Source organism: Vombatus ursinus, unplaced genomic scaffold (genome assembly GCF_900497805.2).
Source record: "Vombatus ursinus unplaced genomic scaffold, bare-nosed wombat genome assembly UNPS02014770.1, whole genome shotgun sequence".
NCBI classification, from domain to species: Eukaryota; Metazoa; Chordata; class Mammalia; order Diprotodontia; family Vombatidae; genus Vombatus; species Vombatus ursinus.
Window position 1 is genome coordinate 8,488,694 of NW_020954548.1, and position 72,089 is coordinate 8,560,782.

General features: G+C 39.7%; 1 long non-coding RNA gene across 2 annotated transcripts; it reads left to right on the forward strand.

The window, feature by feature from the left end:
- Positions 1-10,940: 10,940 nt before the first annotated feature.
- Positions 10,941-42,765, forward strand: LOC114043593. 2 transcript variants are annotated; one of them, XR_003569131.1, is made up of 8 exons: positions 10,941-11,127; positions 17,032-17,184; positions 34,077-34,175; positions 34,322-34,384; positions 36,634-36,768; positions 38,870-39,073; positions 39,758-39,881; positions 42,641-42,765. It is a non-coding gene; the product is annotated as an uncharacterized LOC114043593 (long non-coding RNA). The 2 variants fall into 2 exon arrangements; XR_003569132.1 differs by lacking the exon at positions 38,870-39,073.
- The last annotated feature ends 29,324 nt before the right edge of the window (positions 42,766-72,089 follow it).

Consider the following 72,089-nt stretch of genomic DNA (forward strand, 5'->3'; position numbering starts at 1 on the left):
TCTGTGGAGAATTCATCTCTGTGTTAGCAGTAGCCTGCTGAATAGCTGCAATTTAGGGATAAATGTACAGATATAGCCCAGAGGAATCTTCAGAAATACTTAACAGCATGTGTCTTTTTTTGTTTTTGGCCAGGTATAATTTATACACTAGCAAAAACCACCCTAAAGACCCTTATACCATAAACTGACCATATAGCCCTAGTTCTAACACACCATGAATAAAAGTAGCTTTGAACTCACATTTCTAATTTTGACTAGAAACTGGAGTGTGGTATTAAAGGACAATCTCCGAGAAAGCAAGATTTCTCTAGAATTTTTTTTTTCTGAAACTAATCCCTCAAAAGCTTTCCCCACATTTACATTGCAATGACAGGCAGGGTCATTAGCTTGGAAAAAGTGCAGTCCCAGAGGTATTTTCAGTTTTAATTACATATCTTACTCAAAATTTTCTTTCTTTTAAAGCACAACAAAATTTCTGTAAAAGATGGTTCTGTGGGTCTGTGCAAATGGCTATGACCATTGAACCATATGAATCTAAAATAAGACCCTAAACAAATTCTTTGCTCTTAAAGGAGTATGGTGTAGTCTAAAAGAGCCCTCAATTTGTAATCAGAGCCCCTAGGTTTGAACTCTAACTGTTATTTATTATCTATGTGATCTTGAGCAAGTCACTTAACCTTTAGGGGCCTCTGTTTACCCCAAAAAATTAGATTAAATGATCTCTAAGTTTCCTTCTGGACAGCTTTGTGGCTCAGTGGAGAATATGCCAGGTATGGAATCAGGAAGACCCATCTTCCTGAGTTCAAATCCAGTCTCAGACACTTACTAGCTGTGTGATCCAGGGCAAGTTACTTAACCCTGTTTGCCTCAATTTCCTCAACTGTAAAATGAGCTGGAGAGGGAAATGGCAAACTACTCCAGTATCTTTGCCAAGAAAATACCAAATGGGGTCATAAAGAGTCGGACATGATTGAAAACGACTGAACAATGAACAAGTTTCCTTCTGTCTTTAAACCCTACAGTACTCAATTGAATCATCCAAGTAAGGATCTCAAAATAAATTATAAAAGTTTTTCTATCCCTTCCTTACCTGCCCTCATCCCATTAGAAATAAAAATAAAAACATTACTCTATCATTTCTCTAGTTTTGCATATAATTTTTACAGATAAAATATTCAGGCCAGTTGAACTATCACACTAATTATTTAGTCTTATCTCTGAAACTTTCCTTCCTCATTTTATGAGATGCAGTGATTCGAGAGAGAGAAACAGAGAAACAGAGACAAAAACAGAGAGAGCAGTACAGTAGGGAACCATCGTACCAAGAAGCACAGAGCTACAATGTGGGGTGAAAGTCCACAGACCTAATAACCCTGAAGTGGTACTGATAGTCAGGTGTACTTCAACATTTCTGGGTAGGGTTACTTGTGACATTCATCACCATGAAAGGCTAAAGTATAAATTTTTGGGGGGTGGGGGTGGGGTGGAGGGTTGTTTAAGAAAATTTCTTTTGCTATAGTCCCATCCAGGGAAATTCTTAGCTCCCTTGCAAGTACTTTAGGCAAACAACACAGCAAATATAGAGCAATTTTATTTGGCCTGAATATGTATGTGTGTGTGTTCATACACATACATACATATAAATATAAATACATACACATACACACACATATATATGTATATGGAGAGAGAGAGAGCTCTTATCCAAGTCTATCAGCAGATCAATAGTCAAGAAAAATCTCTTTTTCTTTTTGAAGGCATCAAGCTACCCTCCCCTCTATTAGGTCCTAATTTCTCTAGGAACCTATATTGTATATACGACTCTCAGTACCACTGCAGGGCTACTAGATGTGTGGACTTGCACTCTCATATAGCTTGGTGATTCGTTGCTACAGATGGTTCTCTACCACCATCACCACCATCACCACCACTACTTCTACTACTACTACTACTACTACTACTACTACCTCTACTACTACTACCACCACCACCACTGCCACTACTACTACTACTACTTCTCTTCTCTTCTTCCCCTCCCCTTCTCTTCTCTTCTCACTTCTCTTTTCTTCTTCTTCTTCTTCTTTTTCTTCTTCTTCTGCTGCTGCTTCTTCTTCTACTGCTGCTTCTTCTGCTGCTGCTGCTGCTTCTTCTTCTGCTTCTTCTTCTGCTTCTCCTTCTTCTTCTCCTTCTTCTTCTTCTGCTTCTTCTTCTCCTTCTTCTTCTTCTTTTGCTTCTTCTCCTTCTTCTTCTTCTGCTGCTGCTTTTTCTTCTGCTGCTGCTTCTTCTTCTTCTTCTGTTTCTTCTTCTTCTTCTCTCTCTCACCCTCTCTCACCACCTCATCTCCTTTGCCCTTTTCTTTTTTTCTTGTCAATGTTTAACTTCCCCTTGTCTTTTTCTCTTGTCAAGGCTTTAGCATGCTAAAGGGCCATGTGAGTGCAGTACCCTTCAGCACAGGCCTATCTTCAGATACACACGCATCTCTGTATTCACCTGGTACTATCTTCAGTCTGCCTCAGTCAACCAATAACTCCAAGTCAGCTCAATGTCACAGTCCATTAGATTGTGAATTCCTCTAGGGCAAGGACTGTTTTTGGCTTTTTTTTTGTATCCCCAACACTTATCACGGTGCCTGGCACATAGAAGGTACTTAATAAAATGCTTATTGACTGCCTGGCTGCTCCCCATTTACGATCCATGTGATTCTTCTGTTTTAAGAAGAACTCTTTTCTTGCATATGTGGTCTGGGTTAGTTTTCAATATACTAGGAAGGAGGAATAACTCAGTTACTTTCCAATAAGTCAATATTTTGAATAAACAGAAAGCCAACAGCAGATTTCCATGCAGTCTATATCCCAGTCTTATACCATAATTTCCAGAACGAGATTTACAGTAGGTTATACAGCCAGGAAATGTTTGAGCTGGAAGGGACCTTAAAGATCATTTAATCCCATGCTCTCTTTTTTCCAGACTCTTCATCCAAAGTTCAGTTATGCAAACCAGTGGGTTCCAACCTGAACAGAGATCAGACCAGATATCACACTCAGAAGAATGTACTGTAGAGTCTCCCCCTCTTTCTTTGTGGACACAGCCTTATTCTTCTGCTGTGAGCTACTTCTGAATCCTAAGGTTCAGAAAATTCATACTTAAATATTAATAATGAGCACTGTCCCCTTATGTCATTTGTTTTTTATCAGCCTTATGTGAATAGTCAGACTTCTCACTAGAAGGCTATTTACCTTTCAAAACACTTCCAGGCAATGTCAAAAACATCAAAAGGGTATATAGAGAGGTTGTGTGACAAATGCTGCAGGAAATTTCTGGGAAGTCCCCAAGAATGTGGCCAGCAGGATGTTTGCATCGTATTGTTTGCTCCTGTTAATTGCCACACAAAATGGCATGACCAGCCAGGAAGATTTCCAACAGTCACATTCTGTCAGGGGGATGGTGGGGACAGGGATAGTGTTTGACTGGACGTTGCTAGTATCTGCACTGGCTCAGAGCTGCTTCTTTGAAACACGTGGGCATTTTAAAAGGGGCTAGGAGTTTGCCTGCTACAAATATAATCTTGAATGTTTTGAGGAGTGCAATGGAGGGATCATAGGATTTTGAACTGTAAGGGACCTTAGTGATTGAATTCAATGCCCTTATTTTATAGATAAAGAAATTGGGGCATAGAAACTTGCCCGGGGTCACATGGTTTGGAGTAGCTGAGACTTGAACTCAGGCCCTATAACTCTCAAGTCAATATTCTTGCTCCTACACAGTTTGATTTTATTGTTTCAAGGAATAAGAGTGAGGAAAAGTTTTCTATTTCTAGTTAGTTTCCTTTGTTATTTTCTTTTGTGATAAGTGTTACATTTCTTTAATAACTCAGGTCAGTTTAAGCACAGTTGACATTTTAAATCACTTCATTTCTTTTTTTAGTATTTTGTGACTCAAAGAGATTATATGGACTTTTTTCTTTAGGTTTTCACAAAAGTGAGTCTATTCCAGGATTCATTCCAACTGGCAATTAGTTAGACAGAAATTTCCAATCTTTCTCTTGCGCCTGTTTCTTTTCTCTCTGTCTACTTAATTTGATCATGTCTACACTAGCAAAAAGAAAAGTGCCTATAAAAGCCCTGGCGATTGCAGTAGATGACTTTTCTTTGAATCTACTATGTGTGCTCGCTAAGCCATTTTCACTGGGCTGTACGCTGACCTCAAGTACAATGCTAACTCATTCACAAGCATTCTCACCAGCGTTTTCATGGTGACATTTTCTGTAGTAGCTACAGTTGCCAAATGTGCCTAGTAGGTTATGCAAATAAACTGCAATTATTTCAAAAGAACCATTGGGTAGGTATCTATGAAGGCACATGTTTCCTCAAATAGCTAAAAATACAACCTTGAAACAATTTCTGAATTGCAGCTTCAAAATAATAGAAGACATTTCTCTCATGCATACGTGAAGACCATATAACATTCCTTTACTCAGAAATCCTTCAATTATCAATGTCAAGGAAGGCATAAAACCAAGAGACATGCTTTCCAGAACTGAATTGGAAGAGGAGATTGGGCAGGATTACATTGGGGGTAAAGTGAAGACTTTCAAAGATCCCTAGCTAATACCTGATATAAAAGCTCATCTTTTTAAAGTGTTAAAAAACATTCCCCTGAGTTTTTAACTCAATATGTCTATGAATCACAGAGCACTGTTATCTCCTAAAAAATGAAAACTAAAACTAAATTGTGGGTGCCCCAGAGAGGAATGGAGACGTGCCTGATGAGTATGAGTAGGCTCAAGGGTTAGACCTATAGATTTACACCCTCAACATATTAGCTGTGGGCTTCCTCATCCACACAATTCCCTACTGTAAAACAGTAGAAACCGATTTTATTCCACAGCAGATGGGAAGTAGAATGTGCTTCACTTCAAAATGATCACACCTGTGACGTCATTAACCTCTTTTCTGAGAGCCAAATGGATGCTTAGAAGAGCTCATCCTTAGGCATCTTATTTCTTAGAAGGAGCATATTGTTCTAAGTTCACACAGATTCTCCTGCTTTTCTTCAGTTAATATAATAATATGAAAGAAAGGCAATATAGAGACGTGAAGGCAGAAGGTCAATCCTATTGGCTTCTACTGACCTCATTAGACTGGACTGAGAAGATTCCCTGGGGTTGGTCCACTTATCCATTGGATAGCTAGCTAGCTAGCTAGCTTGAGTATTTTATTAAGAGTATACATTGTGCCTGGCACTGAGAATAAAAATACAAGAAAACAAGGCAATCTCTAGTTCTCCTGGAGCTTCCGTTCTAACAGAGGAAGAGGAAACATAAAAGGCAGAAGAGGAAGCCACACATGTTAAGGCAAGACAGCAGGTATTGGAATTGGAGCAGACTGGAGAGTGAGCATTTTGGAGACCATTATAAGAGACTGGCAAGAGCTCACCTAAACAGTCTCCAAATACTCTAAAAACAACAACAACAATGATGAAAATAAAGTATATTTGTGCTTCAGATACATAGGATAGTGTTGGGTAATGCTGTATGAAGTAGGCAAAGTCTCTTTGGGGACTTTCTTTTTTTTTCTTTCTTTTGTTCTTTCTTTCTTTCTTTCTTTCTTTCTTTCTTTCTTTCTTTCTTTTTTGCTTAGGCGATCAGGGTTGAGTGACTTGCCCAGGGTCACACAGCTAGTAAGCGTCAAGTGTCTGAGGCCAGATTTGTTTGGGGACTTTCCTTGCTCTTTTTTTCCCTTCATCACCCTGTCCCATTCCTTCTCTGGGCTCTGGTGGAATTCTGCCCAAGGCCTTCTGTATAGAGGGAATGATCATAAATTTAGAGCTAGAAGGGAACTTGGAAGTCATTTAGTCCAATCCTCTTATTTTATGGGCAAGAGGACTTCACTGTAACATGCTAACTTTGTTTATACAGAGCTGTTTCAAGGACACAGCATCAACAGGAGAAATCAGGAAAGGTCTCATCCAACAGCTGTGCTTTGAAGGAAGCTAAGAATTCCAAGAGAAAGAGGTGAGGAGAGAGTGAGTACATTCCAGACATGGGGGACCTTCTGAGAAAAGACACAGGGCCAGGGATGGAACGTCAAGCTCAAATAACGGTCCATTTGACTGGTATGGAGAGTATGTGGAGGAGAATAACATGAAATAAAACTAGAAAGGTAGATAGGAATCATATTGTAGAGGGTAGAAGAGAGTCACGTTGTACAAGGCTATAGAATTTGGGTTTTATCCTAGTGGCAATTGGGAGTCACTGAATATATCTGAATAAAGGAATGACATTTCCAAAGCTTTATCTTGGGAATATCAGTTTGTTAGCTGTCACAGATTAGAGAGACGAAAGAGGAAATCAAGATTAGGAGGCTATTGCTATAGTTCCTGTGAGAGATGGTGAAAGACTGAATGGATGTATCTGTGTTTTTATCTATCAAGGAATCTTGTATTATCTTAACATATGCTGGAGAGGCTCCTTATTAGAAGACAGCTTTTAAGGCTGTATTTTATTCCACTGAGTCAAATGCTTTTTTTCTATTCTTTTTGGTAATCAACAACTAAATAATAGGGTAGAATCTTATATTCCCTAAACCTTCAGTCAAATGTGTAGATGTCACAATGTCTTTATTAAAGAATTATTTGCAAAAAAAGGGTAACATTGATAGGTGGGTAGAGCTTTCTCATAAAGAATTCATAAAGTTGAGGAAATAGGCTTAAATTTTGGTAATTATTGATGAATGAGTGAAATGACAAAGTATTTATGAAGAGTTTACTATGGGCCTAGCACCACGCTGGACTCTGGGGTTATAAACTGAAGAAGCAAACAGTCCCTGCTCTGAAGAAACTGATATTCCAGTTGGGGAAGAAATTAATATTTCATTACTAGTGAAAAAGACTTGGAAGTCTTAAGGATGAAGAGGAGAGGTAGATGGCAAGGCCCAGAGGTTCTTAAAAGTACATTGATCGGTCAGATAATAATGCCCAGGGGTCTGGAAGGAATAGTGGAAGGGCAGATGATGAGGCCCAATGATTGTTAAGATATAGTAGCAGAGAAGATGGTAAAGCCCAGTGGTCTTCTGACCTACTAGAAGGATTCTAGTTGGTAACTCCTTGCTCATCCAAGGGTTTTGAGTGGGCTTGCAGTAAAGGTAGAAGATATCTGGAGAGGTCCAGCCTATAATCATTGAGAAGGGAGAAATGGACTCAAGATTGAGAGTGGAGCTGAGTTTCCTCTGGGCCATCCTCCTCAAGATGGAGACAGTGGGGTGTGACTATCCATCCCAGAAAGGGAAAAGGGAAGGGGCCATTGGAAGGAAGGGTATGGAAGGGCTTTCCATGGCATATATTGCTGCTGAACTCTCCAGCACTCAGTCTATCATTCTTGCTCTGGCTTCACTTTCCCCCCTTCACCAGTTCAACTATATTCAGTCCTCTGCTTTTGAATCCTACCCCCTCCTGTTTCACATCATGTAAATCCTTTCTTCTAGGTCATCTCCACTATGTGCCTTCTCCACTCCTGCTCTGATATAACCGAATGCAGAAAGGGGAAGATATACAACTGGATCCACTATAGATTCATATTATCTTATCACAACAGTTCCCTTATGGCACCACAGCAAATGTCTTATTATTCTTCCATGATTGACTGTCTATGACACTCCCCAGAGCAGATATTCCAAACTTACTCTTCTTTAAACTTCCTATGTCACATTCCTATTCTTTTCTTTCTCAGCAAACGACCTTCCTTGTCTGAGAAAAGAGAGGTCCCTCATGTTCCCTATTCTGCAACTGAAAACCTCAACCTCTTCATCATCTTCTCCTTTGCTCCAGTCCATGAGGACAAGGTAGTCTTTCTCCTTGCCAAAGTCCATATTTGAATCCTTGATGACTAATTCCAGCCTTCTATCATTCTGTCTCTCTGTTCCTCTCCCTTCTGCCTACAAACAGGTGGAGGGCTCCCCCATACTTGAAAGTCCATCATTTGGCTCTGCCACCCATTTTAATTACTATCCTACAGCTTTTCTTCTATTCTCCAGCTGACTCCTAGAAGACTTGTCCCCAGCATTTGCCTCTGCTTCCTCATCATTCATTTTTTCCTCAAGCCCTTTCAACCTGATTTCCTGCTGGTTTTCTGAAACTGATTTTTCAGAAGTTATCAAAAGCTAAATAATTCCTCATTTTCCTTGGGTTCTTTGTAGTTTTGACACCAGTGACCACTCTTTCTTCAGAGACACTCTCTTTTCCCTTGCCTTCTGGGATATTGTTGTCTCTTGGTTTTCCTCCCGCCTATTGGATGGTTCTTTCTTAATCTCTTTTGCCCGATCATCATCCATCTCCAGCCCTCTATTAGAGAAAAATAACTAGGTCAGGCATCGGTGGCTTTGTCTCATGACCACAACTTTGCCCCAGGGCAAGGAAATTTAGAGGGTGCAGATAGCAACTTATACTAAGAAAGAAAACAACAGCATAATGGTTGTTGTGGCAGTGCACAGCTCATGTCAGGTTAATTGTCTAACAGTTGAGAGGCCACAGCTCTGCCAAAAGAGAGAGAGAGAGAGAGAGAGAGAGAGAGAGAGAGTGAGAGAGAGAGAATATAGGCTAAGCTCTAACTTGCTGCTGGATAGGGAAGGATTGCCCCTAGCCCTGTGGAACCAGTTTCCTCAATACTGTTAACAGTGGATAATGGCCCTGTTCCATTTCACTGGATGGGGGAGGATAGGTGGTTGGGTGATGGGTATGGATCATTGGACTGAAAAGTGTGGAACATAGATGTGAAAGGATGGAGAGATGGATTAGCAGACTGAGACAGGAGGAAGCTACTAGGCTAGGCAAACATGGGGCTCCAGTCAGTCAGTCAACTAGCATTTATTAAACATCTACCATGTGCCAAAACAAATAAAGGCAAAAAAACAGTCCCTGCTCCCAAGGAGCTGATAGTCTAATGGGGGAGGCAAAATTCTAACCACTATGTACGCTGATTCATTCCTCCCGAGTTAAAATCTGGTCTCAGGCACTTAAGAGCTGTATGATCCTGGGCAAATCACTTAACCCTGTTTGCCTCAGTTTCTTCAACTGTAAAACGAGTTGGAGAAGGAAAGGACAAACCATTCCAGTAGCTTTGTCAAGAAAATCCCAAATGGAGTCACAAAGAGTCAGACATGACTGAAATGACTGAACAACAAATATTCACAAACAAGATATGTGCAGCATAAATTGGGAATTGTTTCAGAGGGAAGGAATTAATATTAAGGAAGCCCAGAAAAGCCTTATAGAAGAAAGTGGAATTTTAGCTGAGATTTGAAGGAAGCCAGGGAAGCCAGGAAACAGAGAAGAGGAGGGAGAGCATTCCAGGCACGGTGGACAGTCAGTGAAAATGCCCAGAGTCTGAAGTGTCCTGTATGAAGAACAACAAAGAGGTCAGTGTCACTGGATCAGAGTATATAGAGGTGAGTAATGTGTAAGAAGGCTGGAACAGTAAGAGGGGGCTAGGTTATGAAGGTTTGATTACCCAACAGAGGATTTTATATTTGATCCTAGAGGTGACAGGGAGTCACAGGAGTTTATTGAATGGGGGTTTGAGGGTGGGGTGACATCATCTTATATATATTTAAGGAAGATCAATTTGGAAGCTGAGTGAAAAATGGATTGGAGTGGGAGGAGATGGGAGGCAGGGAGACCAACTATTGCAATAGTCCAAACATTAGGGGATGAAGGCAACCTGGGTGGTAGCAATATACAAGGAGAAAAGGAGACATATAGGAGTGAAGTAAGGAAGGTAGAAATGACAGATCTTGATAACTGATTGGACATGGAAGTGTGGCTGTAAAGAGTTAAGGATTGCAAGCCTGGGTGACTAGGATGATAGAGGTACCTTTGACAGTAACAGGGAAATAAGGAAGAGGAGAGGCTAGGAAGGAAGAAAAGATGATGAGTTCAGTTTTATACATGGTGAGTTTAAGATGTTTACACAACTTCTAGTTTGAGATGTCTAATAGGGAGTTGGAGATGTAAAGCTAGAGGTTGAGAGAAAGATTAGGGATGGACAAGTAGATCTGAGAGTCATCTGCAGAAAGATTTCCAATGTTCCTGAAAAGGAATGAAGGACCCTCCTCTACCCCTTCCTGCTCAACTTGCTCAGCCTGAATCATGAGACCAAGGAATGGTAGGTACTTGGTGCTGGACACTGGTTAGTGATCCCAGATGGTATCAGAAGGCCCTTTACAACCTGGCCAAAAGGGCTCTAGACTGGTAGTCAGAAGACCTAGGTTCTATTCTTTGCTTTGACACTATCTCTGGACCTTTGTTTCCTTCTCTGTAGAATAAGGAGTTTGGACAAGGAGGGTCCTTTCTATCTCTAAGGGTCTTTGAGTCTATGAGATTTTGACACCATTTGACTTAGCTTCAAATTCAGTATAAAGTGGGTTGATCAGAGGGATTCTTTAATCAACTTGAACAACTAGGTGGTGCAGCGGATAGATCACTGGGTTTAAATTCAGAAAGAGGTGAGTTCAATTCTGGCTTCAGACACTGGTTGCATGACCTTGTGCAAGTCACATAACCTCTGCTGCCTCAGTTTCTTCAGCTATTAAGTGGGGATAATAACTACACCGATCTCACAGAGTTGTGAGGATCAAATGAGGTAATATTTATAAAGTGCTCAGTACAGTGCCTGACACATTGTGGTGCTTAATAAATACTTGTTCCCTTCCCCTTTTAATAAGATGAGTCTTTTTGGGATACACCTGATGAGCACTTCCTGATGGAAAGAATGAATTTATTCATTGGCACCTTGGTGAGAAGCCAAGGGATCTGTCATGTTTGGGTTTCAGAAACTGGGCTTGCCTCCAAGGTGATCTGATTGGCTGGGACTGTAGGAAGGATGGACTCTTGTTGGAGGAGTCACTCGTCTGAACTGGTCTATGAGAGAGAGCTGGAAATTGCCTTCAGCCCTTTAAAAAAATTCACCTTTGTCCTTGTGTTTTTCTCCTGGCTTGGAGATGCAGATAGTGGAGAGACCTGGTAGAATGGAAATATACTGAGCATGGATTTTGTCAGTCCAACACATGGAAGCAGCTGGGGCATTCGATCCTCTTTACACCAGTATGTCAAACGAGCATCTTTCTGTGACCTTGGGTGAGTCATTTTCCCTCTGGGTCTTTAGGTTCCCCCTTTGCAAAATGAAGGCATTAGACTATATGATCCTGAAGTTCCCTTCAGACTATGACATTATGTCATGAAAATGAAAGATTGGGAAGGATCCTTTCATACTGTTTTTTATCTCCTTCCCCAAAATCATCTCTGTTTGCTGTAATAATTGGCACTACATTTCATCCTGCCAGGATTCAGGTTACTTGGATACCAAGTATGAAAAAAACAACTGCTCTTAACACCTAGTTAGCAAGAATAATTAGTTAAAATAAGTAAGTACCAGATGGTTGATTTTCTCTCCCTGAGGGTAGCTCCATCCCCTATCCCTAGTAGCACCCTGGTAGTGTCCTTGGACCTCTACCTAAAGGTGTTCTAGAGTTTCTGTATCCCACCATCTAACCCCCTAACTGAGTGCCCCCTTAATGATGTTTTCCCCAAAAGTGACCAGTGGTACTTGTCCCAAGTACAAAAATTCCTAGTTGTGGCTCTGCCTCAGAGACAACTCTGGTTGCGTTTGAGACCTCTGATGGCTTTAGGGGATCTCCTGTTCCTCTGATAATACTTATTCACTTAAGATCATTAAAGGACAAATACAAAAGCACCATGCTCAGAGCTATATGGCTGGTGGGGGTGGGAAGTGGCCAGTTTCCTTTCCCACATGACAACTCAAAGCAATTCTCTTTGAAAATTGAAAGCTGCCAGGGAAGATGAGAAAAAGATGAGACTCGAACTCGTAAGCATATTCAATTCCAGCTCAGCCTTTCCTGAGTTATTAGTCCATCTGGCTCCAAAGCCAATTAGAAGGTTTTTCATCACCACCTAGTACTAACCCCATTTCATTATGGTTGAAACCTGGTTACCCCCAAGTTTCCATGTGGCCTCTTACACTGAGACCAGAGCGGTACTATCTGAGCAAGTTTGAGGGACTGGGCCCTCACTGGCCAGTCTCTCCATCACATTTGTCTTTAAGTATTTGAGGGTCTGCCAAAGAGATTTTTCCTAAAGCACAAGTCTGAGAAGTAAACAACAGATTAGATTTGGTCTCTTTGGTCCTAGAGGGCAGAAGTAATGGAAGTTACCAGAAGCCAGATTTATTTTTGTTAAAAGGTAAAAACTTCCTAGCAATTAGCTCTGCCCCAGAATGTAATGGGATGCCTCAGAAGGGAGTGTGTTCCTCCTCATCACTAGAAGCTTCTAAGTAGAGGTTGTATAATCACTTTTCTGGGATGTTGTAAAGACCTTTTTTGTTCAGATATAGAGATTGAATTAGGCGGCCTTCTCACTCTGAGAGGCTCTGATCCTGTGATGGAACCAAAGAGGGCTGCAGTCAGTGCTCAGAGATGACACTCAGGGCCTATTAGCCTCCAGGTGCATTTACAAGTGCTGTGGAACATTCGACACCACTTCCTGCCATTATTCCTCACAATCCTTGATGGGTGCCCTCAGAGAACTTTAAGGGCTACCTAAAAGCTAAAGAACAATCAATAGGCCCATTCCCACCCACAGGCAAATCATCCACTTAGCTTCTCGAATTGGAGAAAGATGCTGGAAACATGAAAATGGTCAAGTGATTTATCACCCACTGTAAGGAAGCTTCTACTGCATGCTTCCCACCCTTGACTCAGTCACAGAGGCCTACCTGTGATATACGGGCATCCAAGTCACCAGAGTTCGCCTCGTTCAGTGTTCTCATTTTACAGCAGGGCATCTTGAGGAAGAGAAGGGAAGGGATTTACTCAAGGTCATATAAGAAGTGATGGAATAATTCATTTCAATCATTTGTTCAATAACTATTGATTAAGTGCCTACTGTTATGTCTCTGTGGGAGAGATACAAAGCTTAGATGAGATAAAATCCCTGACCTCACGAAATTAAGATACACACTCTATTATAGACAATATTACAAGGACCTGGGTTCACATCTCACTTCTGACACTTATTATCTATGTGACCTTAGTCAAGTCATTTAAACCTCTATGGCTTTTCTCTTCTGAAAAATGAGGATGCTGGGCCAGACACCCTGAGGTGTCTTTTCACTCCAGCTCAATGATCTTGATCAGACAAGATAAGTACAATGGCAAGATGTTATATGCAAATTACTTTTTATTTGTCTATTTATTAATTTTTACTTTTTTTACTCTTTACATCCTTAGATAAGTCACTTAATCTCTGCGGACCTCAGTTTCCTCACTGTAACATGAGCAGGTTGTGCCAGATGAACTCAGTAGTTCCTTTTAGCTCTATAAGGCGCTATGGGAGATCATTACTGACCAGGAATTTCAGGAACTAGAACCAAGTCTCCTAATCCCATACTCCTTCCATCATACTCCATTGCTCACCTGAATACTGGTTAACTGTTCACTTCCACAATAACAGCATCTGTAGCCCCTGTAACCGTAGCCTGACAAGATGCTAGCTCTCATTCACTTGTGCCAACATTAGAACTAATCGTGGAAATCAATGGCCATCATTACTGTGCTTTGAACCTTTTAACCACATACACACATGTGGAATAGACTCAGAATAACTCACAACCACAAACTCAGAGTCAGGGCCATGCCTAGAATCTTAGTCCTACCAAACTTTTCCTGCTAACTGAGAAAGGAATCTTCATACAGCCCCAGAGACTATAAAAATGCCATCAACAGTGCCTTCATCTAAATCAAAGAGACCCTCTCCAGTGTGATATAATACAAAGAGCACTGGACATCAGAAGATGTGGGTTTGAATTGAGCCTCTGCCACTGATTTGCTGTGTGGACTTATTTATATAAGTCACATCCCTCTCTGGGCCCCAGTCACCTAATCTGTAAAATTAGGATATACTCCTTGCACTAACAAACTCATAGAGTTCTTATAAGGAAATCCGTCAACCTATCAAAAGCGCTATATAAATGTGAGATGATGATAATGTTCTACTCTAATGTTTTGTCAAAGGTAAGTAGACAGATGGGTAGATGACAGACAGACAGAGAGACATACAGACAGGTAGACAGACAGACATATAGGTAGATAGATAGGTAGATAGATAGATAGATAGATAGATAGATAGATAGATAGATAGATAGATAGATAGATAGATAGATAAAGTATTTATAAAGTGTTTACTATGTGCCAGGCACTGGCTATATGCTGGGAATATGAATAGAAAAAAAGAACTCTGTCCCCTATAATGATATTACATTCTAGTGGGGAAAAACAACACATAAAAGGTTGCTGAAAAGCAATGAGGGTAATAGAGTACCCTCACGGTGGCAATATGAAGAGATGGTCTGGGGCATCATGGCCTGTTCTGTATTTGAAGAGAGCATGGTGGCTAGCATGGGTGTTTCCTGAAATGTAAGTGCAGAGAACTCATTGATTGGAGGTAGAGGACATGGGAATTGAAGCATTACCAACCTTCAAAGGATAGAAGTAACCCTTGAAGACTTTCACAGTGAAGCATAAATGTCAGGCTCTCCCAAATAGTATAGTTATATTAACAGACAGTTCCTGCTGTCTCAGGACCAATGCAGGTAAGTAGATAGAGACATGTCCAGCAGGCTGGCCACTAGGAAATAAATTCTTTGGTAATGGACATGACACAATTCAAAATTCAAAATAGTCATTGGTCCCATTTAGCTTGTTTTTGCTTCTGCTGTGACTATGGTTGAGCTGTAGAAAAAAAGTTGGAGGGTACTTTTAAAAAATCCATTTTTAACCTATCAGTAAATATTAATTTAACTGTTGATACTCTAAATATGAGATCCTCATCCAATGATCAGTGAGTCAACATATGACTGGAGGAACTGGATCATATCGATATTGACACTCTTGCTATGACAGAGGACAGAAAGAAATTGCAGCTAAATGGAAGAACAGGTTCTCCCTGAGGAAGTGAATAAAGGAGTTAGTGGAATTGGTTTTATCCTGTTCCCAAAAGACAATAAGAAACATCATTTCATGGAACATTCGGTCACCTCACCTTGCAGTGTCCATGATGAGAATATGGAAAAAAGACCACCACAAAGAGAGTTGTAGTTCATGTACCAAATCCATTGTAGAAGACAAGCTAGAAAAATTCTATGAACTTAACAAGAGCCTCCAAAGTTAACATCTACCTTAATGCTCAGTGACTTCAATAAGAAGTCATGGAAAAGGGGAGGATGACCAACAAAAAAAGAAAAAAAAAGGAAAATATGGTTCAGATTAAGAAAAAAAGTAGAATTCAGAATTACCATGGCTATTATCAGTGTTTTTTTTTTCTTTCAAAAAGAAGGTTTAAAGATATCAGACATGGAAAATACTAAACAATAACATGAACGTGCACACACACACACACACACACACACAAATGAAAATGATCATGACAGGAAACAACTGACTACTAGTGTGGGAGTTATTTCTATCTCAGTTGTCTTTGTGTATCACACCATTAATTTGTTAGAGATAAAGTCAAAATTGACTTCAAAGTAGAAGAAAGATAACCTATGAAAACAAACCCATTGCATGCCACAAGGTTAAGGCACTGGTAGAAGTGGGATGTCCTGAGTTAATTCCCTACACTCCCACAACACCTGAGGGGTGTATTGAGTAACTTGAGGTAGGAGTGTTGTTCAGTCATGTGCAACTAGTTGTGACCCTATTTGGAGTATTCTTGGCAAAGATACTGGAATGGTTTGCCATTTCCTTCTCCATCTCATTTTACAGATGAGGGCAAACAGGATTAAATAACTTGTCCAGGGTCCCACTAGTAAATGTCTGAGGCCAGATTTGAACTCAGGAAGATAAGTCTTTCTGACTCCAGGCCCAGCACTCTATCCACTACACCACCTATCTGCCTGGGTAGTTTGAGTTAATTTTGCTCCCAGGTGAATTGACCTGGGAACAGCTATGGGCGTTGGGCAAGAAGACTATAAAACCAATTTTTAGAACTTTGGTGGAAATTTCCTGAGATCCCAGGGAGCTTTCTTGCTGATTACTTTGAACCTTCCTGCCAGCAGCTTGGGTCTGTTTTTATCTTCCTGAACTGCTTTTAACTACCTTGGGAACTGCTCTACCTGAGGGTATTAGGATATGTTTTTAGTAAAAACATCATTGGTTTGAACCTCAGGCTCTGAGTAATCCATTGCACAATGTAAAGAACCAGGACTCCAGCAGTTCTTACCTGACTCATATATTCAAGCTAGTGCGTCTAAAAAATGGGAAATGGACAAAAGTAAAGACATAGATTCTTCATGATTTCTTACAGTTGCCACAGGCAGACTGAAAGAACCCAGAAACCACCCTAACCAGTAAAAACAGTCTTGATCTCATTGCCAGGAAGAGAGGTATGGACCAAAGACATGTTGGCATAGAGTACAGACTCCTTTGAAAAACATGACAAAGGAGAACAATAGAAAATTATGAGCTGCATTGCCTCACAAAATAGCTAAAGGAAGTGGAGGAGAAAATGACCTTGACAAAAGTTTGATGCATTACTGAAACAAAAAATAAAATAGGATTCCCTGTTTTTTTTCTGTAAAGTTTGAAGAACCAGTGCTCTAGAGGAAAGAGTTTGTGCTTTTTTTTTTTTAAAAGATCTCCACTTAGGATTTTCATAGGTATAAACTATTTGTATCTATATATTTAAGACTAGTTTTATCTGTTTGATAGGTGTTGAGCTAAAGCTCATTTGAAAAACATTATGGCATATGATTATGAAAGATTATAAGCTGTATCACCTTACCAAAAAAAAATGGGCAAGAAGTTGAGAGGAAAATAAACTTGTAGGGATTCTAGTGTGAAATCCAGCTGAGTTAGATCATCCCAAAAGACTATTTATAAAACTGCAAAAGGGACGATAGAATCAAAATGGAAGTTACTTGCCATTGTGTGTATAACAATCTAGTCTCATCATCTTCTATAACAGTGGAATCATCACCTTGAGATTCTAAACATCTCAATACCAGATTACTGCATGAGGAAGCCGAAATGGAAGTTGAAATCTGAAAGAGCAACTGCACCTGACCAATTACACACAAAAGAATCACGGGGCAGAAGTGACAGTTTTGGAAGCAATGAGGTACTGTTTTTCAAAATGTCTCAAGAAGGAAATGATAAAAGAACAGGAAAACAATGATATGTTGCTATCATTATTTTTTCAAAAAAGATTATTGAGAATTCATCAGGAACTATTGAGACATATGTCTACTTTCTCATCCTTACAAGAATGTGTTTTAGGTATCCTTGATGAAAATCTGAGATGGGAATGAGCAGCCTTTTGTAAACTGCTTTCTGCAGGAATCAATCAATCTGATACAACTGACTAAAAAGAATAGAAAATATAAGGTCTTTCTGTGCTTATTTTTTTTTAACTATAAAAAAGCATATGACTTGGTAGTAAAAGCCAGACACATACTCTTCTCCAAAAGGTTGTCTTCCCTACACATGCTAAGATTACCAGATATTTCTTGAGTGACATTCACAGATAAATTTGTTTGCTGTCTGATTGTCAACCTCAAGAGAGACAGATATAAAACAAAGATACTTGTATTCAAAAGCATTCAGCAGATTCATCAGTATTACAGATGATGTTCTATGCAGAATAAATGTTGAAAAGAGCTTCCTTATAAATGATGAGTCCTTCCCAATTCTTCAGTTTACAGAACACATTCTGCTAATTTCCAGAACACTATAGGGCATCCTCAGTGATATCCATAGGCTAACTCTATTAACTCAAGCAACACATATACTAAAAATCAAGTGAATGAAGAATGCATATAGCCCAGATTATAATCCACAATTAGATGGTCAACCATGTGAGTTTATATGTACCTATATCTTACACAGGCACTGCAGAGAGACAATGAACTGAGCCTAGAATTGAATAAGAAAAAAAAAAGGGTCAGGTTGGCTTGCACTTGAGAAACTGCAGAGCACTTTCACCAATTCTAAACTGGTCTTTGATATGCACAAATATTCTCTCAGTGTCATAGTAATCTCCAAAGAATCAGAATTGTGAGTGACACAAATGCCTTGAGAAGAAGGTACCATATGTGTGAGGGCTTGAAGGAAGTATAAGGATAGAAGTTGGTTGATTAAATCAAACAAATCATGCCACCTCACCTAAAGTAATTAACAAGATTCTATACTCCAATACTCTAGAACACCCTGAGAGGAAATGTAACAGCTCTGCCAGTGAGAGTGAGGGGTAGGAATCACAGAAGATAGGTATTCTGAATCGTGGATGTAATTTTACAGGTGGGGAAACTGAGGCACAGATTTTTTTTAAGTGACTTGACCAAGATCACACAGGTCAGTGTTGTAGAGTTGAGATCAGAGGTTCTGTGACATATATTTTTTTAATTTTTTATATTTGTAGCCAGATCACTCTGGTTTGAATTCTGGCTCTACATTGCACTTCTATTATTACATATGTAACCTTGATAAGTCACTTATGTTTTCTGGGCCTTAGATCTTTTGAATCCAAATCCAGTGAGAAATAGGGTGCTACAGTGAAAAGAGCATGAAATGTAGATTTTGGTTATATAGATTTAAATCCCAGCTCTGATGATCATTAAATGTGTGATCCTGGATAAGTATTACATCATATATTTTACCTCCCAAATCCTCAGTTTCCTCAAGTGCAAAATGAAGATAATAATACCTAGACTATCTACCTCTTTGGGTTGTAGTAGGGAAAATGTTTTGTAAAGTCAGCAAGTCAGCAAGCATTTTTTAAGCACTTACGTTTTGCCAGGCCCTGTGCTAAGCTCCGAGAATAAAATGTGATCAGAAAGACTGTTCTGTCTCCCAGAGCTTATATTTTAATGGAGGGAGACAACATAGAAAAGGAAGCTGAAAAGCTTGAGGTGAGGGGTGGGGAGCAGAAAGGAGGTGAACACGTGAAGATCATTGGTGGCAAGAGCTTTATAGGCAAAGTCCGTGCGAGTGTAAGGGGTGGAACGTGGAGAGGAATTAAGACTGCTGGCCTGAGCATCTCCCTTAAAATGGAGGTTCTGGGAGGAACCAGTCAATCAGAGCCAAAGGCCTAAGGGGCAGAAGGTACTTCCAAGGTGTGAAGTCCAGGCATGAAGTTACCTTCCAGGGTAAAGAGATTTCTGGGCATTGTAGAGAAAGTCAATAAGAGAATCAAGAGCATAGCAATGAAGACATGGCTGGCCTGGGTTCTTCCTTAAAATAGAGGTTCTGGGAAGAACCAGTCAATCAGACGGTGAGGCGTTGGGGGTAGCCGTAAAGTGTTCCAGAAATGGGAATGATTATTATAATTTTTACTTTTGTCTCTGTAATTTTTATTTTGTTTCTGCCAATTTTTTTTACCATCACAATAGATTCTTCACTTTTCTTCCAATAAGGGCAAAGTGTAATTAAATACTTTTCTATTTGTTTTCAGAAAACGAAAGAAGACTGTGATATAGTAGGAAGTGGGAAGGGTACTGAACTGGAAGTTAGGAAATCTAGGGTCTACTGGGGTGAGAAACTTGTGGCCTCAAGGTCACATAAGGCCCTCTAGGTCCTCGAGTGTGGCCCTTTGACTGAGTCCAAGTTTTACAGAACAAATTCTTTTATTAAGGGGATTTGTTATGTGAAGTTTGGATTCAAAGGGCTGCACTTGAAGATCTAGAGAGCCACATGTGGACTCCAGGCCACAGGTTCTCCGCCCCTGGTCTAGTCCCTATCCTTTTACTGATTCACTGTGTGGCCTTGTTCAAGTTACTTCCACTCTGGACTCTCAGTTTCATGACCTTGAAAATAAGAGGCTTAGATTACCCAATTTCTAAGGTCCCTTTTAGGTCTGACATTTTGAATTTCCAGATTTAATTAACCTTTTTGACTACTTCTATTAAACCTTTATAAATTCTGAATTGCTGATGTTCATGGCAATCAGCTCTTAAAAAGTTATTGGAGAAAAATTATTATTTCTTCCTCAAAACTGGGAAGGAGTTAGGGAGAAAATGTCTGATGTTACAGGGAATGGGTGGAGGGAATACATGAGTATATAGTAAACTTCATATGTTATGACTGAAAACAAAATATTAATGTCCACAAAAGAGCAGGACAATTAGCAAATTCATTAATTAAACTTTGGTGAATTCGTCCAGTCATAAGGCTGACTGTTTGCTTAATTTAGACTATCTGCCTTAATCATCGGTTTTACCACATGAAAATATTTGAAGAGTCAACTTTCGCCTTATGAAATTAAGACTTCTGAAATCCAAACAGGCTTTTATTACTAAAGGTCTGAAATCAAAGCAAAATCTCTTAATTAAGCAATTAGCTTTAGGGATAGAAAAGCAAACAGGAAAAAAAAGGGAGTCATAAATTTGTTAATAGTCCTTCCCTGTTGTGACTGGCAAAAGGCCTTTGATACACATTATGTATCTATTCATTGTTGACAGAAAAATACAAAATAAATCCATCTGATTTAGAAAAATTAGCAAAAATGTTATCACGGACATTTGAACAAATATACTTTTCAATATGACCACATTTATTACACAAGGAGGACTAGAATGATTTTTCAAAGACCAAAATTTTCTTTTTATGGTTAATAATTTCAAAGCCTATTGCTTCAAAATTTTCTTCATCAGATTTCTGCACTGTCAGACTTTCCAAATGATTTACTGAAGAATCCCCATAATAAATTACTACTGCTATATTCAGACTCTTCAATCCCTTAATAATTCTTTGGGTAATACTTAAATTACTTTAAAAACTCTGTCCTTAGAATTAAATCCGGAGGTCAAAGTGAATATAGTTTTATAAATAAGCAACGGCCAAAAAAATTATTTAAGCATCTCAAAATGCAATGTGAAGGTGACAAAGAGTTTCATACAGCCATTAGCAAGAAGGAATGGATTTAAAATGTAGAAAAGAAATGGAAATGCTAAATGCTCTAATACTGCATCAAGCATATAATTTCGTTTTTTGTGTGTTGTTTTAGAGTGAACCAGTTGGAGTCTACAGAATAATACAGTGCAGATTTCTTTTTGTTGGGGCTATAATACTTTCCCTGGAATGATTATGCCTGCGGTTTGGAGAATGTCACAGCCAAACTGACATCTTCCCTCGGGACCCTCTAGAAAAATTCTCTCTCCCCTAGGGTGTCTGGCAAAGTGGAGCTCCTGCCTGATGAATAGTACTCCCTCACAGGAGCACGCCATCCTTTGTTTTGATGCTATAAAGAGGCAGCAAATTTGGGCTAAAGCCCCCTTTCCCAAGCTGTCAGCTGTAAATCTGTACAAAAATACAGTAGAGCTCTGTTATAGTCAGAGATGCGAGGACCTGCCCGGAAAACCAAAGACTTACAAATACACACAAACACGCACACAATGTCATGGAAAATATGCGCCCCCCCCCCAACCCCCATCCCGAATATTTTTTTTGTTATTATATTTTTCAAAAGAGTAGAGGGAGAGGGGAGGAATGCCCCCATTTATCCCCCCCCACTCCAAACCTTCATATTTCTAAATGCTCCAAATACAATAACTTTAAGAGGGAGCCAAGTTATACACAATATAGTTTATGTCTCTACCCTTAACGAAATGACTTTAGATTTGTAAGAGACTAAAACAATAAGGAGTGTATCTGTATCAATTCCCTTCCCCCTTCCATTTGCATCTATTTTCCACTGCTTCCTCCACAAAACACTTTGCTTCCATAGTTTCAGGACGTCCATAAATTGTTTATCTCTAATTATAACAGAGATTATTTTAAAGATTCAGGTATCACGGATCTAATTATCTACCTCAAATATAATTGTAAAATAACTTTATATTGTCTGGTAAAATGAAGGCATTGTGCTGGCTCTGATGGATAACGTTGCATGGGGAGGAGAGCGCTGGGCTTGGAGTCAGGGAGACTTGGGTTTGAATCCAGCTTTAGACACTTACTAGCATAGCACCTATACCAGACTGTAAGGTTGCAAGGATCAGATGAGGTAATTATGAAACATGTTTTGCAAAACTTAAAGCATGATATAAATATGAACTACTAAGAGGATAATTAGTAGTAATAAATATAGTAATAATAATAAGATAGTAGACAAATACTATTATTCCCCTGACACTTACATGGAGAAGAGTTTCCTTTTTAATTATGTTTAATGCTAAATTTTTAAAGTCATTTAAATATTTGAAATTGGCCAGATGAGAAGAGTTACTGTTATTTATTAAGGATTCAATCAAGAAGTATTTATTAAGTACCCATTGTGTTCCAGGCATCATGCTAGCCATCAGGCACACAGTGACAAAATGATCCACATTTGCAAAGGTCTTACATTCTAATGGTGAAGATAACACGTACAGTTATCCCTTTCATATCACAAAGGGTTAGAGGTGCTCCCACGATCTGGAAAATCTGCATAAATTTTTTGGCCCTCTCTCAGTATAAGAGAAGAAGTCTGAATTTTTTCTTTTTCTTTTATGGGGTGTTTACAGTACCTTATTGTAAAATTTGCTTCAAGATATACAATACTATATATATGTTTCATGCACTTCTGAGTTTCTAAACTTTTTCTGTGCCATCTTCAGCTTCTGCAAAACTCCCCTAAATTTCCCATTTAATTTCTTATACCGACCTGCAACATATCGGAATTGTGGAGGGGAAAGTTGCAATGTGGAAGGGATAACTATATATGGGTAGGAACATACAAAATACACACAAAGCAGACACAAAGTTCCCTTGGAGGGGAAGGTTCTAGATTAAGGCAGAGGGACTAGGAAAGGCCTCACAGGAAGGCCTTGAGTTGAGTCTTGAAGAAAACAACAGAATGCAAGAAGCAAGAAGAATGCAAGAGGAGGGATTGAATTTCAGCCATAGGAAACAACCATTGTAAAGCCTCAAAGATGAAGATGGAGGGTCATGTGTAAGGAGGAAAGAAAGGAAACAACCATTACTCAAACACCTACTATTAATTAATATTAATTAATGACACTTCTAGGTATTGTACGAAGTACTCTTCTCCAACCAATTTCCCCCTCTGTCATCCTCACTCTATCACTTATATTTGATTTCTCCCTGTTGACTATCTCCTTCCCTACTGTCTACAAACACAACCATGACTCTCTCTCATCCTTAAAACGCTCTCATTTGATCCTTCCATCCTCCGTAACTACTGTCCTATGTCTCTTCCGCCCTTTGCGGTTAAACTCCTTGAAAAGATTGTGAAAGATAGGTATCTCTACTTTCTCTCTTCTCATTCTCCTCTTAACCCCTTACGATGCTGCTTCTGACCTCATTATTCCATTAAAACTGCTCTCTCAGGGGCAGCTAGGTGGCGAAGTGCATAGAGCACTGATACTGGAGTCACGAGGACCCAAGTTCAAATCCTGCCTCAGACACTTGACATTTAGTAGCTGTGTGACCCTGGGCATGTCACTTGACCTTAATTGCCTAAAAAAAAAGAAGAAAAAAAAAAGAAAGAAAATTGCTCTCTCTAAAGTTGACAGCAGTCTCTTAATTGTCAGATCCAATGGCCTTATTCTCCTTGACTGCAGCCTTGGATACCGTTGATCACTCTCTCCTTTTTGATACTCTCTTCCCTCTGGGTTGTGAGGACATCTCTCTCTTCTGGCACTCCTCCTACCTATCTGACCACTCGTTCTCAGCTTCCTTTGTTGGATCCTCATCAAATCATACCCTCTAACCATACGTATCCCTTGGGTTCTGTCCTGTGTCCTATTCTCTTCTCTCTCTATACTGTTTCATTTGGTGATCTCATCAACTCCTACAGATTTAATTGTCATCTCTATGCTGATGATTCTCAAATCTGCCTATCCTGTTCTAACCTCTCTGCTGACTTCTAATCTACATTTCCAATTGCCTTTCAACCCTCAAAGTGGATGTCCAAGAGACATCTTAGGCTTCATGTCCAAAACTGAAGTTATTATCCTTAGGATTCCCTGACTCCTAACTTCCCTTTTGCTATTGAGGGCAGCCTTCTCCTCTCATTCCACTCAGGCTCACAAACCAGGTGTCATCCTCCACTCCTCACTACCTTTTGTGAGGGACTGTCTGATGTTGGCAGCTACCAGGTTAGGCGCTGTGGCAAGAGTAGGGTAAGATCTGGGTATTTTGGAAGTCAAGGCAGGGGCTGTGGTAGGCAGAGTCGTGGTGAACTGGGATGGGCTGGATATGGAGAAGCCCTGAGGCAGTGGGCAGTGCTATGTGAGATAAGCTGGGTGCAAGGAAGTAGCCGGAGCTTGAGCTCCTGAGGCAAGGGGCGGTGCCACGTGGGAGTGGGATGGCAGAGGACTGAGTTCCCTTTGCTTAGTCCCCTCCCTATATGCAACGTCATCCCCAGACGCCTCTTGTGACTTTCCTGACTTCCTGGGCCCCTTTGTGCAGCACTGACCCTAGACCCCTCCTCCCAGTATTCTGAGTCTGACTTCCTAGGTCACGTACTCTGTCTATGCGCTAATCCCAGATGCCTCCTTCCTGTATCCGGTCCTAGCCTCCTACGTCACTCCCTCCCCCTTGGTGTGCTAAACTCAGACAGCCCCTTCCGGTATCTGACCCTACAATCATTGGCTAGTAAGTGGGCTGGGGAGGAGGGGCTAGGTAGGTATTTAGGAACAAGCGTGGTCAGATTAGGCACTCTCTCCTGGCTCCTGTTCTGTTGCTCTGGCCTTGCGGCTAGGGCTTGCTGTGATGGCCTCTGAATAAAGCTCTGGTGTTGGCGCCTCCCGATGGCTCGTCTCTGTGTGTTTATCCGGTTGAGGACTGAAGACTTGGAAGTGAGTATGGCTCTGGTAGCGTGCTCCTTATAGGAGGAGAGGGTACCGGCGTGCGGCCAGTTCAACCTTTCATCCCCAAATCCAAGCTGTTACCATGACCTGTTGAATTCACCTTTGCAACATCTTTCAAATGCCCCCTCATCTCTCTTCTGATCCTGCCATCATCCTGTTGCCGGCCTGCATCGCCTCATATTTGAAACTATTCCAACAGCCTGCTGGTGAGTTGGCCTTTTTCCAGTCTCCCTCCCACTCCTCCATTCAACCACCAAAGTAATTTTCCTAAAGCACAGGTCCAGTTATATCACACACCCCCACCCTCAAGAAATTCTAGTGGTTCCCTCTCATCTCCAAGTTCAAATACACAATCCTGTGTTTGACATTCAAAGCTCTTTATAACCTAGCCCCTTCTACCTTTCTAGTCTTCTTCCACCTTACTCCTTGTCACGTACTTTGATCCAGTAACACCGACCTTATTGCTGTTCAAGAATAAGACACTCCTTCTCTTGCCTGGAACATTCTCCCTCCTCATTTCAGCTTACTGGCTTCCCTGGCTTCCTTTAATTCCCAGGTAAAATTCCATCTTCTACAGGAAGCCTTTCCCAATCCGTCTACATTCTAGTGCCTTCCCTCCTTTAGTTATTTCCTATTTATCTCCTGTGTAACCTGTTTGCACATATTTATTTGTTTGTTATCTCCCCAGTTAGATTACAAGCTGTTTGAGGACAGGGATTGTCTTTCACCTCTTTTTGTATCCCCAGTGCTTAGCACAGTGCCTCTTCAAGAGGAGGCACTTAGTTAATGTTTATTGACTAACTGAACAGCAACTGAAAGTTTGGGAAAGTGGAGAGTTTCAGAGAAAAGACAATGAATCCTGTTTTGGACATGCTAAGTTTGTGATACATATGGGACATTAGTTTCAGATGTTCAAAAGGCAGTAGATGATGTAGAATTATAGCTCAGGAAAGAGATCAGAGTTGAATATGCAGATCTGGGAGCCTTCTCTATCGAAATAATAAATAATAATTAAACCCATGGAAGCTAATGAGATTACCAAGCAAGATGGTAGCTGGGAAAAGAGAATATTTAGGCCTTGGGGAATATCCATGATTAACAAATATGGTATGGATGAAGAATTAGCAAAGGATACTGAGAAATGGCCAGACAGATAGGAGGAGAACCAGAAGAGAAGAGTGTAATGAAAAAGTAGAGAAGAGAGTTTCCAGGAGAAAAAGGTAATCACAAAGTCAAATGATGCAGAGAGGTCAAGAAGGATGTGGTCTGAGAAAAGGTTGCTAGATTTGGCATTTAAGGCGATCACCTGTAATTTTGCAAATAGTAGGTTGTGGTGAATGATGAGGTTCAAAGCCAAATTGCAGAGGGTTTAGAAGAGAATAAGAGGTGAGAAAATGGAATCAATGAGAGCAGAAAGCTTCCTTTAGGAATTGTGTCAAAACAAGGGGGAGAGATATGGGATGATCGCTAGTGGCGATGGTAGCTTCAAGTGAGTATTTTTAAGGTTGGGGAGACTTGAGTGTATTTGTAGGCAATAGTGAAGAAATGTATATAGGGAAAATTAAGAAGGAGGATAATTGTGGAGGCAATCTGCGAGGGGAGAATATGGGAGGGGATGAAGATGAAGGGTTTAAGGATAAAGAATTCTAAATTCTCAGGCCTTCACTAGTCATCATCAGAAGAATGGCATGATTTGGATGGCCCCGAGTATGTCTCTTTACTTAGTCTGTTATGTTAACCTTCAGGTATTCTACATTTCCGCCAAATTAGCGCAATAACTCTTCTTTGATGGAAGAGGTGGTATGGCATAGTAGTGAATGATGAACTTTGAGTCAGGGCATTATGGGCAAATCCCACCTCCAGCACCTAATAGTTAGGTGACTAGAGCTACTTCACCTCTCTAAGCCTCAGGTTCCTTATCTGTAAAACAGGGATTACACTAACTATCCTTATCTTATGTGAGTGTTGTAAGACTCCAATGAAATAGTCCATGCAAAGCACTTTGCAAATATCAAAACACCATGTAAATGTCAATTACTAATGTTTGACCTCATCCTGCTTTTCCATACGTCATTATATCTATCCTCACCTATGCCTGTTGAAATTTTCATCTTCCTTCAAGGTCAACTTTAGATGCTACTTTCTCAATGAACCTTTACCTGGTCAGCCCCTGCTAAAATAATCTGTCTCTTTTCAAATTTTTCTACAGAATTTTGTACATTTCTCTCTTTTTTACCTTTTACATTCTACTTCGTATCATACTAATCGTGTACATGTTTTAACTTTACTAATAGATAGTAATCTCTTTGAAGGAGGGTACGATATTTCATTTTTATATGCCCAGAAGATGGCACATAAAATTCATTTAGTAAATATTTATCTAATGAATGAATTAATGAATGAATGAATGAATGAATAGCCACATCTTTGCTGTTTGAGGGAACGAAGGAGAAGGTAAGGCCAACATTTAACAAGTGCACATAAGACCTTAGAATTGATCAATTTGTTTACATTGTGACATGGACCTCAGTTTTAAATGTTCTGTTTTTATGTCCAGAATATTACCTCTCTCAGAGGAGACAGAATTATAATGACTTCTTGTCATTAGAAAGGAATCATAACTCAAAATTTAAAAAAATGTTAAATTACTTTTACATGTAGTTGGGGAAAAATAAAATATTATTTAAAAATAAAATGCTATGTAAAAAAATAAAATAAAGGAATCATGGATCCAGAGCTAAAAGAGACCTCAGAGGCAATCTAAGTCAAATTTCCTCCCTTAGAAATGATGAAACTGAGGTCAGGGGAGGTCAAGTGACTTGCTCAGTCATATGGTATCCAAGGTAGTATTTGAACACAGGAACACTGATTAAAAAATTCCACAGCAGCATGAATTACAGCAACAACAACCAGAACAACAAAAATAAGAACTCACATTTGGTTAGCACTTTATTGAATTAGGCTAATATGAGTAGCAAGGTAGACCCCACAGTAGCATTTTACATATATTATCTTGCTCGATTCTCACGACAAATCTGTAAGGTAGATATTACAGATAGTGCTATCATCATTATTTTTGTTGTTGTTCAGTCTTTTCAGCCATGTCCCCATGACCCAATTTGGGCTTTTCTTGGCAAAGGTATTAGAGTGGTTTGCTATTCCTTCTCCAGCTCATTTTACAGATGAGGAAACTGAGGCAAACAGGATTAAGTGACTTGCCCAGGGTCACACAACTAGTGAGTGTCTGAGGCTGGATTTGAAATTGGGGAGAGGAGTCTTTCTGACTCCAGGCCAGGTACTCTACCCACTGTGCCACCTAGATGCCCCCATCACTATCTTCAGATGAGTAAACTAAAGTAAATTGTGGAGCTAGCATTTTAACTCAGGTCTCTCTTGATATCAGGTGCAGTACTCTGACACTGTGCTACATTGCCTGAAAGAATCAATGGTTCATAGTCTTTCTGTCCTTTGGCTAATCATTCTCAGAAGCAGACAGCATGGCGTAGCAAGTCGAATTCTGGACTCCGAGTTGGAGAGGCCTGGATTTGAATCCAGCCTCAGACATTTACTAGCTGTGTCGATCCTGGACAAGGTGCTTTAGCTTCTTTCACTTTCTTCATCTATAAATAGGGACAATAGAAGCTATTGAACTTGTGTCACAAGTTATTGTGAGGATTAAATGAGATACTGTAGGTAAAATGCTATATAAATGTCAATTATTATTTTTAGAGGGGTTTGGGGGAGAGCTCAAGCAAGTCACTGCTTTCATTCTGCCATCTTGCCTCCACCCCCCCCAGTTATTGTTTTTAACATTTATCATTATTAGACAATGGGGTACAAAATTAGCATCCTCAAATAGCTGCCAATTTAAAACAAAACAATAAATTGGTGATATTCAACAATAATAGTAATCTGTTCTCAGGGATAAACAATTCCATCATTAAACACTGTCCTATCACATTTAATTTCCTTTCTCCTTCCAGGAATGTATGGTATTTCTATTCTGGCTCAGACCCTGAAGGGGCCTCATGCACACCTGCATTATCTTTTATGGGTAAACTTAGTGGACTTTACACTAGCTTTGTTTTGAAGCTGGGGTAGGGTTTCTGTGATACCATTCTTTGCCAAGGTTTCTTCCTCATTCTGGGCATGGCTTAGCTGGCCTCTTGGAGATATAAAAACTAAAAAAAAAGTGTCTGGAGGTTGATGTAATAAAAAAGTGGGAGAAAATATTCCCTACAGAAACAAGGCAAAAAATTCAGTAGAAAAGGCACTGACTGACCCCAACTTGCTCTCCCTGATACACAATGGAATAAGCAATGAAGAGCTTCTTCTATTTAGGATTCTCCATATATAGAGGTCAAGGTGAAAAGAACAACAGAATTTCAGAGCTGGAAGGGACTCTACAGGTGATCAGTAATATCCCCCATAGATGGTCATCCAGCCTCCCCCTGTAGAACTCTAATGATAGGGACACAACCTCTTGGGACATCCCATTTTACTTTTGGACAACTTTGTAAGGAATTTCTTTATTTTAAGTGAAACCTTCCTCCTTATGATCTCCACCTAGGATTCTAGTTCAACCACCTATGGCAAGGCATCACTATGCAAATCCTTCTTTCACTAGACAGCCCTTCATGAAGACAATGATTGGATTATCTTCCTTAAATGTTCTCTTATTTAAGCTATCAGCACTCTTGGTTCTTTCAGTAGACCTTTGGTTTTGAATCACCTCACACTAGTTATTGTATACCATTTACCTCAAGCTTATCGATGCGCTTCTCAAAATGGGATGCCCAGAAATTGGATACAATACTCTAGGTGTGGTCTGATCAGAGCAGGGTGCACCAGAATTATCAACTCCCTCATTCTGGATACTATGCCTTTCTTCCTGCACTCTAAGGGCCCATTAAGTGTTTTGGTGACTACCCTACTGACTCATAGTGAGCTTGCTAAAAGCCCCAGATCTTTTTCAAAGGAAGGTCTGACCATACCTCCTTTCATAAAAATCTTTGTAAAACCAAGTGTAGGACTTTGCATTTATGCCTGTTCAACTTTATCTTGATAGATTAAGCCTATCATTTGAGTTCGTTAAGTTTTTTTTGGATCCTTTTTAAAAGATGAGTATATAACAACAGTGATTTCCCCAGTAGCTATCTCCTTCCTGGAATCTCCAGGAAACCTGAATCAATCGGTGATGTCAAGGTCTATCTTTTGTTTAGCCATTTTTTAGTCATGTCCAACTCTTGTGACCCCATTTGGGATTTTCTTGGCAAAGATACTGGAGTGATTTGCCATTTTCTTCTCCATCTCATTTTACAGATGAGGAAACTGAGGCAAATAGGGTTAAGTGACTTTCCCAGGGTCCCATGGCTAGTAAGTGTCTGAGATCAGCTTTGAATTCAAGAAAATGAGTCTTCCTAACTCCAGACCTGGAGCTGTGTCTACTGTACCACCTAGCTGCCCTAAAGTCCATCTTAAGAGCCTAAAATATACACCATTTACCTCCCTAACCACTATCTTTCGAAGTCCTTCCCTTTTTTCAAGGTTCCACCTCCTCATTCATGAAACCTTCTTTGATTGCCCAAACCTAGGTAAAGATAGCCTTTTTCTCTTCAAATTTCTCATAGGACTTTTCTTGAAGGTGGCTAAAGCAGGCAATATGGAGCACTTAGATCTTGATCAGACATCAAAGACACCAAGGTCATCCACTGCATCCCAGGCCATTGACAGTTGTCCTAACTTTTGCCCTGCCACTAGACTTGTATGACTCTGGAAGAGTGATTGAGGTTGACAACCTTGGGCAATGTTGCCTCACTTAAATCCAGTTCACATGCAAGTCAAGACATCACCCTGTGATGTCACTGGTCCTCTTCAAAAACGTAGGACAAACAACAAACATCAGTTTATAAGCTCTTTGACAGTAAGTTCTATCTATTTTTGTATGCCCTGTATCTAGAGCCATGCCTTGCGTAAAGTTGATGTTTAATAAATATTGATGAGGAATGAGGAATGAATGAAGGGTCTTGCATTCAACTTGGGCAAGACTAGGGCTAGATATATCAAAGACGGGATCTGGAAGAAGGAGTTTAGCTAGAGAAAGAGGAGGCGACTAAGGAAGAATTAGAACTGGCTCTTTCTATATTGTAATGGAAGACCAGAGTTGTTGGCTTTCAAGACTTCTATAATTTTTACTTTTTTATATATTTTAAACCCCTCCATGTTTTTTCATCATTAGGAGCAATAAAATCCCTACTAATGATGAGAAAACACATAATAAAAACAAAAGATGGGTTGTGCTTTGATTATAGAGAGCAGGGCAAAAAAGGTAGAAACATATCTTGCCTTCCGCAAGCTAGGTGATTATCATCCCAGGCCAGAGAGGGATTAGAATCAAGATAATTCCAATAAAGAGAGCTATGAAGTTCAGCGCTGGTGGAAGAAAAGGTGGAACGCGGAATGTATCAGGTCTGCAATGCCACACCATGACTTGGTTGTTATTCATTTCAATTTTGCTTACCCATACTACTATCTTTAGGAGTCCAGAGACTTTAGCAGTCCTAAGTCCTATCACCATTAATTAGCCTTTTACTTCAGTTTCCCCATCTACAAAATGAGGGTAACCAACAATGCCTGCCTTATCTACCTCATGGAGTTGTTGTAGAAACTCAACTATAATATGCCAAGGTTTCGTGACCTCTGACCCAAGAATTCCTGGAGAGAACAGCAAAAAGCTCAGAAGGTGTAGATAAGGAAGTACTTTTCATTTATCTTGTAAGTCATCATTTCCCCAAACATCTTTAGTGTTTTCTGTGTCCAAGATCTCAGTTAATTCACAGTTTAGCCTGAGGCGCAGGGTTCCAGAGGAACCCACATCACCCATATGAACATCTGGGACAGATGTCACAGGCATATTCACCTCCCAGAATTGCATTGTTCTACAACGAAGGGGTCTTACTGAGCTCTTTGGCTTTCTGTTTTATATGCACAGTTCTAGTTTAGGTAACATAGCTCTATTTCAATTCAAAGACCTTGGCTGTCCCTGATTTTATCTACTGCACAAGGGCAACCTCAGAGAGGGAGAGTTAGTACCCTTTAGAGTCATTAGAAACAATTTCTGCCTTTTTTCCCCTTACAGATCAACTTTCTTGATTATGGAAACATAATAGCTATGAGAAGGCTTTATACTTTGAATAAAAACACTGTAAAATGCAGGTTGTTGACATTATTTTGAATTGTCAAGCATTGCTTTAGCCAGGAGAATAGAAGACTCGGAGGGAAGCAAGGTTGGTTGCCATCTGCAAATATTACATAAGAATTAGGCAATTTCTCTATAGCTCCAGAGGGCAGAATGGGGACTAATGCATGAAAATTATAGGAATATAGATTTTGACTCAACATAAGGGAAAACTTGCAAATAGCTAGAGTGTAGAGAGAAGGGGATGGAATACTCCCTGAAGTAACCAGTTCTCTATCGGTAGAAACCTTTAAGCCATATGTTAGGGATGCCGCATAAAAGTTTCACTCTTATAGTAAGGGTTGGACTATATCAGGGGCAGGGAACCTGTGGCCTTGAGGTAGTGTGGCCTCGAGGCTGCAGGTTCCCCACCCCTAGACTAGAAGATGATTCAGGTATTTTCTATTTCCAGGATTCCAGGATTCTTCAAAATATACCTCAAGCTACCTGAGGCTTTTGAGCTTGCTTTGGCTTGTTTGCTCAAATAGACTCCTCAGTTTCTAACACCGACAAGACCTACGTCAACTGTTCATTGATTATAAACTCAGAAAACCTTGACCAACGTAGTGCCTCTTTGGCAGTTTCTTTAGGCAAATCATTGCATTTAGGATAGTTCCGTTCATTTGGAAGTTCTTTTTTTAAGCTCACATTTATATAGTGTTTATGATGTGCCAAGCATTGTACTAAGAACTTTACAATTAGGATCATTTGATCCTCACAACAACCCTGGGAAGTAGGTGCTATTATTATCCACATTTTATAGATGAGGAAACTGAGGCAAAGAGAGGTGAAGTGACTTGTGCAAGGACACACAGCTGGTGTCTGAGGCTGAATTAAAATATGGGTCAGAATAAGTCCAATCCCTGTCCAAAGGAAAGGTATTGGACTAGATGACCTCTAAATCCTCTCGTAGCTCTAATTTATGATCCTATGATAGCCTTAATTATAATAAATGATTGGTACCCCTCATGGCGCCTGAATTGTTATCACAGGAGGTTTTAGTTCACACTTTCATAACGGCTAATGTGCTTGAAAGCATCTTCTTCTAAGGTGTCCAAAGAACAAAAAGTAAAAATAAAACACAGAATGGGGAAACAGACAGACAGACAGACAGATACAGAAAAGATGGGGTGAAAGGAGGGGATTAAGAGAGGGAGAAACATAGAGGGAGGAAGAAGGAGAGAGAGGGGGAGGCAGAGAAAAAGGGAGGGAGAGAAAGAAGGAAAAAGAGAGAGGAGGGAGGGAAGGAAAGAGAAAGAGTGGAAGAGAGAAAGACATACAGAGAGAGTCAGACAGACAGACTGCATCGAGTGTGAGGAAGGGATTAAGAGGGAGAGAAGATGGAGGGAGGAAGAAGAGAGAGAGGAGGAAGAGGAAGAGGGAGGGAGAGAAAGAGGATAGAAAGAGGAGGGAGGGAAGGAAGGAGAAAGAGTGGGGGGGAGAGAGAGAGAGAGGGAGAAGGAGAAGGGGAGGAGGAGGGAGAGGGAGAGAGAGACTGGTGGTGCCAGCTGCAACCATACTACAGTGAACAGAAAATCCCAGTGCTGATGGTTATAAATAATGCTTAATGAGGTTTAAAGTGCTGTAAATTAACACCCAAGAGGGGCTAAAAGCTTCCTTCTTCACAGGACTTCCAACTGAACACCCTAGATCTGAACAAGCTTGATCATGTCCCTATCTTTGGAATTTCTCTCCACTCCCTAAGAACTAGAATGAGGAAGATAGATCTTCCCTCTAACTCCTGTCTGAGCTAAGCAGCTCTGTGGGGAGAGGTACCACAGTGATTTGGTGAACTCCACTGAAAGAGAAAAAGAGATAAATGATTACGTATAATTCCTTTGATAGCTAGATAAATATTGACTAAGAGTATCTATTAAGAAAAGGTGTTCAGCTCTGTCTGGGAGATTTATCCCTCCCACCGTTTCAGTCACTTTACCTGAGTGAATCGGGCTCTGTTGTTTCTCTCAGTAGGAGCTGCCAACCTAATGACGCAGCACAGCACTTTTCAGCAGGAGGCCCTGCCTCATGTGGCAGACCTGACCTGAGACAATTCAGGTCTCATTTAAGGTAAAACCAATATTTTCTAGCTTGTTTTAAAGTTAAACTGATTTGTAAAAGAAAAACAATAATAATAATAATTTGACAGTACCATTACAAGCATCAAGCCCAAGTTTAATACATCAGATAAAATATACTTTCTGCTTCTCTTTCAGGCATTTCAATGATGAGAACAGAAGCTTCCTAGTCCTGATTGTCCTGACATAGTGACCCAAATGGTAGCATGCTCTTTGTTTTTCAACTGTGCTGGTTTGTGTTTCAGACATTAAAGATGCTTTTGTGACCAGAGGCTCAATGCTTTAAATGAAAATGAAAAAGAAATACATGAAGTTTGGAAAATGAATGCCACAAGGACATTAGAGCCAGGCTAACATCCCCAGGTCCGCCAATGGGGATTGATGTCATATGACATCAGGAACCACCAAACCAAGGTCATGTGCCAAAATCCTTTTCAGGGAGATAATCACAAAACTGATCAAATGTGTCTTTCACAGGAGGAACAGTGTTGGGCAATGGGAAGAGCACTGGTTTTGGAATCAGAGGACCTGGGATGGTTCCTGACTCCTTCATTGAATATCTATGTGACCTTAGGAAAATTACTTAACCTTTCTGGTCCTCATGTTCCTCATTTGTAAAATGAGGCTTTGAACTAGATGGTCTCTAATTTCCCTTGGAGCTCTAAATGTACAATCTTATGATCTTCTTAATTATAAGAAATGATTGATACCCCCTGTAATGCCAGCTAGGTGGGCAGCTAGGTGTTTCAGTGGAGAGAATGCCATGCCATGTCATGAAGACTCCTCTTCCTGAGTCCAAATTTGGCCTCAGACACTTACTAGCAGTGTAACCCTGGGCAAGTCACTTAATTCTGCTTGCCTCAGTTTTCTCATCTGTAAAAAAAAAAAAAAAAGAGCTTTGAGAAGGAAGTGACAAAACACTCCTGTATCTTTCCCAAGAAAACACCAAAGAGGGTCATGAAAAGTTGGACATGACTGAAAAACAAATGAATAAAATAATGTCTAAATTATTATCATAAGGAAAAGATTGAATTAAGTACTTTTAAAATACAACCAAGATAGTAGAGAATCATAGACCCAGGACTAGAAAGGAACACAAAAGTCATCCCTGGTCTATTTGTACTTGAGCAGGGATCCTCTACCCAACATATACAGGCACTTATCTAGTTTCTACATGAACACCTCCACTGACTAGGAATTCACCAATTCCCAAGGAAATCCATTGCATTTTAAACACTTCTAATCATTTAGAAATTCTTCTTAATAGTGCATTAAAATATGCCTACATATATCCAAAATGTTATGCAGTATGTTCAGTTTTACAAAATGCTATAGATACATGATATCCTTTGAGTCTTACAACTCTGGGAGCAGGGGTTCTCAGAGTGCTGATTGTTAAAGTATAACTATTTTTACACCTCAGAAATTGACCAATGCCACAAATCAGGGCATGAAAATATTGATAACATCAATTAAACTTAAAAGTGTGTCTATCTCTCCTCCGTCCCCATGCCCTGGTCAATTGTTAAACGTTTATCAACACACTGCTGCCTGGGAGGATCATAACTCTACTCCCAGTGTATTTAACCACTTTATAGATAAGAACATTGAGACTTAGGAGGTAAAGAGACTTGACATTGTCACATAATGTCAGAGGAGGGACTCAAACCCAGGTCTTTCCTTACTCTGTTCACTAGAGCACACTATGCAATATTAGATGGTCCAATATTAGATCTTTAGAACTACCGTCTTGATCTGTGGTCCCTGGAAGGATATGGAGGAGTTTTAAATTGAACCTCACATGGCACTTTGTTTTATTTCCCTAATGGGTATGTCCTATAATATTGTGTATTATAGTTATCTGTGCTTATGTATTCTTCACTTTTAGATTTTAAGCTGTATGAGGTCAAGTATCCTGGCTCATTTATATACATACATACATACATACATACATACATACATATATATATATATATATATATACAAATTTTTTTTTTTTTGGTGAGGCAATTGGGGTTAAGTGACTTGCCCAGGGTCACACAACTAGTGAGTATCATGTGTCTGAGGCCAGATTTGAACTCAGGTCCTCCTGACTCTAGGGCCAGTGCTCTATCCACTGCTCTACCTAGCTACCCCTATCCTGGCTCATTTAAACAGTATTTCAAGTGCCCGGAAGAATGCTCTTCATACATTAGGAACTTATTAAGTGTTCAATAATTGAGCTAAATTAAATTATTTCAGTTTTAAAATTGGAGAAGGTTGAAGAAGACACACAGACGGGCACAAAAGGAAGGTATTATATGTTGAGGCACACCCGTTGTGCCTATCAGTCTGAACTATACTTGACTTTTACAGAATTTAAAAAAAAAATGACTGCACACACACACACACACACACACACACAGGTCAAGCTAGTGCCCAATTCAACTGTTCTGCTTGTCCACCTGCAGGAATATGAGACAGTAGCCTCAAGCTAACATCATATTGGGTGAAGGACAATAGAAAAGGATTCTGTCTGTCCCCTTGGAACAGAGTGGAGCATCAGGAAACACCCACCTGCTTTCCATAAATCATTGGATGTCCTGGTAAGTGAGTATCAGCAAGGCTGGGTTATATGATACAGTAATTATGTGTACTGTATACTCATTAATGTGGGGGCTTTGGGATCAGCAGATGGACTCTACACCACTGTGTCCATTTACAACTCTTCCTAAATGACTCATAATAAATCACAGTATTTATTATTCACATAGGCTGGTTGATAGAACACTGAATGGGGAATCAGGGGGACCCGACTCTAAAGGGGAAGGTGGTGGGAAGGGGGTGATGATTTGATGAGATAATGTCTAGAAAGGACTTTGATTCTCTCTTCTCCCTCCCACTAAAGATGCCCCACCAAGTACCTCAGAGGGATTATGTGAGAATTTGGGATGATGCCTCTAAATATTGATTTCAGAGTGCCATGTTATGAGATAAAGTAGAACTAGTAGACAAAAAGAAAAAAAATCCTTAGAATTTTAGAGCTTAAAGGGAATAACACCTTGTCCAGCTCTCATTTTACAAAGGAGGAAAGAGAAGGGCATAGTGGTTGGACAATCTGCCCAAGGTCACAAAGGTACATAATGAGAGTTGGGCCTAGAACCCAGGTCCCTTGACTTGCAAACCAATGTGCTCTCTCTCTCTCTCTCCCCTCCCTCCTTCATTTATTCTTCTCTGATCTCTCTCTTTCCTATTATCTTACTTGGACCCTCTTTATGTCTTTTTTTGTTATACTGTCTCTCCCCTCCCTCCGTCCTTTCCTTCCTTCCTTTCAAAAGTATTATTAAGACCTCTTGTTTTTACATCACAGTCATTTCTGGATGTCTACTGATCACCCCTACTCCCATTGCCACACAAACCCCACTTTGCTCACACAATCTTCTCTATTAAAAAAAAGAAAACAGCTAAGCAAAATCAACACTTTTGACGTCATCTGCAAGTATATGCTATAGTCCATGCTCATAGTCCTTCACCTCTCTAACAAAAGACAGGAGGTGCATTTCCTCATATCTTCTCTGAGGCCACAATGCCCTTCTCATTGCAGCACCTCTTTCCCCTAAAATATTCTACCTTATCAGTAATGTTATAAGTGGAGTCCTTTAAGGGGGCACAAAAAATAATGACTTGTCATTGAGTTTCCCAAGGAAGGGCACATCAGCTATTGCTGGTATCATAAGTGTACCTCAGTGAGATCAGAAACACAGCAAAGGATTTGGCTATGCTTGGGACCTCAGAGCTAGAAAAAAATCTGAGAGATTATTTAGCTCATTTCCTTTATATTGCAGATATAAAATCTAGTTACTCTTAGGCTCACTTCTATGGCACAAATTTATAAATACTACCTTCATAGTAATTCTGCAACCTCTTGCCAGAGGCAATGTGACACAGAGAAGGAAAATGAAACCAAGAGAAGCTAAGGCTTGCTCACGCTCACGTAACATTTATGAAGCACTTACTGTATATCGGGAACTGTGTTAACCTCTGGGCATACAAAGAAAGGCAAAGCCACAGTGCCTGCTCTCAAGGAGCTCACAGTCTAATACTGGAGACAGTAACAAGCTGTACAGCTGAGGTTGGAATAAAATCCATCCTCCATGCAGCTGCTAGTGATTTTCCTAAGGCCTGAGTCTAACTATGCCACTCCCCTACTCAGTAAATGGCAGGTGCTACCTATTATCTCTAAGAGCAAATATAAAGTCCTCTGTTCTATAAAGCATTCACTATCTGATCTTCAACCTACCTTTTCAGCCTTATTAGACATCATGGTCACTAGGATGCAGTTAAATGGACCTTCTTATTACTCTTTATATGCGCCATTCCCTCTACCTTCTCTGTGCCTTCTTAGCACATGCTCAGCAACGACTCACTCCTCACCTCTAGCCCATTCATCTCCCTAGTTTCCTCAAGCACCAGTCACATGAAGTCTTCCTGATCCTATGAGCATAACAAAAAACTGATTCAAACAAAACATTCTCTCCCAAACCTGGAATCCCCTTTCTCACAAATATAGAGGCCCTAGGAGGAAAAAATGGGCATAAAGTTAATATACAATGGTATTGAGGCACACATGAAGGGAACATCTGTGGCCAATGCAACTCACAGCTTTTGAATTGCCCGGCCTCTCTTTTTTTTCCTCCTGGATGGCAGGGCCTATCCTTGCAGAAGATTCACAAAGTGCACTGCAGAGCAGCTATACTCTGCACCTCCTCCAGCATCAAGCTCAGCCTGAACACTCAGCCAGTCGTGCCTTTTGGAAGGAACAAAGCCCTTTAGCCTAAGATTGGCAGAAGCCTCTGTGGTTCTGTTCCCTCAGGGCCTCATCTTTGGGATTTGTCACTGCCCTGGCCAGAGGTGAGAGAACAGAGGTATACTCAAGGCAGCAGCACTTATCAAGTTCCTACTATGTGCCAGGGACTGTGCTAAGTGCTGGAGATACAAAGCAAGACAAAAGACAGTCCATGACCTCAAGGATTTCCACAATCTAATTGGGGGGGTGGAACACAATATTCAAATAACAATGTTATCGAAAGAATATACAGGATAAATTGGAGATAATCAGCGGAAGGAAGACGGTAGCGTTGAGGGGGGATGGAGAATGTTTGAGGAAGAGCAAGGAGGCCAACGTCACTGAATCAGAGAATATGTCGGGGGAGAATAAGGTAGAAGACTGGAAAGGTAGGAGAGGAACAAGTTATTAAGTGCTCTGGATGCCAAACAGAGGATTTTATAGTTGATCTTGGAGGTGATAGGCAGCCACTGGAGTAATAAACTAATAACTATGGGAATGACATGCTCTGACTTGAGCTTTAGGAAGATCAATTTACAGCTTAGAGAAGGCTGGACCCGAGTGGCCTGAGGCGGGGGCCTGCACCTGGGTGGTGGTCATTGCCAGAGGAGACATCTCATGTATGAGATATTAGGAAGGTAAAATCAGCAGGATATGGGGAGGGGTGGGAATCAAGGATGACCTCTAGGTTGTGAACCTGAGGGGGTGGGAGGATGGTAATGGACTGTGACTACTCTTCCTGGTCCTAGGCTGGGCCCCTTCAGTGAAAGACTCCCCACTTCCTAGTGAAGACCGGGCGTTTCCCAAATCTACATTTCTGCAAGGTCAAAATCAAGCAATAATCTCCTAAAACTGAGATTCTGGATTCCTAAGGTGGGTTTTTTCTTTGTTTTTATTGTATTTTATTATTATTTTTTAAAAATTCTAATGTGCTCCTGTGGGTCTATGCAAATGAATGTCTAAGAAAAAGATACTCTTTGCCCAGGGGCACAAGTTCATTGTTTCTTCTTTTATTTCCTTTTCAGGTGAGCTTCTCCAAGTTGCTGATGATATCCTTTAGGGAATGGAATGATTCAATCACCAATCTGAAGTCTTTCTTACATTTCCTTGCCCATTATGACCCACAAATTTGCTAAAGTCTAAAAGGAGGCACACTTTTACATGCATATTCCTACATATATACACAAATTGTAAATGTTTGTGAAGTACTTAGCACAGTTTCTGGTGCCCAGTAGGTGCTTAATAAATGCTTGTTTCTTTCCTCCTCCTCCCCAGATTTCAGGCTTCCCTAGGACAAGGACTGTGTTTCACTTTTGTGTCTGTATCCTTAGAGCCTAGCACCACGCTCGACCCATACTGCTGTTGTTAAGTTGTGTCTGACTCTATGACCCTGTTGACCACAGCATGCCATTCCAAGATCATAGCCATCCGTTAGCATTTTCATACTGTCCGTGGGGTTTTCTTGGCAAAGTTATTGGAGCTATTTGCTATTTCCTTCTCTAGTGGATGATCTTTTCTCAGAACTCTCTACTATGACCTGTCTGTTTTGCGCAACCCTGCCCTTGAAGAGCTCATAGTTTCATTGAGCTCCTAACCTTCTGCCAGGACTAAGCAGTGATCCAGGAGGGGCACAGTAGGTACTTAATAAATGCTAACTGATCAATTCCCTTCTGAGCCCAAATCCAGTGCATCTTCAGCTACACCACACTCACTCTTTATATTTCCACATAGGAAAGAATAACAGGGTGCTCTGGTGCTGTATTGCTTTTATCCTTTGGAAATCTGGCAGATCTGAAATGAAATAGAATTCCATTAGCATTATAATTTTTCCTGGCATGCTGGGAGTGGGGGGTGGGGAGGAGGTGGAGAGGCATGAAGTTGAACATGAGTTATGAGATCTGTTTCTAAACAAAGACACTCACAGCATAGTTACATCAGTACTGCTGTTCATCAGCTGGAATTCTTCTCAGGTAGAAGGAATTGAGCAGAACCTTTACCCAAACTGTCTAAAATGGATGGTATAAAAAGGGTTTTTTTTCCTCTTCCCAAGTAACAAATCTCTCATAATGACTGAGAGAATGAGGTATAATAATTTAATAATAACTTTTAGTGCCACTCCAGAGACATTTCTGTTGCCTTTATTTTACTTTTAAATTGGGCAAGGCATTTTAAGTTTCCAAATTTCCCATTCTGCAACAAAGCAGAGAGGAGGAGGGGGGCAGAGAATGAGATTCCATCTTCATTTTCGGGCAAAGACTCTTCCACCATCTGTGCAGCTCCTGAGCTAGTTAAGAATAAGGATATGCACTGGCATGGTGGCTTTTCACAAAGTATACCGTATCACATTTGAGAGGGTACTCACTTTTCCCTAGTCAGGACTGGAAGCAATCTGGTAAGCTGGACCCAGTTCTTCAGATTTTCTCTCCTGTCCCTGAGGAAGAGACACTGATAACCCTTTCATTACCCCTCCCCCCCCACTCTCTCCAGGCACCCTGCTTTCTCAAGCATATCAAGACAAGACCATCTCTTCTGATAAACACCAAAGACAGATCCTGGCAGGAAGAGAGACACACCAAAGGAGACAAAAGGATCATAAATTTAGAGTTGGAAGGAACCTTAGAAAGTCCAACCCCCTCATTTTATAGATAAGGACACTGAGGCTCAGAGAGGTAACAAGCAGAAGAGTCAGAGGTAATTTCCTAGGGCTCCCAGGCTCGCATGTTTCTTACACTTAGGCATACACAGAATCTTCATTTTCCAGCAGCCTTCCCAGAAAAAGGGAATGGGCAATGGAGCAGTGAAGGCTAGGGGAGATAATCAGATCATTGGTATCACACAAGCCAATCTTCGCTAATATATCCCTGGGCTAAGTGCTTCCTGTAGGAATAATAATATATTAATAATAACAATAATTGAGGAGGACATGGTCTTAGATGTGGACTGCAGGCACATTCAGTGAGGAGGAGGTCTTCTGAGTTCAAATCCAATGTTCTTTCCACTACACCCTATTGCCTTTCCTGCATTATTAAACTATAAACATCTTGAGGGCAGGGATTTTTTCCCCCATTTCTTGGCAAGGACAATGTCTTATACACTATTCTATCAGAACAATTATTTTTTGAGTTGAATTGAAGTATAGTATTTACATATTGAACTATAAGGAGCATAGCATTAGTAACTAGTCTGTTAATTCCCCAACAGGAAGACAAAAATGATGGATGAAGATGTGGAATAGGCAACTAAAATAGTAGAATCAAGAAAGAAAATTCCAGTTTTGTCATTCTAATTCTGAACAAAAAATAAAGTAAAACACCAATATGGATATGTTCAATAAGCAAAAGATTTAATGACATCAGAAGTGATAAATTTGCTAAGAGCTTGGTTACTCTATGACCAAAGGCTAGGTCCCAGGTGGTAAGGAGGAGGCATTTTCAAAACACACAAAGGCACAAGAGTGACTGTGTAAACTTGACATTTCTTGACAATTTACAAAAGGCCCAATTTCTTTACAAGTAATATTTTTTAAATAAAAAGTTCAGTTGATTGATTTGTGTGTGTGTGTGTGTGTGTGTGTGTGTGTGTGTGTGTGTGTGTGGTTTAGGGTGATAATTACTTATTGGACTTGTTTCAAGGAATTGAAGAGTAACTCACAATCTGCTCCAGAGCACAAATTCGAATTAATGGGAATGATGGTGGAAGCTGACCAGAAAAAAGTCTTATCCAAGTTATTTCCATGATATTCATATTAACGACTCTTATCAGCCTATCAGGTAAGTGCATGCTGGGAGTTTTCTCTTGGTCATAGAACTTTTTGTTCAGTCTTGTCTGACTCTTCACAACCCCATTTGGGGTTTTCTTGGCCGATACTGGAGTGGTTTGCCTTTTCCTTCTCTAGCTCATTTTATAGATGAGGAAACTGAGGCAAACAAAGTTAAGTGACCTGCCCAGGGTCACAAAAGTTGTAAGTGTCTGAGGTCAGATTTGAACTCAGGAACAAGAATCTTCTTGACTCCAGGCCTAGCACTCTATCCACTGTATCACCTAGCTGCTGTCTGCTGTAGAACTCGAAAGTCACACTCTCAGAGATGGAAGGGATCCTAGAGGTCAACGATCCCCAACCTGGACAACCGATGGCATTTTTTTCCAATTCCCCAAAATTTTCCTATCAAACAGCCTAACCATGTAAAAGTTTTAAATAAAAAAAAAGAATCTTGATATACAAGGTAAATTACATCCTAACACAATATGGTAAATGTGAAACAGAATCTAACTCTTAGTCAATTTCTTGGATGAAAGGTTATGGCTGCCACATACCTTGATGGGAGATTTTGTTTATTGTGACTATACACTTGTGATGGTCTTCCCTTACGTTTTCAATGTATCATCGACTAGCAGACAGTAGGAGATATTTATTTCTTACTGGTATCATGGAGTTATTTTAATTATGGTAGTCTAATATTTATGGATTTACTTGACATATTCCTTTGAATAATGTAAATATTAACTGAAGAAGGATAATTATAAAAAATGAGTTTTAAACCTCACAGAAAGGATTTTCTTTGCAAAAATAATAGTGAACCAAGATTCAGAGTCACTTGCTCCTGACAATAATAATAAATTGGAATTAAATTATTTGCCTAAAAGGAGGAACACTGATTATTTAAAAACTGAGTTCATTGTTTGGTCTGGATCAAGGTACACACTACTAAAACCATAGTGTGTCATTTCCAAAAATGATTTGTTGAATGAAAGCACAAAGGAAGGAAAGTTTTCTTGACCCTGAAAAATAATAATCAGAATTTAAAAATAAACTGATCAACTTTTCCCGACAAGAATCACTGGAAGTAAAAAGTAAAGAAGTCCTTTTAAAAAATGTTTATAAATTGAGGAAAAAAAACACATATGCAAGTTTTCTTATTAATTACTTTTTAAAGGTATTGTCAGCAAGAAGCCCCTTTGACAATAAATAAAACCAAAGCAAAGGAAACATTGGGAGTCAGGCCCCTCTCTACATCTTTTAGTTATATCTTCAATCCCCAGGACAGAAAAATATAGTAGTAAGTGAGAAAGAAATACAGTCACACTGATTATCTTTAATTTTCTATGGTGTATTATTGCTATAATACTTCTGTGTTGACATTCCCCAATTGATAAATGGTCAAAGGATATGAACAGGCAGTTTTCATATAAAGAAATTAAAGCTATCTATAGTCATATGAAAAAATGTTCTAAATCACTATTGATTAGAAAAATGCAAATCAAAACAACTTTGAGGTACCACATCACACCTGTCAGGTTGGTTAACATGACAAAACAGGAAAATGATAAATATTGGAGAAGATGTGGAACATTAATACATTGTTGGTGGAGTTGTGAAATGATCCAACCATTTTGGAGAGCAATTTGGAACTACGCCATAGGGCTATAAAAATGTGTAAACCCTATGACCCAGCAATAGCACTTCTAGGGCTGTATCCCAAAGAGATCATAAAAATGCGAAAAGGACCCACATGTACAAAAATATTTATAGCAGCTCTATATGTGGTGGCAAAGAATTGGAAATTGAGGGGATGCCTATCAATTGGGGAATGGCTAAACAAGTTGTGGCATATGAATGTAATGGAATACTAGTATGCTATAAGAAATGATGAGCAAGTGTACTTCAGAAAAACCTGGAAAGACTTGTATGGGCTGATGCTAAGTGAAGTGAACAGAAGAATACTGAAGAATACAGGAGAATACTGTGCACAGTAACAGCCACATTGTGTGATGTCTAACTTTGATAGATTTGACTCTTCTCAGCAAAGCAAGGATCTGAGACATCTCCAAAGGTCTCATGATGGAAAATGCTATCCACATCCAGAGAAAGAACTATGGAGTTTGAATGCAGATTGAAGCATACTATTTGCTTTTTTTCCCTTCTGTTTTGTTTCGTTTCTTCTTTCTTGTGGTTCCTCCTATTGGTTCTAATTCTTCTTTGCAACATGATTAATGTGAAAATATGTTTAATAGGAATGTATATGTAGAACCCATATCAGATTGCACACTGTCTTAGGGAGGGAGGCTGAGAGAGAAGGGGAGAAAATTTAAAACTCAAAAGCTAATGGAGGTAAATGTTGAAAACAAAAAATAAATTAACAAAAAATACTTCTATGTTGATATTTGAATACTATTTCATAATGTATACATAAGTTTTATTTCATTAATGTGTATTTTTCTCCAATTATACAAATTACAAGTCGTCCAGGGCTGCCCATTCTATGGAACACTCGTTCATTCATACACTCCCCTAGGTTTGTCATAGAGACTCTACTCAACAGGATGAGGGCCTTTCTTGATTTTTGCTGACAATGAAAGGATGGCAGTGGAGCACATGGTCTGGCCACTTTCTCCACACGGCTACTCCATCCTTTTTCATCATATATTTCTTTGACGATATCCTTTACTCCACTTCTTCTTTGTAGTTCCTTGTTAGGAGCTATCTAGCCTATTTACACCTGTCATGTACCTCTCTGTGTGATATTCATTTTAGTTCTTTGGAGAGCCTACTGTTCTGTTACTTACAGCCATGCAACAATACCAGTAGGAAAAAGAAATGAAAATTTTAAAGAAAATATTACTGTCTATTAAATATTTTAATGAATAAATGTCTATGTACAACCTCCACTAAAGTCCGCCTTTGAAGCCTCATTATAATAGGGTAGAGGTGCCTTTGAGTTCTCAAAGATAAATTGCAGTGGAATGTGAGCTTTGATTGACTCCAGTTGGCTTCAAAGTCTTAGAATGCTGAGTGTACGTTATACTCTGTGTCTGAGATACAAAAACCAGTCGTACTTAGAAAATATGGAGACTCATCAACAGAAGACTGACCACTAGGTGATAAAATCTTGAAGGGTCACACAGCTGTAATCTGTGTGGTTGGAGTGTGTGGCTGTACAAAATGATATCACACATCTTTAAATTGTTAGAGTATGTTGCAATTACATGTATACCTCATATAAATCATTCATATTTTATCTATATATTACATGTTTAGGTACATATTTATACACATATCTGTATATGAGAAGCGATATGACCTCTGAATCAGGAAAGATAGGTTCAGGTCCTGCTTTTGTACCTACTGGCCATGTGCCTCATGATAAGTCATTTTAACCCTTTAGTACCTTGGTTAATTCCCTATATCCTAAATTAGAGAATAGCTGCTGATAAGCATTCATAAAAGGAGTTTCTTCACAAAAGAGCTCCTTATACTGATAAGAGAATAGGTCTGGATAAAAAAAAAAAGCTTTTTTTTCATTATCTATGCACATACACACACATGCCCAAGAACATTTAAGGATTAAACTAGAAAAATAACAAACACAAACCTATACACACAAATAGTAAAGTTCTGTCAAGATTTCATTAACAAAGTAATTTCTTTTTAAAAAAATATATATTTTTCACTTTCAACATTTACTTCCATATGATTTTGAGTTTTAAATTTTCTCCCCCTCACTCTCCTCCCCACTCCCCAAGACAGCATGTAATCTGACATAGGCTTTAAACAAAGTAATTTCTTCATCCATTACAGTAGAGCCACTACATTTGGACTTCTTTGCTAAATGTCCTCTATGACAGCAGTAGCCATCTTTGTTCCCTAGAGAGTGATATCCCATTTAGAGTACCAATAATTTAGTTACTATTTGTACATGGTCTAAAAATTACATGATTCTTAGCGCTCCTATAAAATGTGAAATACCACTAGCTTGAGGGGGAAGGGAATGGAAATCACATTCCTAATTACTACAGAAAAATATTTTTAAGAGAATATCCATAACTACCAACATGTACACCTACTTTCCCGTGTCTATAAAACCTTTATGAGAATAAGCTAAACATATATTTAGGGCATTTTTGAAAAGGGTATGAGCAATACTTTCACAAATGGTATTCTCTAGCATATCACTTCTTTACAGTCACCCAGTTGAGAATGCAGGATTCCATCATGCTTAATGTCTGTGGGCTATAAAAGAAAATGAAAAGAAAAAAAGGCATTTGATTCAGTAGAGCAAAACAGCACCTTAAAGGCTCACCTCTTTGAGGAGAATTTAGAAGACTCCTTGAAAGTGCAACAAATAAGATGGCTTTGCTCAACAACACTGATTATTAATGACAAGGAAGGCAGAAAACAGGGAGGTATATGCTTTCCAAAGACTTTGAGTGTGATCCTGGTAACAGACCAAGTCAGCTTTCTTAGCACCAGACTGGTTAAACGCTTGTCACAGGTAGGCTGGCCAGTGGGTGGTTAATTTTTTTGACTCTGGTAATCCATGAAATAAGATTACAAAATGGCCTTCAGGAAAAGGAGTAGTAGGTTATTAAGTATCACACTATTTTAGATTGGCTATAAAATTTTAACTTGGCTACGGGTACTCTAAATGTGAGGTCTTTGTCCGAAGACCAACCAGTGGACATACTGCTGGAGGAACTGAATGGTATTGATTTTGACATTCTGGCTAGAACCAAGATCAGAAGATATAAGTGGAAGGACAGTTCACAGCTTCCGCTTGAACTGAAAAAGGAATTGGCAGAATTGGTTTTTACCATGTGTCTGAAGGGAACAAGAAGCATCACTTCATGCACGCTCTGGTATTGTATCGCCTGGTTCACAATAAGTAATTTTAAAAAGACTATGATGAAAGATCATGATGAAATTGCAATTTCACCACCAACATCCACTGCAGATGATGATGAGGTAGAGAATTTTTCACAAAGAACTTGATAAGACCCTCCAAAGTATTGTAGCACACTCTTTGATACTCAGTGAACTCAATACAAGGATTAGAATAGAGAATATTCTAAGGATGGTGAAAACATACTTTGCAAACTATGGACCAAGAATAAGAATGAGAAAAGCCAGAGATTTATAGACTACACAAAAGATTTGTGCCTATACATCAAAATATTTTCTTCAAGAAAAGAATTAGAAGGCGATAGACCTGATGACTACTGAATAACATCACAAAAAAGGAAATCAATATTAATGGATAGGAAACAGTGATAATAACAGCTAACTTTTATATAGCACCTACTTTATGCCAGGCTAATAAGCACTTCAGTTGATCCCCATAACAACTCTGGAAAGAAGATACTATTATTATCCTCACTTTATAGTTGAGAAAACAGAGGCAAACAGAGGTTAAGTGACTTGCCCAAGTTCACATAGCTAGTAAATGTCTGGGTTAAGAGTCGACCTCAGATCTTCCTGATTCTAGGACTAGTGCTCTATTCACTGTGCCACCTAGTTGCCTGGGAAATGACTTATTACTCACATGAAAGTCATTCCTAAATCAGCTGTCTCTGTATAATCAGACCACTTACTTGTTAGAGCTAAGTCCAAAATAAATACAACTACTCTAAAAATAAAAATAAAAGAAACCAGGCAATTGAAATTAGTCGACCTATTTTTAAAAGTTTTAGTAATGAAAAATGGGATATGGTGGGAAGAAAAGCCATTAATACTGATTACAATACTTTTGCAAAGAAGTCACAGTGGCTAGAGTTCTGATCTTCGAGTTATGAAGACCTGAGTTCCAATTCTGCCTCAGACACATACTCACTTTATGACCTTGTGCTGTCTGCCTCAGTTTCCTCATCTGTAAAATGGAGATAATAATAACACCTAACTCTCAAGGTTGCTGAGAGGATAAAATGAGATAAGGGAGGGAGGAAGGAAAAGAGGGGAGCATTTATTATGTGCTTACTATATACCAAACACTGTGCTAAAGTCTGGGGATATAATAAAAGCAAAACGGAAGATAGTCCCCGCCCTGACATTCTAATGAAGAAGCTGACATTCCAATGAGGGGAAACAACACATGAAAGAGGGTAGGGAGAAAGTAGCTGGCATATGCCCTGGACTATGGTTTTGGAGTCCAGAAAGTCGGAGAGGAGATATAAGGCAGATGGACCTGTGCCCTTCCCTAAAATGGAGGCTCCAGAAGGAACTTGCCAATGGTAGTAGTGGGAGTGGGTGGTGCAGAGGACTACCCCAGGATGACTGTGAAGGAGGGGTGGCAGACTGTGACAGGGCATCCTTGTAAAGTACTTTGCAAACCTTAAAGCATTATATAAATGCTATTAAAAGTTATTGTTACATTTATTTATTATTGTTATTATTACCACAATGAAGAGACTAAAAGAACCTACAAACCACTTTAGTCAATGCAGGCCTGACTTAATGTGCTTAGGGAAAAGATGTGGCAGCCATGGGCAACATTTGTTGAGAGTATTAACTCATTTAAATACCCTTACAGAGAAAGATTCATATACTGCCTCTCCCATTGACTATCCACAGGACCTTAGACAGGTCATTTCATTTCCTTGGGCTTCAGTTTTCTCATCTGTAAGACAAGGGGTTGGATGTAGTCTGAGGCCCTTTCCTGCTTTACATCTATGATACTGTAAGATTAAAAGCAGCATCATTTAATCCGACAAAGAGAAATATTGGAGGGGAAAACCAGAACATTGAGTTAGAGACCCAAGTAAGTAAATACATTCCATGGGCATTTATTGAAGAAACTGGAAGAGGAAACCATAGAGGTGAAAGGCGGACAAGATCTAGAAAGATTTTTAGGATAAATTCTTTTTCCTACCATGGAAAGTAAAGACTCAATGCTAACAGTGTGAGATGTTTTTTCTAGAAGAGGTGAAAATGGCCATAAAGAGAACAAAGAGGGGAAAAGCAGTTGCATTAGGCCAAGGGTCCACAGGGAAAGTCCATGTTGGAGGTAACACAATTATGTCATTGAAGTAGCATTTTTCAGTGAATCAGAAGGAGGGGAAGACACTAAAGGCCTAGAAATATACTGTTGTTCAGTCATTTTTCAGTCATGTTCGACTCTTCGTTGGAGTTCGCTTGGCAAAGATACTGGAATGATTTTTACCATTTCCTTCTCCAGCTCACTTTACAGGTGAGGAAACTGAGGCAAACAAGATTAAGTGACTTGTCCAAGGTCACACAGCTAGTAAGTGTCTGAAGCCACATTTGAATTCAGGTCTTACTAACTCCAGGCCCAGTTCTCTATCCACTGTGCCACTTAGCTGCCCACAGGACCCGATTAAAATACTGGACCCACTTAAATAATCAAACAATTAAGCAATAAATAAACAAACATTTACTAAGTATGTTAACTATCTTCTAGGAACTGCATTAGGCAAAAACGAAACAGTACTTGCCCTCAGAGAGACTATATTCTGTAACAGAACAAAAGGAGATCAGAAAAACATCAACTGTTATTGACATATTCTTTCTTTCCCATTTATATAAACACTTAAAGAAAATAAACAAGACACATTGGGGGCAGCTAGGTGGCGCAGTGGATAGAGCTCTGGCCTTGGAGTCAGGAGGACTTGAGTTCAAATGTGACCTCAGACACTTGACACTTACTAGCTGTGTGACCCTGGACAAGTCATTTAACCCCAATTGCCTCACCAAAAAAAAGAAAGAAAGAAAAAGAAAAAAGAAAATAAACAAGACACACATTTAGGTTATTTTTGATGAATATTATTTGGAAATAGGCAGGCTTTCATAACTGATAGTCCATAGTACCCCACATCTTCCCCGTTGCTCAACCAGATAAAAAATGTAGAAAATGCAAAATACTAGTCCTTTGTAGGATATTTCAAAAATCTGATCCAGTCAAGCAAAACATTGCCTTAACAGTAATACTTTAAATTGCCTTAATTGCCTCAAAGGCTCCTGCAGGGTGTCTCCCATGCATACATCAACGTTTTACAAGATTCCTTGAGAGATATAACAAAAACAATCTTGTTTGATGAATTTCCATTCGTAGATATTAGGTGAGGCATAAAACAGGGAGATAGGTGTATACACACCAAGAATGTTTGTAATTGTCATGGAGGAGATCAAGGGCAGAATCTACATTGAAGAGGAATTAGGTATAGATGATGATGTCTTCTAGCTATTTCCATTTGCAAATGACATTGTGTTAGATTTGTGCTTGGTTCTTTCCTTTTAAGATTTTTATCAATGACTTGGATAAAGGAAGAGATGGTATGTGGATCAAATTTACAAATAACATACACGTAAAGTTTGATGCTTGGATTTAAAGAGTCAACTTCATCATTACAAAGTGAGAGAAGTGAGGTTAGCTAATGGTTTGGAAAATGAATTGTAAGGGCAATGAATACACAGTATGAGATAGAGTCAAGAAAATGAATGTAATCTTAAACTGTATTGGGAGTCCTAGTGATAAGAGGTAAGGTGGTGTTAGTTCAGGGATGTGCTTAGTAAATGTCTAACAAGCATCTCTTGGGGGGGGAGGGAAGTAAGCATTACAAACTTTTAAAATTGAATCTGCATTTTAATGTTTTCCCTATCATTTTCCTAAGTCTAAAAACCAACAAAACAATAAATAAAGCCTTGATTTGGAGCATTTGCCAATTTCCAAAGTTCAACATTTAAAATTTAACAATCAGCTCCCAGAGCCAGTTTGAATTAGCACACTCTAATGTATTCTTTCCTGATCAGACCACCCGTAAAGTATTTTGTTCACTTTTGGGTACCATATTTTAGGACGGGCACTGATAATCTGGAGAATGTCTAAAGAAGGGCACCCAGGGCCTCGTGATTATGCTATATGACAATCAAATGAAGGATTTGGGGATAGGTTAGTCTGAAGAAAAAGCGGTCTGGAGCATAGAAGGACGTGATAACTGTCTTCAAGTATTTGAAGATCTGCCGGGTGGAAAAGGGATTATATTTTTCTGCTTGGTTGATTTCAGAGGGCAGATCTGGAGCAATAGGCACAGTTGCAAAGAAGAAAATGTAGACTTACCATAAGGAAAAAATTCCCTAAAAGTTAGAGCTATCAAAAAATGGATGGACTAAAGTTGGTGGGGTTCCCCTCTTGCTAGAGGTCTTCAAATCAAGACTGCTTCTTGGTTATATTGTAAAACACAATCTTGTTCAGAGCTACATTGGACTACACAGCCTTTGTGACTTCTAATGTTGAGATTCTGATTCTGTGACTTGATAAAGGACTTCCCTTTGAACCTCAGTAGAATTTAAGCTAATCACATGCACCAAATTGTCAAGAATCTCCAAGGCATTGCCTCGTTTCCCTATTCCCAGACTTCTCATACTCACTTTCCAAGTAGTGGAGAGTATCCACTGACCAGGACCCAGGAAGGATGACCACTGGCAGTAACAGCTCTGCTTTTTCTTTTAAGGGGGTACCAAGGAGGTTATAGAGGTTAGTTAGGAGGCTAAAGTTCAAGATCGGTCACTGGAGAAGGGCATGAGGCCTAAACTGACAGCTTACTCTAGGTGCCAAGATGTTTACAAGCCTGACAGTTGGTTTGTTTTTGGATGACCACCTCTTGTTTCTTACAAGGGAAAGCAGGATTAGCTGAGCTTGAGCTAAAGCTCTATATCTATATCTATATACATCCACATATATATATATATATACACACACTCACACACATATATATATGTATATATATATATATATACATATATATATATATATACACACATTTGGGATTGATATGTGCTGACCCAGCTTTCCAGAGGAACAAATATGTATCTGTCTATTCATACCCATTCGAGAAGCCTTCCAGGCTTGGGCTTCATACAAACCTTGTGTTCAAATGCCATGCTAGAACATTGCAGGCATAAGACAATGTGCCAACACACCACCACTCAATTTTTTTTTTTGCTACGTTAAACTAGAACATTTTGCACTTTCTTCTACAATTCTTTCAAAGCAACTCATTTTTCCCTGCTGGAAGAGTGCCCATTGTTCATTTGACGCTAAAGATAGGTCTTCACTGTTTTCTTTTAAGGCAGCAATTGGGGAAAAAAAGTTAAGCTTTATTATGCTGGCTTGTCAAAAAGATACAACATTATACAAAGGAATGATGTGAAACAAAAATTGCTCTCTTCAACCTTCTCAGCCTCTTTCACATACAGATTTCAAGGCATTTTCTGCCCTCTTGTATTCCTGGCATGGCTCAGAGAGTCAAATAATTTAAGAGAGAGATAGAGATTATGCCTTTCTGCTGTCCACAAAATCCCATCCGTTGCCAGTAAAACAAGGTAGGGAGGTATTGTGTGTTCTTTCAATGGGGGAAACAAATGAAGAAAACATACTTCAACTAGCTTTTATTACTGGGCAAGTTGATTCTTGTTACTATTTTCATAAAGGAAATGGAAAGCCTCAGTCTTTAAAGGTTTCTGGCGGTGGGTTTTTTTTTTTAAGAGCTAGATACACCCTCCATGGCATTCTCCTTACTGCACCAAATGCATATCTGAAATTCTAGATGAGGTGCTTGGCTTAGTAGGGCTTAGAAGAACATAATAACAAGTAAAGGGAAAAAATAATAATAATTGACATTTGTGTAGCACTTTACATACACAATCTCATTTGAGAGATCATTCTATAAGGTATATATTACAATTATGTCCATTTTATGGTTGAAGGAACAGTTCCAGATTAAGTGACTTGCCTATCCTCAAACAGCTAATAAGTATGATGCTATGATGATGTCAGAGGCAAGATCTTCCTAATACTGTGTCCACTTCTCAACACACTACATCATGCGGCTTCTGAACAAAAGTCCTGGCTTAGAACTCCAGTAGTCCTGGTGGTCCTACCAGTGGGAGATTGGATTGAAGATTTAGGACTGAAAGAGAATTGGATATAGTCCAACCCAGAAATATTAAGTAATTTGTCCAAAATCACACAGGTAGTAAGAGACAGAGGACACGTTAGAAACTAGTGCCAAACTAGGGGTACTTTCAACTGTACTGCACTCCTTATGCCTCTATATGTGGAAGAAAGAATATGCCTTAGATTTGTGTGGAAAGTGTCTTATTAGTACATTTCTTGCTATTTTACTTTCTTAAATACCTTTGCTTTGAACTAATTGTGTCCTCTGGCTGACTAGCAAATGTAAACAGATAGGTGGGAGCTCATAAGCTGTGACTCTGGGTGGCTGTGGACTCACCAGGATCCTTCTCATTTATCTTTTTCTGGGGGACTCACGTGTGAGTTAGGAAGTATGAACAGGCACTAACATCTGGAGCATGAGCTCCTTTGAAGGCAGGGACTGTTGGGTTTTTGTCTTTGTATCTCCGGTGCTTAGAATAATTTCTTCTACCAATAAGTATTTAATAATTTAATAACCCTTAATAAGTATTTGTTGATTTGAACTAAAATTCAAATGACTTGAATTCTGTTAAATTAGTTTGTCCTGGAGGAGATATTCTTAACCTTGTTTTTTAAATATTTTGATAACTATTTCAATATAATTGGCTTCCTTTGTTATCGTGTTTTCTTTTAATATATTTAAAAACATGGTGTTGAGAAGGGGATCCATAGCATTCACCAGACTGCCACTAGAGTCCAAAACAAACAAACAACAAAAAAAAAAAGGTTAAGAACCCCTGGCCTAGACAAAGCCTACTGTCCTTTCCCCATCTAGGTTGTAGGATCATGGGATGACCTTTGAACTTTCTTAAGGACTAGCTCCTCATCACCTTGTTAAAGGGCTCTATGAACACCCGCCCCACTGGCAGGCAAGAGACTTTTAAATAGATAATAGAGCTCAGAAGAGGCAAGTAGAGGCTAATCGGTTGGGTGGCCCATTCTCCCCTCTTCACTTTGTTTGCAGACCTTTGGGTGTCCTTTTGAAGCCCTGAATGTTTCAAGCAGGCACACCGCCTGGTCTCTTGTTCCGGCCGGCCATCTGAGGCTGTCACTTTGGCTGACACGGCTCCTTTTGCCTTCTTGACTGCTCTGTGACCTCTGAGCATCAGGTTTCATGGGGGATGAGGGGTAGCGGAGGGAGGAGGAGGAGGCGGGGCGTCCAAGCCACAAGGCGAATGTGCCTGGGAGGCTGTAGGGCAGCCCACCGACAAACTCAGAACCTGCTTCCCCTCCAGAAAACCAAAACTGGATCCAGATGCCCTGCACATGTCTGAGCCCATGCGTGAGCTGGCCGGCGGGCCCTGCCCCGACCCCTGAGGTCTATTGTAAGAGCGAGCCGGACAGTCTGGGAGCTGACATTTGGGCCCTGCAGAAAGTGAGAAAACCAGGCCCCTCGTGTGAGCTGTGGTTGGCGAGGGAGGGGCACAGGCCGACAGGGAGCTGATCGGGCCAACAGCAGACAACACACAGGCATCTGTTTGTAATTCTTCAAGGAAGTTGCCCTGTTCTTTGTTGGGGCGTCCCAGAGACCAGTCGGGACCAAAGGTTAGACAGGAACTGCCTCTTAGGATGGATTCAGAGAGACAGGTCTGAAATGGCTTCTTTGATCCAGGGAATGCCAGAATGAGGCCAATGTCATATTCTTTCTTTATTTGGCTATCTCAGTTGGACCCCCAGTCATACCTGCAATTTGGTGCACTGCATGAATTACCGTCTGTCAGGGAAATGCTGTAATTATTTTTTTTAAAATGACAAAGTTTTAAGGAATAAGTAACGAAATGCTTCTAAAAATAGCCCGTTGAAGCCTTGGAGGGAGAAGAAAGCTCAGTCTCGGCTCTCCCAGAGAGCTGCCTCTTTATCAGCCAAAAGGTGGCAGTAGTAAATTGCAGCCATTACCTTAAGCAAGGAACTATTCTTCCTCCAGCCCTGCCCGGGATCCGGGGCTTGCACCTTCCCTTCCTCCTCTGCCAGCTCACTGGGATCTTACTCATCAAGCTGGCCCCAGATCCATCTGCTGCTCCCATCTGAGGTCAAACCCCACCCCCACCCCCTCCTTCCACCTCCCACCCCCTCCCACCCCCTCCCCCACTTCCCCAGGTCCTCCTGCTCTTTCCCTGATAGGCACATGTGTCTGCACTCTAGAAACAACAGGGCTCAAAAGCTCACCCTCCAAAGAATGGCTAGAGCCGACAGGCCAATGCTTGACTGGATGGGCGGGGAGCAAACAAAGGGGCAGCCAGTTGCAGGCTCTGCACATGCTTAAGGGAAAATAAGATGCAGTCTCTAGGAATCCAAGAGCAAATGCTTGTCTATTTTTTTTAAAGGGGAGAAAATTGCTTTTTAAGAAGAGGCCGTATGGAATAGCGGAAAGGATGGTGGGCTTGGAAACAGAAAACTCAGGGTCTAGTCTTGGCTCTGGCAGGCATGATGCTGGGGCCTGAGAGTAAGTCATGAGCTCTCTGAGTCTCATTCAGCTTCCCCATCTGTAAGATGTGTTCAGTAATGCTTGTTAAGAAAGCAGTCTTATACACTATAGAGCCCCATGTGAATGTGCTGTTGCTATTTGTAGGATTACAGAGTTGGAGTTGGAAGGGACACCAGAGGCCATCTAGACTAACCCCCTCATTTTGCAGATGAGAAACCAAAGAGAATTTCAATGACTTGCCCAATGTAGCAGAAACTGGATTTGAACCCAGATCCTCTTATTCCAAAGTCAGCATATGTTATGGAATCATAGTTCTAGAGCTAAAAGAGACATTAGAGACCAACTAGTATAACCCTCTCATTTTATAGATGAGGAAACTGAGCCCCAAAGAGATTAAATGATTTGTCTAAGGTTGTATAGATTGTAAATGGCAGACCCAGAATTTGAACCCACATCCTCTGGCTCCAAAGCCATCATATTTTCTACTGGCTCATACTGCCACCTTCCAAAAGAAATTCATTAAAGTTCAATTCAATTTAGCAAACGTAAATTAAGTGCCTATTATGGGCTGAGCTCTGGGGATTGAAAAGGAAAAAAAAAAGACTGTCCCTGCTCACAAAGAACTTACATTCTAATTGAGGCAGGAAGTACAAGTTTAAAGATGAGTAAATCCAAGGAAAGCTATGCCAAGCGGTTTAAGAGGAAGAAAATCAGAAAACATTTCCTGTAAGATGGAGGTATTGAAGGGAGCACATTTACAAGCATGAGGGACCATCAATGCAAAGGCTGGAGATGCAATGTTGTATACAGGGAACAGCTAGTAGGAAAAGTATGCAAAGGGGAGTCCCATAAAATAAGAGCAGAAAAGTAGATTGGAACCAAATTGTTCAGGACTTCAAATGGCAGGCTGATGATTTTGGATTTTATCCAGTAGGTAACAGGGAGCCACTGAAGCTTTTTGAGTGAGAGTGACATAGATCCATGTTTTAGGAATGCTAATTTGAGAGCAAGGTGGAACAGGTTGGAGAAAAAAAGATATTGGCAGTAGTGAGGCCAACTCGATAACCATTGGAATAGTGTAGGCAAGAGGTGACACAGCTTGAACTAGGGAAGGGAAGTCTGAGAAATGGGTTTGTGGTAGTTTGGGGAATTTCTCTTTAAACACTTCCTTCTTTCTAGACTCTCCTCCTGACTAGTTCTCCTGTGACATATCACAATCGTCTATTTGCTTGCTTACCTGCTGCCACCCATATGGAGTTATCACTTTCCAGCTGTATAGCTTATCTCCCTTGATATTTGCAGCCTTTCAAGACAGACAAAGAGCTCATGACCTGACACTCAGGATGGAGTGCAGTCTGGTGCAGGAGTATCCAGGCCATCCTACTAGGAAACTGCTAACCAAGTAAACCATCTTGATAATATATTCAATAAGTATTCAATATATTCAATAATAAAGCAGCTTCAGTGCAGAAAATAAGCACCAATCACTGATAAAAATAATAGTTATTGGGGCCTTAATAGATAATGAAAAGAGGAAAATCTTGCTACCCTGCTGTTAAGTTAAACTCCCACAAAAAATAGTTGCCTGATCACTTATTCATGCATTTAAGATGTATTAGATGTGAAAATATAACTCTCATTTTGCAAGAATAACAGCCTAAGTATCAATCATTGACAAATACAAACTGATATTTAATATTTATAATTAACTTCTCAAGTGTTATGTAAGGCAATAACACAATATTGTGGGGTATGTAGAGGGCACGGTCAGAAATACTAGAGATCATTTTCTTTCCAACCTCAGTGAGACAGATACACACATACAAATATACACCCCCCCCCAATATCTTATTTTTAAGGCTACTTTGCAGTACCTAGATTCATAGCAATGACAAGAAGCTGTGATCGGTGATTTCATTAGAGTACACATTCCTTCCACTCTTGCTGATTGCAACCCCTCTAGGTTTGCAAACAGTCTCTATAAATTGCCATCATTGAAAAATTCATCTCCCTGCAGTCAATCTTCTTGTGAGGAATCTCTTTGATCTCATCTAGGCTTGTCCTTGGACAACAGATATTCGGTCCACTGGTGATGAATCTCTTTGATCTCTTAGGCTGGTCCTTGGACAGCAGGCATGCAGTCCAATGCCAAACACTTATTCCAAGTCTTAATGCTAGAAAGGATATGCCAGAACTTTTGTTTGCTTGGCATAGCTTTTAAGAATGCAGGGCTGCCCCCATACCATGGCAAAATGTTGGAGAAGGACATTAGGGGAGGAGAAAGTTCTATATTAAAGGGGGAAAGAGAAAATCAAAGGAAACCCAAAAGTAGCCAATAGATTTTTGAAACAAAAGGGGGTAAGAGATGGGTCTAAACATACAAGAAAACTTGAGGAACCCTCAGAAGAGATAGAGTAATGATTAGTTACTCTTGTCTCTCTCTGCCAAAATTACCCTGCACTTAATTTTTCATCTACTTACTTGTATACATCTTATCATCTTCCCCTCTCCCCCCAGTAGAATGTAAGCTTCTTGAGGGAAGGAATTGCTTCATTTTTTTTCTTTGTACCCCCAGTGTCTTACCTGGGGCCTGGCACATAGTAGGCACTAGATAATGCTTGTTGGTGGGAAAAGTTAAGAAAAGTTGAGGTATGTGAGTGTAATGAGATATTATGCAGTAAGATATTACAAATATGAGCAATTCAGAGAAACATGGGGACATCTGAATGAATTGATATAGAGTAAAATAAACAGAAGCAAAAGAATAAGCGCACTGACTGTAACAATAAATGTAATGACTACAACAATATAAAAGGAAAGATCACAAAAAGGAAGTCTATTGCTGAGTAACTGAAAAAAAAATGATGGTCCCAGAGAAGTGACAGTGAAACATATGTTCCAACTCACAAAGGAGAAGCAGGAGACTACTGGACCAAATATTGTATACATTGTCACATGTGATCCATACATTTTTTTTCCTTGAAGGCAGCTAGGTAGATTGGTGGATAAAGCGCTACCTCTGGAATCAGGAGGATGTGAGTTCAAATCCTGTCTCAGGCACTTAATAGCTGTGTGTCCCTAGACCAGATGAGGGGAACCTGCGGACTCAAGACCACATGTGGCCCTCTAGGTCCTCAAGTGTGGCCCTTTGACTGAATCCAAACTTCACAGAACAAATCTCCTTAATAAAAAATTTGTTCTGTAAAACTTGGACTCAGTCAAAAGGCTGCACCTGAGGACCTAGAAGGCCACACCCAAAGACCTAGAAGGCCACATGTAGCCTCAAGGCTGCAGATTCTCCAACCTTGCCCTAGGCCAATGACCTAATCTCCATCAGCCTCAGTTTCCTTATCTGTGTTGTCATTGAATCCTTTCAGTTTTTTCTGATGATCCTTCATGACCTCATCTGGGGTTTTCTTGGCAAAGATACTGGAATAGTTTGCCATTTTTTTCTCCAGCTCATTTTACAGATGAGGAAATTCCTTATCTGTAAAATAAGGTTAAAAGAGTGTCTACAAGGTTGTTGTAAGAATCAAATGAAATAATCTGTGTAAAGAGCTTTGCAAATCAGCACACTCTATAAATGTTAGCTATTAATGTCCATGAAGAAAAGATAAAAGACATCAATAAACCATATTTACATATATTTGTATAGGAGGCAGTTCAGTGGATAGAAAATTGGCTCTGGAGTCAGGAAGACCTCTGTTCAAATCTTACCTCACACATCTACTAGCTATATGACCCGGGGCAAGTCATTTTACATCTGTTTTGCCTTAATCCACTGGTGAAGAAAATGGCAAACCACTCCAGTTATCTTTGCCAAGAAAATCCTATGGACAATATATAGTCTATGGAGTCACAAAGAGTTGGCCATGACTGAATGACCAAACAAAAGCAACACACATACACATACAACACACACACATATATATGTGCTTATTGAATTTAATAGAATTGATTAAAAAAAATAAAAAACCTGGAAAAAAGATTAGAGGAAGTGGGTTGTATTGCATGGCTGAGAAGGTTCACAGGTACCCAAATAAAATCTTCACAGAAACGGAAAGGGTCTGCTGCCATTATCTCCATACTCATTGATAGACTACATTCAGAGGGAAAGGGCTAAGACTGTACTCTGAAGATTTAAATGAATGATAAAGATGAACTTCCTGAGAATTATACTGCTAGACACCAATAGAGGTAATGAAATCACTTTCCTTCGGGAGTCTTTAAAAACAAGATAGGTACTCATCATTTCAAAGTAGTTTAAAAAAAAAAGAAATTATGGATAAATGATGTTTCGAGAGCTGATACTTCCCAACATTGAAGTAAATGAACTTCATTCATTCATTCATTCACTCATTTATTAGTATATGAGCTTTAACAAAATTCTAACATTTCGTTTGCTTCTGGATGTCCTCACAATCTCTGTTTCTTCTGGGTCAATTCTCAGCTTCCAATGCTACTGCTGCTGCTTTTTCTGTAGCTGTTAATCATTCTGATTCTACTTTCTTTGCATCACCTCGTTTCAGTCTTTTTTTGTTTCTTTATATTTGCCATTTCTTTTGGTTCAGAAATCTCTCTTTACGCAGTTTGTTCAGCCTTTCTCCCATTGTCAGATATGTAGACATTTCTATTTCTTTCCCCCTTCCCCCTTCTTTTGCTATTATGAATATTATAAATGCTAGGAATGTTTCTATACAAACCCAATCCTATGTTTTTGTCCTCATTTCATGTTATTCCCCTTCAGGTAGTTGACAATCTACATTCCAGACAAACTAGATTACTATCAATTCTTGGAACTTGACATTCCATTTCCTACTTCTGTGTCTTCTCATTTACCTGCAATGCATAAATTATCTCCTCTTCACCTCTGCCTGTCAGAATCCTGACTTTCTTTCAAGGGTCAGTAAGGTGACATCTCCATGAAGTCTTCCTTAATATCAACTCATTTTTTGATATCGACAGGGACTTCTGAAGTGATCTTGTGCTTATTTCTCTGTATGCATCTTGTCTCCTCTGCATCTCCAGTAAAAGATAAGCTTCTTGAGGACAGGCATTTTATTTTTGTCTAGCATCAAGAATAGTGGTTTCACATGGTATGTTCTTCATAAATGTTTGTTGAAGTGAAGTTGTATCCCCTAGGTCTAATGCACAATATTGCACATGAGAGGTACTTAGTAAATGTTTGAGTTTAACTCAATTGAGTTTAGGTATAATTTTGTCTAAAGACTGGGAGGGGGAATTAGATTATTGTCATCTCCTTTCTAGTCCTCTCTCTTTATCAGGAACCAATAGGATGCTGGAACAGAAATGAGCTTCTATAATAATGATTACAGATTTCCAAGAAGCAATAAATGCAGACTGGAGCTGTTAGTCTGATGAGCAACAAGATGTTGGAAGGGTAATGGGATTTAGTTATAATTCAGGTGAGGAATAGATTTGTAGAAGAAGCTAGGTGGTGTAGTGGATAGAGTTCTGGATCTGGAGTAGGAAGACCTGAGTTTAAATCAGGCTTCAGAAACTTATTAGCTAGCTGTGTGATCCTGGTCATGTCACTTAGTTTTCTCATCTGTAAAATGGGGATAATAATAAATCTACCTCCTAGGGTTGCTGTGAGGATCAAATGAGATAATATTTATTAAATGCTTTGTAAACCCTAAAGTGCTGTACAAACACTAGCTATTTTTGTTGTTGTTGTGTTCGTCATTGTTGTTACTTGAGAGGAGACTAGAACAGGACTTGAGGTTCTTGGTGGTCACATGTGTAAGGAAAATACTGAATAACATTTATCCAGTTTGGGCAATAGGTCTTTGCCGTGTTTCCTAACACAAGTTTCAGAATTGGGCGCAGGGGAACATGCCTAACTCTCTCTTCCTAACACAGACGGGTGAACACCAGCACAGCAGATAGAAGTTATTTATAGAAGGTGAGTAGGGAAGCCAGCCACCGATTTGTCTTCACCCCATAAGAGGAAATGTTGCAAGGGACCTTGGGCCCTCAAGCTACTGAAGGAGTCTGGAAGGATTTCCTGAGGCATGAGTCTCTGTAATCTAATACCGAGGAAGGGAAAAAGCAAGCACCAGGAAGTACATTTCATTTCTTCAGGCTACAGGAAGAACAAAGATCAAACACTTGATGTACATTGACATCAACCCTCCCAGGATATGCAAAAAATTAATTTTCATTCTCCATAGAATTCCTTTAAAGAATGCAGTCAAGCACCTGGGACAAGAGTCCTGCTGCCCATCATCCACTTGGTTTCAAAGCTGAAACTCCAGACAGATTCCCTTGCCTGCAATTAGCCAGGTGGAGTACAGACAAGTTAATATCAACAGCTTGTCTCTGATGCCTACACCATCCTCAAAACCCTCAGAAAGACTGTTCCTCCTCTTAATCCTTTGTAGCAAGCCAGATGGTACTTACAATCCAACCCTGCACCTGGGAGATGTTTTTCACGCTGCCAAATAAGACCTGTTTTCCCAGTTGTGTCCACTAGTTACACCTGCATAAGGCCAAAGGTCTTGTCTGGAGTGCATTCCATCTAGTCTGCTACCTCCCCCCAACTATATAGGAGCTTTTCCTCTTAGGACCATGAAGGTTTGCAAACCCAGATTCTCTGCTGAGCTTTAAGTCTTATGTTGCTCTGAGGGAGCTGCCAATTGAGAGTGACATACCAGTAGTAGAAGAAAATTTCTTTGCCTATTGAATTTTGCAGCTATAGAAGGTTTGAGGATATACCTATGACTATAGGTACCAGCAGTCCTTGAAGTGAAGGCCTATAATGATAGTGGGTCCTTTCCACGAGCATGTCAAAGGTATTTTGGGGCACTGGGCCACGAGGAGGTGTCCTCTGCAAATTTAACGACTCAGAATTAACTTATGCAGCACAGTTTTGCCCCATAGTATGCGAGCTTCTTGTGACAGGATCTTTTTTATTTTTTGTCTTTGTATACTCAGTGAATAGCACAGTGTCACATATAATTGGCACTCGACAAATACTTGTTTACCAGTTGATTGAAGTAGCCCCAAAGTAGATAAATGAACAGCAGTTTTCATTTCATTCTCACCTCCAGTTTTTGTTTGCAGATTTGTGCAATAGGGTTTAATTTTGATTGTTAAGGAGAGAAGATCAGAGGTGAGAAGGTCAACACTACAAACATCAGTTTTGCAGAGGGTAGGATATCTAGATCCCAGAAGTATCTTTAGGGGGGAAAGAGTGAGATTTAAGAGTGCTAGAGGATTTCAGCAAACAATTCAACAAATATTTTGTATCTTAGGCTGTCTAAGAATAAACATTATCTTAGCAGTTGATATTCTAAATATGAGATCCTCATCCAATGACCCAACAATTGGACATACTACAAGAAGGAATGAATCATTTATCAATCTTGACATTCTCACTATAAATGAAACCAGAAGACGGAAGTAAGTTGCAACTAAGTGGAAGGCTGGTTCACAGATTCACCTTGGAGAGACAAAGTAGTTGGCTGAGTTGGTTTTATCCCATGCTCTTCCTCTTTCTTGGTCCAATTAATCTAGGAGTTCAAAATCTATCCTCCCTTCCTCCCCCTCTGATCTCTTATTTTTAGTAGCTCTTTAGGTTTGTGGTTACTAACTATGTTTCAAGTATATCTCTTCCCTGTCTTCCTCCATTCTTCCATCAATCAATCAATTAATAAGCATTTAGTAAGCTACTGGCAGTGTGTCAGATACTGTGCTAAGTGCTGAAGATACAAAGACAAAAATGAAATAGTCCCTGTCCACATGGAGCTTACATTCTAACAAGGGAGACAACGTGAACATATAATAACAATGGCAACAACAATAGCAACAATGATGGCAACAACAATAATAATAAAAAAATAGCATTTATATTGTTTTAAGGTTTGCAAAGTGCTTTACAAACATTATATCATTTGACCTTGTAACAGTCCTAGGAGTGTTATTATTATCCCCATTTTTTACAGAAGAAAATTGAGGCAGACAATAAGTTGTGACTTGCCTAGGATCACATACCTAGTAGGTATCCGAGGCTGGATTTGAACTCAGGACTTATTGACCCTGCATCTGGTGCTTTATCCATTGTGGCCTCTAGCTGTCTTATATATCAATCAATAAGTATTTCTTAATCATCTGCTATATCTTTGGTTTAGTGTTAAGTGCTAAATATACAAAAAGTAAGATAGATTCTGTTCTCAAGGGGAGTATATTTTACTGAAATTCTCCTTCCCATAAGACAAGGTGAAGAAACTCAAAGAACACTTCTTCAAACTCCAGGTTATCAGAGACAATAACATATGCCTTAAAAAAATGGGCTCCAATGGGAATAAAGAAAAAGAATCTGAAATGGAAGAGGGGAATTTGACCCTTGTTAAGAGCTTAGAGAAATCACATAGAGGAAGAAGGGAAGGAAAAGAACTATATACTTGGAATTTAAGTAAAACAAAACAAAACAAATTGAGGATCTTCCAGAAAACATGGGGGTTAGATACTCCAAGGGAGAGGAAACATTTGCTTTTCCTTCAAGGAATGATAACAAAAAGCCACAGAAGCTGTCAGGTCATCGAGGAGGAATCAGAAGAAAAAGAGAATAGGGATGGCTGGTGGCTCTGTGCTCAGGGGTACTGAGGCAGCTGTTTGTGGGAGACAATAGAGAGGTTTGTTGTCTTTTTGGAGCATGTATCAAAATCCTAACAAAGAACCTCCCGAGACTTGTCAAAACAAATGACTCCCTTTTTTCTGGCACAAATAATTCCGCCAGAGTGAACCTAGAAAATATTGCCAAAGATTACCACATTTTGGAAAAGAAACTGAAGACAAGAGAAGTAAAGGTTGCATTTTCCTCACTGCTACTGACTGAAGGCATAGGACACAGAAAATATTAGAAAAAAATCAGAGACCTGAAAAACTGGCTAAGAAGGGGGTGTCTGAGAATGGGATTTGACTTTTAGGACATGGCTTAAAAAAAGGTAGGAGGGACTCCTAGTCAGGGAAAGAATGCACCTAACCGAGTCTGATAAGATTGTATTTGTCCCTTGCTGTGCAAATCTAATCAAAAGGGCTTTGATATTTAGTTTCAATTTTTCAGACTATTGTGTTCCATAACTTATAGCCAAACCACAACACTAGTAAATTGTGGGTATTAAAAAGATAAGCTTTTGTTCTTGAAAGTAGCTTGAGGCCAATTAAAGGAGCTTTGCTATTTATTAAAGGTAGTCAAGCACACTTAGCTCCTCTAGCTTAATTCTGACTCCAATTTGTTGTCCATTTGCACTATTCACCTCAAGTATACTTACTCAAGGACAGGTTTATATGCTATTCATCTAGCTGCATATTGTAATTTTGGCAATAGACATTCTTCATCCATTTGATATTTCCTGTGTAGATGATCATGCACGGTTCTTTTGAGTGGTTACAGATACCTTCCAGAAGGCTCTGCAGTGTTCCAGGCTTGATGAAAACAGGATGATATATTGAAAGATTTCACCATTCATAGGGAAGGCTTCTTCAAATTAATTCTGTGCTGTATCTCCTCCATCAGAGTGACAAACATCTTTGGCGATCATGCATTTCTCTGTTTTATGTCTCAAATGATGATTATAACAGAAGGTCATTTAAATAAGCTTATTTCTATTGTCATATCTTTCCAAGAAACTTGAGTGATTCTAGTGTGTGGGTGGGAAACATCTTGTCAGAAAAGAGCCCTTAAGATGTTTTGCTTTATGAAATAAAATGCTTTTTATTTATTTATTGTAATCAGCAAACATTATCACAATAGGCTCTTTTATTTCTTATACCTTTTGGTCAGTTGCTAAATGGTAGAGTTATTGCCCATTGGAGAATATTGCTTGAAAAACTTACTTAGATCCTACTGATGTGCTCTTCAAGTCTACTCTTGCTTTATATGTTTCAACAAGGGACAAAAATTATAAAGCTCTGTATAGATGGAGAAGAGATTTTAGATAGTAAAGACATAAATATTTGTATAAATACAGGTCAGCTATTCTCTTAGTTAACATTTTTATAACTAAAGTTCAATTTTTTTTACCATTCTTTTTCTATCTTCATCTCCTACTGATATCTTGTGAATCTATCTCTCCACATCCTCACAATTGTTTTGCCTCCAGCACAATTCCCTTTGATATACATTTGGGCCAATCTGGCTGGACTGTCTTCTTTAGTTCTCTATTTTCACCAGATATACATTTGGGACTCTTGTGTTAGAATATAAGAGTGGTTGCTCGATTTACATTCTGCCTGTTACACCTAAATTCCCATGTGGTGGGCATGAAAAGGCTGCAACATGTTACCACCAATGGATTGCCCACAAAAAGTGGCATAGAAGATATCATTAGAAATATATGAGAAGAAGAGGATGTGGGTTGTTGATGTAATGAGAGCAATGAAATAAAAATGGACAACATGCATGCTGTATGTTAATAGACCTAGAAGAAAGCTCTTAATATTTTGGGTGGACACTCTGTTAAGAATTTATGGGAGGATGTGGAGGAAAGCCACAGAGAATGAGGTATTAATAAGTTGTGTTAGGCCTCTTCTGAAAGGACTATCCATAGAGATGAGATCATAGATGTATTGAAGCACGGAAGAAACACTCCTAATCCTGGCTAATTCACAATAAGCAGAGTTTGATATGAGGTGGGGCCATTTTGGATTCTATCCAAAGGACTTTACTCTTGGAAACACCAATATAAAAACCATTGCACTTGAACACTATCCAAGAACATAGACTTTCATCATGGTATCCAGTATAGTCTAATTGGTGTCAGTGCTCTGGTGGTCCTCTTGGTTTCCTGCATCTCTAGAAATCTAGAATGTAGAATGCGAGAGCTATAAGAGATCATAAGGACCATCTAGTCAATCCCTTCATTTTATGAAAGGGGAACCTAAAGGCGAGAAAGCAGAAGTCACTTGCTCACGGTCACCCAGACAGTTAGTGGTAGAGTAGGGACTATAGAACCCAGGTCTCCTGACTTCCAGTCTGGTCTTCTTTCCACTGTACTGATCTGATCTTTGCCTTGTTAACTCTTTATCTCATCTGTAATGTCAGTTGTTGGAAGCATTTATATACACATACATCCAATTTCATCTTCACCATTACCTCTTAATTTATCTGTTCATCTAGTCTTGATTATAGTTTCTCTATCTTGAATCTTTTCCAACTCACTGGAGCACTTTGGGTTATAGCACAAGAGAAATACCACAAACTGAAATGTAGATTATGCAGCCTTATAACTTACTCTCTTCACCAGGAAGTTCCTACAGTACCAGAAACTACATATTTAACTATTGATAGATACCTAGTCATAACTGTACAGAGCTAAAGTATTTTTTTCTTGGTCTGTTGACCAATATATATGACACTTAATCACCCCAGAGACAGGGACTTTCACTTTCAATTCTGGTAACAGAATGAAAAAAGAAGGAACAAGTGTACTTGCTATTCCAAAAAATGAAAAATGCCTCCTTTTATGTACTCAGAAAGGTTGTCTCATTTTCTCTGTTTCTAAAAGAAGACTGTAAGAAATATTACACTGAATCAGGGCAGTGGAAGTCAGATGGTACAGTGGATAGAATGCTAGATCTGGAGTCAAGAAGTCCTGAGTTCAAATCCTGCTACAGACTCTTGCTGGCTGGGTGACCCTGGGCGAGTCCTTTGGTTTCTCTAAGCTTCAGTTTCCTGAATAACAATAACAACTATGTCACTGGGTGGTTCTGAGCATCAAATGAGATAATATGCAAAGTATTTTGCAAACCTTAAAGCCCTATATAAATACTAGTTATATAGCCCTAGGTTCCTCTTTTCACAGTGACATTCATTCATTCATTCATTCATGATAATAAATAGTTTAAAAAAGAGAAAAAAAGAAAAGCATAAACATGCTCTCTTTCTTCAAGTATTTAAAGGTCTGTCACGTGTTAGAGCAGTGAGTGGAAGTAACAGAAAAAGCAGATTTATATTTCATCCAAAATCAAGAGAAATCTCTGCTAAATCACTGCAGAGAATAGGGTACAAGGCCCATGCCCTGTTCTCTAACCAGGCATGCAGTTGGGACTGAGTTTGTGTCTCAGGGAGCCTAGCTCTAATGAAAAGGGCTGGGCTCCCCATGATCAAACTCATTGGCTTGTTAATTTCCCTATTCTGGTTCTTCAGAGGCAATTTCATTTATCAGCTCATGCCTAAGGTTTCCCTCAAAAGTAGAGAATAGCAACAAGGGTACTCAACGTATAATATGAATCAGGCATTGAACAAATAACATTCTTTTTTTTCCTTTTCTTTTCAAAGCAATTGGAGCTAAGTGACATGCCCAGGGTCACACAGCTAGTGAGTATCAAGTGTTTGGTCTGAGGCTGGATTTGATCTCAGCAAATTACTTATTCTTACACCCAAAAGAAATACTGAGCATAAAAATCTTACAAGTACACCTAACTGGAATAGGACTCAGTATTTTAACTTATAATTACCATTACAATTTATAAGAAGGCTAATATTCAAACCTCATCAGAACACAGAGAAATCTGCAGAACTAGGCAAGCAAGCCATGAGGGCCCATGTTTGGTCATTTATTTGGGAGAGGAAATACAAAACAGAAGAGGATTCCAAGGGCCTAGTTGCAAGCTTGACTCATTAAGTCTCCCTGCAATAGCTGCCTCATGGGTACATTCACCATGTTGGGGTGGTGAAAGATCAACTCCTATTCACCCTCCTTGAAAATTCTAAAGTTGTGTGATGTCACCCTGTGAGTCTAAGACAAAGAGGCCTACCTGGAAGCTTTGCAGCACCCCATACCCCTGCCACTGTCATAGGATGGAATCAGGGTGGAAGTAGTGGAGAACCAGGGAGCCACTCAGGGCTTGTCACCTCATAATAAAATACCAAGTTCTCCCAACACCGGACCACCACCTGGTTGGAAACAGTCCTCAAAACTCCCGTGTGGTTTAGGGTAATCTGGGAGGGCAATTCCAAGCATGGCCCTTGTTAACATTTCATAGAGAGGCAACATGATATTGTGAATAGAACGTTGGCCTTCAAGCCAGAAACAGCTGGGTTTAAGACCATCTCAGGCACTTTTTGGTGCTCAAGGCACTCTCTGAGACTCTAAGTTTCAGAGAAGTTGTTGATCTGCATTGCCAGAGGGAATTTCCTCACCTGGGTGTTCCCTATACCGTTGAAATAACAGGTCCAGTCTCTATCCCTTCCTAATGGTTAGAACTGTTAAAAACTGAAAAGGGCTGGCTCTAGAGGAGATAAGTTTAGCCCTCACTGGACCTCTTCTAGCAGTTCAGATACTATTTGCCAAGAATATCATGGAGGGAATTTCTCCTTAAGTATAGGTCTGCCTAGAAGACTTTCAAGGTCCCTTCTAACTCTAAGACCCCATGACTTCATGATTCTATGGTCCCTAGGGGACTTTTGATGGGAAAAGCCTTTATTATATTATTCACCTTTCCACATACACATCTCTAACTTACCCTTAATGGTTTGAGGTCTGACCAGATTTTTTTTTAAATAGTACGCCCTTCCTTCTTGGGAAGTCAGGATTCTAAAGAAGTCCCAGCTTTCTGAGAGACTACCGAGAAATCATTTGGAGATGGTTCTTATCTAAGTTTTGTATTTAGCTCAGTGCCTTACACAGTCCCATGTTCACAATAGATGTTCAATATGTTTGTGGTGGTAGTTTGACTGGAAGAGTTTCACAAGCATCTTGGCTAGATTTACTAAAGAAAAAGGACTCTATGTTCATAAGGTCATATATTTAAAGTTGGAAGGAACCTCAGAAATCAACTACTCAAATCCCCTCATTTTATAGAGGGAAAATGGAAGGCCTATTTGAAAGAAACAATTTGCCCCAGGTCAAGTAGCTGCTAAATGGCAGTGTGAATATTTGAATTCAGGTCCTCTGACTACAAATTTAGCACTGCACCATAATGCCTGTTGAAGGCCATTCATCTTTTTTAAAGACTCTGAGCACCTGCATGCTTTATTATCATATTTACCAGTCCTTGTGGATCCACCCACTGCTGTCATTCTAAAACCATAAACCACCTTCCTAGTCAATTTATTCCACCCTTTTACCTGCTTGGTGTCAATTTAAAGAATCACACTCTCTTTCTTGGGAAATCAATATTTACAATTTCATTCAATTCTCATGAAGTACATGACAAATATTATCAGAACTACCTGTGCAATTTTATTTGTTTATTTATTTTGCCTCTTAGCTGCCTAATTCTCCATTCTAGCTGTCTCATTCTTCTATGGGGAGAAAAGTTAAAAAGTTCAAAGAAAATGGGGGCAGCTAGGTGGCTCAATGGATAGAACTCTGGCCTTGGAGTCAGGAGGACCTGAGTTCAAATCCGGCCTCAGACACTTGACACTTAATAGCTGTGTGACCCTGGGCAAGTCACTTAACCCCAATTGCCTCACCAAAAGGCAAAAACAAACAAACAAAAAAGTTTAAAAAAAGGAATTAGTAACATGCTTACTAAAACTTAGTTCTGTCTCATTTCAGTACAAATGAATTTATCGTGAACTCTAATCCCACTATTAGGGTTCCTATCTCAAGAAATTGAAATCTGAAAACAGGGTCCAACCATTAGGCATTGGGCATATATTTCAAAATGCTAGACCAACGGATGAGGCTTCTAGGGCTATGACTGTCAAAGTTAGGACTTCCAATGGCTTTTTATCCTGTATGTGTTATAGAATGAGAAGCAGTCTGGTATAGTGGACAGAGTACTGGGTGTGACCTTAGGAAGGCCTGGGTTCAACTCCTACCTCGGAAACTTACTAGTAAGATAACCAGAAGAAAGTCACTTAATGTCTTTATGTCTCACGGAGCTCCTTGGGATTTATCTACTAAGTCACTGACAGGTTATATGGCAGAAATTTCCACACTAGGAGTTGGAAATTACAGATGTTTCACATATCTACTTATGATTTAGAATATGCCTCCCAGTAAACTGTTGCTCTGTTTTTGTTGAGTGTATCACCCAGGTTCATAGCCTAGCAGATGGCCAATCATTCTCAGCTCTTTACTCACTAATCCTCCCTCCCCGTCCCATTTCCAATTAGTTGCCAAGCCTTGTAAATTCTACCTTCATAATGTCTTGTATATCCCTACCCTTCTTTCCAATGACATCAAAATCCCCTTCATTCGAGCTTCTATCATCTCTTGCTTGTGCTGTTGCGATAGCCTCCAATTAGGAGGTCTCCTTGCATCCAGCCTCTCCTCTCTCCAATCTGTCCTACATACAGCTGCCACATTGAGATTCCTAAAGCGTAGGTCTCACTGTCTCACTCCCATTTTCAAGAAGTTTCAGTGGCTCCCGATTAACTGCACCTATAGGATAGAATAAAAACCTATATTTGTCACTTATAACCCTTTACAACCAGGTTTCAGCCCACTTTTGCAGACATCATACATTACTTAATGCATTCCAAAATGATCTTCTTGCTCCACACACACAATACTATATCTCTCATGTGTGGGCCATTGTATAAGCTGTCTCTCATGCTCAGAATGTTTTCTCTCCTTACCGCAATCTGTTGGAACCTCAGTTCCACTCAAGGCTCATTTCAAATGCTCCCTTCTACAGAAAGACTTTCCTAATTCCCCCGTTATCAGTGCTTCCACAGATTATTTATTTATTTTGTATGTGTCTTGTATTTACTTACATCTGTACATGTTGGTTCCTCTTGATTAGAATGTAAACTCTTTGAGGGCAAAAAACTTTTTTTTTTTGGTTTTTGTATCCTCAGCACTCGGGACAGTAACTGGCACATAGTAGGTGCTTAATAAAAAGCTTCTGAATCAAATTGAAATGCAATTTATATAAATTTAGAGATCTCTGATATTTCCATCATTCAATACGCATTAATTAAACAGCTACTGTGATGAGTTATGGGGGCAATAC